General features: G+C 33.2%; 3 protein-coding genes across 3 annotated transcripts in view; 2 read left to right on the forward strand and 1 right to left on the reverse strand.

Annotated features, from left to right (window-relative positions):
• Positions 1-637: 637 nt before the first annotated feature.
• On the reverse strand, positions 638-1,753 carry LOC142227135 (uncharacterized). The gene is made up of 2 exons (XM_075297496.1): positions 1,097-1,753; positions 638-907 (listed from the first exon to the last, which is right to left on the reverse strand). Exons 1-2 carry the CDS (start codon positions 1,751-1,753, stop codon positions 638-640), a joined length of 927 nt encoding a protein of 308 aa, XP_075153611.1.
• Positions 1,754-5,873: 4,120 nt separating this feature from the next.
• LOC142239796 (uncharacterized) lies at positions 5,874-28,179 on the forward strand. The gene is made up of 3 exons (XM_075311563.1): positions 5,874-6,222; positions 22,054-22,443; positions 27,994-28,179. Exons 1-3 carry the CDS (start codon positions 6,087-6,089, stop codon positions 28,074-28,076), a joined length of 609 nt encoding a protein of 202 aa, XP_075167678.1. The 5' UTR covers positions 5,874-6,086; the 3' UTR covers positions 28,077-28,179.
• A 40,597-nt stretch (positions 28,180-68,776) lies between these two features.
• shams (glucoside xylosyltransferase 1 shams) overlaps positions 68,777-72,089 on the forward strand; it is a 10,856-nt gene continuing 7,543 nt past the window's right edge. The window contains exons 1-2 of the mRNA XM_075291046.1: positions 68,777-68,983; positions 69,614-69,908. Of these exons, the coding sequence (XP_075147161.1) occupies positions 68,847-68,983; positions 69,614-69,908 (432 nt within the window). The 5' untranslated portion in view covers positions 68,777-68,846. The remainder of the gene's footprint in view (positions 68,984-69,613; positions 69,909-72,089) is intronic.

Raw genomic sequence — 72,089 nt, forward strand, 5'->3', positions numbered from 1 at the left:
TTTCGATACGAGCCAAAATCGTTGAAAGCCCCGCAAAGGTGAAGGTCATGTCAGGAATCGCTTGTTTGATGTTTCTACTTTTTCCGTAATTTCCGCAACCTTATTTCCAACGAAAGTGACAAGAAGGTCGATTTAGCCATGATAGAACAATCGTTGAGTCGGTCTAGAAATGTAGGTCATATGAGGTCAACTGTAAACGTGGCAAAGATACCTAAGTCGAGAGTAAAACTGCGCCACAAAGTTCAAGTCTCGGAAACGACAGCTTTTTGATCGGGGCTACACGAGTTTTAGCAACCAATAAATGGCACTTTATGTCGTTCCCCGTTTGAAGTCGGATGTACAAAGACGCAGCATAGGCTCTCTCAGAAGAGTCGCAAAATACGTGTAGTTCTACTTTGGATTCCGGTGTGAACTGTAACCAGCGAGGTATTTTGACATTTTGAATATCAGGACATGTCTTCAGGAAATTTTGCTATGTAATACAAGTCAGTGGTGTTAGTCCATCGGCCCATCCGACTTTGTCCAGCCAGATTTGCTGCATGATGAGTTTGGCGACGACCATTATTGGCGCTAACCAGCCACATGGGCCAAAAAATCGAGCAATGGTCGAAAGAACATCTCGCTTAGTATACGAGGGTTAATTTCCAATGTCAGGTTGCGGAAAGGGAAGCGAATCAGCCTTAATATCCCATTTTATCCCTAAGGTTTTGGTTCCAATATTTTTGGGCAAAGTCAGGCAATCTAATGAAAGAAGTTTTTCTTCGAGAAGGTCTTTGATGACTTGAGGATCATTTGAAGTCCATTTCATGAAGTCAAACCCGGCAGATAGTAACGAACTTTCTAGTTGCTTTCTAGAAATGATTGCCTCATTGACTGTATGTCCTCCTGCTAGAACGTCGTCAACGTTCTAAAACTTCTAAAACTTTAGCAGCCAAAAAGTAGAATGCGTCCGATGATTGAAGAGATAAAATTTCTCTTTGAAATCAAAAGATCGAATAGTCTGGCGCAAACAAATTTAACCTAAAGGGTGAGAATGTCGAACGTCTTCAGCTAGCTGTAGTAAGGTCCTTATTGCCAAAAATGGGGCACAATTTACCCCAAAAGTCACTGTTTGAAGTTCAAAGTCCTCAATTGGGTCCATAGGCGATTTTCGAAACAATATTCGCTGATACTGAGTCTGTGAAGAGTCGACTAGTATCTGACGATACATTTTGGTTATGTCCGCGTTGTAGACATATTTGAAAAGTCTCCACTTCAAAGTCTGTAGAACGAGGTCCTGCTGAAGAATAGGTCCAGGATACAAAATGTCGTTAAGACTTTTCTTGTTAGAAGTCGGAGATGACGCATTGAAGACAACTCGTAACTTTATCGTTACACGGACTGGTTTTATCACCACGTGGTGGAGCAAATAGAAATTAGGTATTTTCTGAATCTCAGAATGATGTATCTTTCTCATATGTCCTAGGTCTAGGTTTTCAAGTATTACTTGATCATACTGCTGTTTGATGTCAGGCTTCGTATTGAGCATCTTTTCCATCCGTAGAAACTGGGCCATTGCTATACTACGCGATTGTCCAATCACTTCACCATTTTTGAATGGAAGGGGGACAACGAATCTTCCCGTAGTGTTTCGGTAGGTCGTATTTTGGAAGATTGCTTCGCAGGTCTTGTCCTCCTCTGACCTCAAAATGGGTTTTTGGGGTCTCCTCCACCTCCCAAAATTGTGTGAGGATTTTACCGAGGGCAACTGCATTGAAAAGTGATATCTTATTTTTTGATTCAGTCGATTTCTCCACTGGTCCCCCCACAATGCAGCCAAATACTGTCTTTTGTGCCAAAAGGAGCCGAACGTACGGATCGGAGCTGCTAAGTCAAAAATTGAAGGGTCCTATGAGAATGTCAATTGGTTGGATTACGTATAAGTACGGGTCTGCCAAAGGTTATTCAAATGTACTGATGTCGATGTGAGGTTGTTTGGCGGCAAATTGAATGGTAAGGTCTTTAGAACTGGATCCAGAACATCTAATTTGAAATTGGGTTCCACCTTTGAGCACAGTGTGAAAATACAATCATGGATACGATCAATTTATGTTCTTTTCTAAAAATTTAGGGCGTTTTCCAAACGAGTGACTTTCCTTGCAAAATTGTCAAGTTACTATGGTGAGAGGTTGAGGTTTTTTTTTTTGAATCAAGTCCAGATTTTGAGGTCTGATCGATTTTGGTTTGAAATGAATGCATTTGAGTATCCTTGGGGTTATTTGCCTTTTCGGAAGATTTATTATGAGGCTTTGAGGTCGAAGGCTGGATATTGCCCACGGATTCTAAAGTCTTGAACCTTTGGGTCAAAAAATCATCAAAATTCCGCCATGAAGGCATTTGAGAACTATCGTCTAGATTTTTCTCGAAGTTCTCTAAATAACTTCTCGGTAATTTTTGAGAGCATAAATGTATCAAAATCGGATCGCATGACGTAGTAATGATGTCCAAGGTCTTTAAAATCTGTAAACATCCAGTTACTGTGCGTTGAAGCAATTTAAGTGCGGAGCTTGAATGTACAGATACGGCGGGAAGGTCAAATAATGTACGGATTTGCACATTGACTTGCAAAGCCTTCGTTAACGAGCGGTACGTGAGATATAATTTCTCGCGCCTCACCTCCAGTTTTTTGGTTCAAATGGTAAAGTTTTTCAACCCCACTAAGTCTCGGATTTCTAATGTAAATGGCCAAGAAGAGGTCGCGAAATGTTGGCCAGGTCATGTAGCTGCCATATTTCACGAGAAATTTCAAATGCAAAAATTTCAAAAAATGTCCCCGCAAAATTTCGAAAAAAATGCCCGATCTGGCAACTCAATTTACCGATTCGGCAAAGATAATTGAGAAGAAGATGCAGTCTTGCCATAGCAAAACTGAAGCACCAGAGGACTCTGCCAACAAAATATCATAAAGTTTGCGTCGACGTGTCTCTCAAATGTACTGCCGGTTGCGTCGGAAAATATCATAACATTTGTGTTTTTCATAAATTTCTTAATAAAAACCCACAAAAGCAATGCAAAAACGATTGTAGAAAATTAAAATAAAACGTTTGTGTATTTTAAAGCAAATATTCATTATGGTTTTATGTGAATATTGCCGTTTAAATTTATTCTTGGGCAGAGCTGCTTTGGAAAAAATTGACAAATAAAACAATTTTTTTCTCATAGCCCTCTACACCTTGACATTTGTTTTCTCTTTATAAGAGCACAATACTTAATCGTGTTATACTCAATTATCTTTGGATTCGGCAATATGTATACAAAGGAGTCGATGAGAGTGAAAAATCAGGATGAGGAGGAAAGTAAAAGTGATTGTACTTACTCCGTTGCTTTTGTTGCGAGTTTGGAGAAGTGATGTCTCTTTGTTGTACTCGTATGGATGTTGAAAGGTCTTGATAAATAAACGGAGGTCTACAAGAAAAAGAGAGAATCACTTTGGGTCAACACTTTTCAAAATTTTGTTTTAGAAAATTTTTTCCGTTAGAAGTTACAGTTGCTTGTCACAAAACGTCACTTTTTTGAAATCTTGATTTGCACTTATGTAATGTCACACAACTTTAACTGCTTTTATGTATTTTATTTCACATGTCACAATTTTTTTATTTCAGAAAAATTTACAATTTTCCCAAAAAGATGTCACTGGACTTTGCACAAGTTACTTTTCTTTCACTTTTTGTCTATGTCGGTTTTTACTTTTCAAGATTTCAAAAATATTAAATAATTTGTTTCAAAATAATTTTCAGCCACCAACAATGTATTAATTTATTATTATTATTTTTGTTTTTACTACAGTATGTCTTTAACCACAGGTTGTGTTTTTGTTATTCAATCACATAAATGACAATATCACACAATTTTTTATTTTAAAAAGAAAAATTAAGTTTAAACTATTTCACTTAATTTTCCATTAATGGAGTTAGGTCCATTTGCCTTTCACCAAAGGTCAAACTTGTTGCACAAACAAATTTGAATGTAAGTTATTGTTCACAAAGGTCACTTGAACATTTAACTAAAACACTTACTCGGTTCGGTTAGGACCAAATGTTTGAGTGACATTTTCCCACTTTTAATTTTATTTTAATTTGTTTAAATATATTGTCTAGGTTTGTTGATTTTAATGTTTCACTGGTTTTGTTGCTTTAATTTAATTTAGCGTTCACCGTCCTCCGTGCTCATTTCACCACGCTTGAATTTTGCATACCAATCAATTATTGTTGATTTCCCTGGGACAGAGTCCGGAAACTCATTATCAAGCCAAGTTTTTGCTTTCACCGTATTTTTTCGCTTCAGAAAACAGTATTTTATCAAAACACGAAATTCCTTTTTTCCATTTTTTTTGCCCACGGATTCTAAAGTCTTAAACCTTTGGGTCAAAAAATCATCAAAATTCCGCCATGAAGGCATTTGAGAACTATCGTCTAGATTTTTCTCGAAGTTCTCTAAATAACTTCTCGGTAATTTTTGAGAGCATAAATGTATCAAAATCGGATCGCATGACGTAGTAATGATGTCCAAGGTCTTTAAAATCTGTAAACATCCAGTTACTGTGCGTTGAAGCAATTTAAGTGAGGAGCTTGAATGTACAGATACGGCGGGAAGGTCAAATAATGTACGGATTTGCACATTGACTTGCAAAGCCTTCGTTAACGAGCGGTACGTGAGATATAATTTCTCGCGCCTCACCTCCAGTTTTTTGGTTCAAATGGTAAAGTTTTTCAACCCCACTAAGTCTCGGATTTCTAATGTAAATGGCCAAGAAGAGGTCGCGAAATGTTGGCCAGGTCATGTAGCTGCCATATTTCACGAGAAATTTCAAATGCAAAAATTTCAAAAACAGTCTTGACTTGTTGTGATGCCGATGTAGATAAAGTACTACCCACAAGAAATACGAATGACCAGAAAAGTGCATTAATCCAAATATTTATTCCTTTCGCTTTTTTATGAATATTTTTTTGCCTGAATAATTTGACTTCCTCGATTTGTTTTGACACCACAAGAAAAATTTGTGCCAATGTAGGTAAACAAAACATGTATTATGTATAATGCTGCACTCAATCTAAAAACACATACTAATTTTTCAAAATGCCTATTCTCTTTGTTTCTCTTTTCTCCGAATACACTTTTTAATATTCAAATTAAATTAAAGTTCTATGTTTTTTCGAGATTGAGATCTATGTGTTATCTTCAATACTTCGCTATTCTCTTGAATTGCTTCTTCAGGAAGTATGTAGGGATATCAGTTACAATTAATAAAAACTACACATATTCATATTAGAGAAACATCACTGCTCTCGTCTGGTTTCTATATTGCAATTTCAATTAATTATTAAATGGGTTCATTTAAAAATTCAATCGGTTAGATTTAGCAAAATTTAAATAATATTAATTAGGGCAATTTGATTAAAAAGTTAATTGTATCAATTTTTTAATTGATTAATTTTTAAATTTTCGTATTGGAAATATATTGGTGATACTTTTTTACATATGGTGAATAAGCCTTTTTATGGTGTTAAGTCTTCATTTTTTAGTACAGGATTTTGCACTGATAAGTTGTTCTGAATAGAACCTCAGTGTATGGTTCAGAACTAAAGGAAACGCAATTCGCCCTTCAACTATTCAGATAGAGCTTAAAAACCCCCAATTGTTATTTATGTAAGAGCCACAATATAAATCGCAACCCTCGTATTGGCAGTCGCAGCTATCGATGACAATGAAATTTAAAATATGTATGTACGTTTACCATTTCTGCTGAGAATATACGCACAAGCTAACGGTTAATAATTATGGACAACCATTTGTAGCACATAGTGCATTTTAAAAAAGGTTTAAGTGAATATTGCCATTGTCACAATTCTCTACGTGCAACTTTATTTGCTTTTTGAAACTGAAAGAAATTTAAATTCTTTCACGGCGTTACAAGCTCAGCATATTGAAAGCAGCATAGCAGCAGACACTTTCTATGTAAAGAAAAAACTTTTATGTAGGGGTCCGTAAATGTCTGCATTTAGTGTTGTGTTGAGTTTTAATAAGTGTGGAAGCACTTGCAGGTGAAAATGCCTTCGTTTAAATATTCCATCCATTTACTGGGATTATACTTATTTACATTGTTCTACATATGCAAAAGTGAAGCTCCCTATCCTGACGATACATACATAAATGCCCTGCAAACATCACATTTAACAGATACTGGTGCGTTAACAAAAAAAATAAATAAAATATTAAAAATGTCTATTAAAACTATGTGGAATCATCACTTTTGATATTCATGTTTTCTACAAATTTGTTTTAAAATATATGTGTTAACCTTCGGTATGTTACAAATTTCAGTTTCGTAAACTTAAAGATAGTTTTTAAGAAACGAAAATGAAAGTGTATCTAAAATTAAATTAATTTCCGTGTCTTATGTTCCACATATAAGTGGGATAAATGATTTGATGATAATTGAACATTAAAATGTTACGAAATTTATTTTGTGCTGTTTAAAACAAAATTGTATACATAAAAATACACGAAATGTTCCAATCCATTTTAAGATATTTCTGTTAAACGGCATTGAAGAGTCCCCAGTATAAATTACATGGTGTTGATGTTGTGTTACAGGACAAATTTTCGCATTTGTTTTCTTTTCTAATCTTTAAAAATCTCTATAAAGATAGCAAAAAAAAAAAAAAAAAAAACAAGTGAGTAAAGTAAAACGTCGGGCGGTGCCGACTATAACACCTAAACCACACCTATTGAATAGTAAATATAAGGATTTGTGGGGTACCATTGAAATAGGGTTGCGAGATAAACCGTATCTCCATATTTAAGAAAATTAAGGGGTACATGTTTGTGGGAGTTTTATCACAATCAGAACAGAAATGTCTGATATATGGAGCTATAGTTAATTTTGCACCTACAGAATTAGTATGCCACCATTAACACCCAGAAATTAGTGACCCCTTCCTTAAGTTAAAATGAACTAATTGTGAAGAAAGTTGAACTTCGTATAACGTCAAAGACATTTTTATTTGTTTGAACAATGTGATTTTCGTAGAAATTAAGTAGAATGCATTCCATATATTAGTTAAAATTTTCCTATATTTATGTACCACTATACTACAGAATGAAAAAATTGAAATGAATTGAATTTATATATAGAATGATTTTATTGAACTTTTTTCATTCATTTGGACAAATCTTACATATTTGTGGTAAACCTTTTACTTAAAAATTAGAACTGCTTACCTTCGTGTTTAAATACAATTTTATTTATTTATATAGGCAATTTTTTCTTCAATAAAATACATGTTTTATTAATATATTAAATATATTTATTAAGAATCAACAGCATCGACTGGCCTTAAAATATTAGTTTATTATTCAACTATTTCCAATTTCTATGTAATGTCATCAACTGTAAAACCTTATGTTTTTCTTCTTCTTGTATACTCAAAAAAAGTGAACTCTCTATTTCACTAAAGCCAATTTAACTTTATGTTAGTTCATGGAATTATTATGTATGGAGAAAGTTTCCTTTACTCTAATAATTTTTTGTGTACGTTAGTTAAATTAACTAAAAGCGAGGAAAAAAATATACTCAAATAAAGCATAAAGATTAACTATATTCGTGTCTTCAAAAAAATAGTTCAGAATTTTCTTAATTTTGCAAATTTTACTAAAAATGCGTCCATCATGAACTGCGTATGTCACTAAAGACATTCTTGCAATTTTGAACTCCAAGTTTTTCCTTCAAACTACAAAATGTTCTTTAACAAGTGCAAAAACTTAGTTATGTCTAATAAATTTTCTTGAATTTGTCGAAAAATATTTACTTATTTTTATGACATCGGCGTGATGCCAACGTTTGTAATACTGTTTAGTTAAAATTTTCTACATATATTCAAAATTTTCTAAAATTAACCGAAAGTTTTCTTCCTGGTGGGTTCACTGTTTTTTCAGTGTATATAGGCATTTTTTTCTTCAATAAAATACATGTTTTATTAATATATTAAATATATTTATTAAGAATCAGCAGCATCGACCTTAAAATATTAGTTTATTATTCAACTATTTCCAATTTCCATGTAATGTCATCAACTGTAAAACGTAATGTTTTTCTTCTTCTTGTACCTTTCACTTTTAATGAGTTGCTGCGTAACGATTTTGTCCTCCTTTTACAATTTCAATATCTACAGATATAAAAAAAATCATAAACCAAAGGGTTAGCTTCACTGAATATTACCTGATAATTGAAAATTCCAAAATGAAGACGAATGAAGGGGTTGTTATTCTGTTGGTGTTTTCTTTCTTCATACAACATCACGAACATTGATAGACTTATTGTTTGTTATTTATGTTCAATAATTTCCAAACAATTTAAAATAACAAATATTTTATATATTTTATTTGTTATTTATATTATTTTATATGTAGTTCGAATAAACTAATGCTATGTTCCCACCGACTCGTTTTTCTCATTCGTTTTTCCAAAACATTTCACCGTTCACACCGGGTTGAGATATTTTAGTTTGACAGTTACCATAGAAACTAGAAATTCACATTTACTCGAAATTCACATATATGAAACCTATGTCCAAATGATTACTGCGAGCGCAAAGGGGAAAAAAATTATGTTATTTTCACATGTCCATGTCCTTAAAAGCCTTTGTTTATTCTTTTTTTTTCTATGAAACTTATTTCAATATTTTGACATATATTTTGAATAGGGTATGTTATTCGGGGTATATTTCCAAATTAGGTGCACTGAAAACAGTGAACCCACCAGGAAGAAAAATTTCGGTTAATTTTAGAAAATTTTGAATATTTTTAGAAAATTTTAACTAAACAATATAACAAACGCTGGCATCACGTCGATGTTATAAAAATTAGTAAATATTTTTCAACAAATTCAAGAAAATTTATTAGACATAATTAAGTTTTTTCACTTGTTAAAGAAAATTTTGTAGTTTGAAGGAAAAAATTGGAGTTCAAAATTGCAAGAATGTCTTTAGTGACATACGAAGTTCATGATGAACGCATTTGTAGTAAAATTTACAAATTTAAAGAAATATTGAACTATTTTGTGGAAGACACGAATTTAGTTAATTTTTATCCTTCATTTGTGTATATTTTTTTCCTCGGTTTTAGTTAATTTAACTAACGTACACAAAAAAAATATTAGAGTAGAGGAAACTTTCTCCAAACATAATAATTCCATGAACTAAACGAAAGTTAAATTGGCTTTAGTGAAATATAGAGTTCACTTTTTTTTGAGTGTGGATTCATATTCTAAAATTGACGTGTTTTGGAGGAAAACTTGTGTTTTTAACTTGTTTTTTAGTATGGCGAAAACGACTCGTTTTGAAGTGCTTATAAAGGGAAAACATTTCAAACCCCAAAACATGCTTGGTGAGAACACCGTATAATATATTTTTCTATGCCAAGTGTTATTTGTATGTATGATAAGCTTTCTATAATAAAGGAAGTCAGAATTATCATTTTATAATAAATTTTACTAAATTTGAGGAAACTTGGTTTTAGTTCGGCTTTTGTTTATTTTTACGAATGCTTTATTATCAGAGAATACAATTTTCTTATTGAGTAGTAAATTCTTATACTCCGCGAAGAAAACAGTATTAGTAAAATTCCTTGCCTTATTCTATTTACCTCCATTTTCATGAAACTCCGTTAGTGCTACGTTAGCTAACGAACTTTTAAACCGTGATATCTACATATCTGTCATCTTGCGTATATATTCTATATGCCTGTTAGAAACTTAACTGTTGAAAATTTTTCAGTTAAAGTTAACCGGAGAAAATATATTCCCATTTTTCTTTTTGTTAACTGGCAGTTAAAGCGTAACGCTACATGAAAATGGCCGTTAATGAACTATTCTTAACTGCTTTCAGTTTAGGATTTTTTTACTGAAACAAGTAAATTTTATTATTTAACACAAAAATTTAACATAATGGAAATAAAATGGTTAAACTAAATTGATGAACATTTTTTCCTTTAGTTTCGAAGGCACTTTCTTTTGGGTGAATACACAAAAAGAGGAAATCGCTCAAATAGTGTGGTTAAAAAAAATAATTTGGGAAATATCTTTATGTAAGAGCTACATGTAAGTCGAACTACGATCGGCTAATACTTTAAAAATTTAAATTTGAGTAAAATTGGTTAGTAAATAAGAGTATAATGACAAAATTTGGGAAAATCGAGAGATGTATATATATGGGAGGTATATCTAAATCTGAACCGATTTGGATGATATTTTGCAGGTTTAGTTGATAACATACAACAGAAGTTTACTTTGTACTAAATTGAGTAAGATCGGTTAATAAATAAGGCTATTATAACCAAATTTGGGAAAATCGGGTGATACATATATATGGGAACTATAGCTAAATCTGAACTGATTTCAATGATTTTTTGCATACATAGTAAGTACTATGGAATATTAGATTTTGCCAACCTTGATTAAGATCGGGTGATAAATAAGGGACTTATGGGCAAATTTTTCAAAATTGGGCGATACATACAGTGCTGTTCAAAAATTTGCAACCACATTCCCTGTTGAAAACATCAAAAACATACGAAATTCAAGATAGCCGCATTTGTAATAAAATTTACAAATTTAAAGAAAATATGAACTTTTTTGTGAGAAGTACGAATTTCGCTAATTTTTAACTAACACACGCAAACAATCATTAGAGTAAAGGAAACTTTTTCCAAACATAATAATTCCCTGAACTAATATAAAGCTACATAGGCTTTAGTGAAATAGAGGGTTCAAGTTTTTTTAGTGTACTAAGTTTCTTGAAGTTTGTCGTCAGAAAAAATAATCTCGGGTACCAATTAACCGTTCAAATATAACGAGTTTGATACACTGAAAAAAACATACCCGGTTCCAAAGATTTTGTCTTTACTTAAAAGATTTTAGTATTGATTCCGAGCCAAAGAAGCGGAGAATACAAGTAAGGATACATTTAAGACACAATTCTCTTTTAAATTTGGGTTTGTGTACTTGCTTCTAAGAAGCAAATTTTAATTTTTCGCTTTTTCAGCTTTGTTTCTTCTTATGTTATTAAACTCCTTTAAAAACGACTTAACAACAACTATATTTTCCAAATTAAGACCCGACTTCCAGTAGAAAGTATGCTATGTTTCAAGTAAAAAAAGTTTTTAAAATAAAGTGTTGAAAACCATGTCCTATTTTTAAACGAATTTTTGCTTTGTAGTCAAGATGCAAAAAGACAACAAATTTAAAGACAATTTCATTAATTTTAAAGAATTTGTCTGATTTATTAGAGTCAAGTTGACCTAAGTCCAAACATTTTTGCTTTCATGTTACGATACCCATTTTTAAGTCAAATCACTTAATTATAAAGACAATACGGCTTCATTGAAAAGTTTATCGACTTTTGGACAAGGAAAAGCTCTTTATAAAGGGTGATTTGTTAAGAGCTTGATAACTTTTTTTTTTAAAAAAACGCATAAAATTTGCAAAATCTCATCGGTTCTTTATTTGAAACGTTAGATTGGTCCATGACATTTACTTTTTGAAGATAATTTCATTTAAATGTTGACCGCGGCTGCGTCTTAGGTGGTCCATTCGGAAAGTCCAATTTTGGGCAACTTTTTCGAGCATTTCGGCCGGAATAGCCCGAATTTCTTCGGAAATGTTGTCTTCCAAAGCTGGAATAGTTGCTGGCTTATTTCTGTAGACTTTAGACTTGACGTAGCCCCACAAAAAATAGTCTAAAGGCGTCAAATCGCATGATCTTGGTGGCCAACTTACCGGTCCATTTCTTGAGATGAATTGTTCTCCGAAGTTTTCCCTCAAAATGGCCATAGAATCGCGAGCTGTGTGGCATGTAGCGCCATCTTGTTGAAACCACATGTCAACCAAGTTCAGTTCTTCCATTTTTGGCAACAAAAAGTTTGTTAGCATCGAACGATAGCGATCGCCATTCACCGTAACGTTGCGTCCAACAGCATCTTTGAAAAAATACGGTCCAATGATTCCACCAGCGTACAAACCACACCAAACAGTGCATTTTTCGGGATGCATGGGCAGTTCTTGAACGGCTTCTGGTTGCTCTTCACTCCAAATGCGGCAATTTTGCTTATTTACGTAGCCATTCAACCAGAAATGAGCCTCATCGCTGAACAAAATTTGTCGATAAAAAAGCGGATTTTCTGCCACTGATTTTGGTAATAAAATTCAATGATTTGCAAGCGTTGCTCGTTAGTAAGTCTATTCATGATGAAATGTCAAAGCATACTGAGCATCTTTCTCTTTGACACCATGTCTGAAATCCCACGTGATCTGTCAAATACTAATGCATGAAAATCCTAACCTCAAAAGAATCACCCTTTATTAGAGAAATGCGTCTTCTATGCTAAGCAAAATTTGTATTCGTATATCAAGGGCATGAAATCTTTGACCTCACGACAATATTTTTTTCAATGTAGAACTGAAATATACGTACCTCCCGATCATTATTAATCATATTTACAACTTAAACCAATTTACGCATCGCCTGCGTTAGGCTGTCCATTACATCTCTTTTAAAGAGAACATGTTCTCTTTTTGTGTTTGTATCTTTTTGTTCACTCTCATTTTTTGGTGCCGTATTTTTATGTCCAACAGTGCTCTTTATATATTTTATATATATTTCAAAAAAAAATCCTAGATTGATGGAATTTTATTTATTTAGTAGGAATTCGCCACTAATTGTTTACTGGGTTAAATCTGTTGACAAATTAAAGGCCGGAACACAATTGCGACGTTTCGACGTACGGCGTTAAAATTAGAAATATATGTAATTGAACGTACGACGTAAATACGCCAATACGTTGTCGTCGTCAATCGTGGGCGAGATCATAGGAACATGTGTGTTTTATTTTTGACAGCGTATTTTTGAATTTATTTTGTTTATTTTTTAAGAAAATGTGATTCTGTTTGTTTTTTATTGTTTTATTATATATTTATTTCGTTGTTTCTATCATTAGAAACTATTATTATTTTAATTTTAACATCAATAAAATTATTCATTATTTAATAAAGAATTTTTTTATTGTAAACTCTTTTTTAGTTAATATGTTCTCTTTTTTTAAAGCGAAAGTTCTCTTTTGAAAATTATCCATATGGAAACCCTAGCCTGCGTACATTTGTATTCTTCTATTGAATAATTTGACAGGTAGATCGTTAGTATAGAGACGAAAGTCGATAAGAGATTCGACTTGAAAATCGGTATCTTAGCATGAAAAAAATTCTTTTGACTAAGGTCAAAAAACGACTAAATTAATATTTGTTACCTAGAATCAAGAACGTAAAACTCAAATTTAAAAAAGTAAGTAATAACCAGTAATAACTCTCCTTAAGGACGGTATGCACCTCTAGCGAAAAATTTCATTCCCATAAGAAATGCATTGCTATTTATGCTAACGAAATTTTCGGTAGCGTTCAATTTCGTAAGCTAGTACGCACCTCTAATGAAAATAACAGGGTTGTCAAAAGCAAACATTTAATTTATTACAATCATTGAGTGCGTAAAAGTTTTAAAAGGTCTGTAAATAATAAAAAAATTATTTGAGGAATATTTGGAACATATATTAACAATTTTTAAAAGCGATTAGCTGGTTTAAAATTTGTGTTTTTTTGTTGTAGATTTAAATAAATTTTTGCTACCGAAAATTTCGCTAGAGGTGCATACCGGCCTTTACCCTGTAACCTTGTAGGTAAGCGCACACTGAAAAAAATAAACCCACCAGGAAGAAAACTTTTGATTAATTTTCGAAAATGTTGAATATTTGTAGAAAATTTTAACTAAACGGTATTACAAGTGCCGGCATCACGCCGATATCACAAAAATAATAAAAAATAATTTTGCACAGAGCTTCCGCATATCCAAATATTGATTAATGATATGACTAACACGTTCCTTTGATATCTTTACGGCCTCTGCTATCTCGATCAACTTCATTTTACGGTCATTCAAAATCATTTTGTGGATTTTTTGATGTTTTCGTCGGTAACCACCTCTTTCGGGAGTCCACTGCGTTCACCGTCCTCCGTGCTCATTTCACCACGCTTGAATTTTGCATACCAATCAATTATTGTTGATTTCCTTGGGGGCAGAGTCCGGAAACTCATTATTAAGCCAAGTTTTTGCTTCCACCATATTTTTTCCCTTCAGAAAACAGTATTTTATCAAAACACGAAATTCCTTTTTTCCATTTTTTTCACAATAGAAAAAGTTGCATCACAAAATACGCTCTATTCCACAAACTAATTGACTTACAGACGTCAAATTTTGACACGAATCATTTGAAGGTTGGTACTATATAAAAATAATATGCATTTAATACTACACCCAGAAAAAAGTGACCCCTTCTTTAAGTTAAAATGAACTCATTGTGAAGAAAGTTGAACTTCGTATAGCGCCAAAGACATTTTTATTTGTTTGAACGATGTGATTTTCGAAGAAATTAGGAATAATGCATTCCATATATTAGTTAACATTTTCCTATATTTATATACCACTATACTACAGAATGAAAAAATTTAACTAATTTGAATTCATATATGGAATGATTTTATTGAATTTTTTTTTCATTCATTTCGACAAATCTTACACATTTGTGGTAAAAATTTTACTTCATAATTAGAACTGCTTACCTTCGTTTTTAAATACAATTTTATTTATTTCTATAAGCAATTTTATCTTCAATAAAAGACATGTTTTATTAATATATTGAATATATTTATTAAGAATCAACAGCATCGAATCTCTTTGAAATATTAGTTTATTATTCCACTATTTCCAATTTCCGTGTGATATTATCAACTGTAAAACGCACTTTTTCTTCTTCTTGTACTTTTCACTTTTAATAAGTTGCTGCCTAGCGATTTTGTCCTCCTTTTACAATTTCAATACCTACAAATATAAAAAATCATAAAACATCTTTGTTGCAAAAGGTTAGCGTCACTGAATATTACCTGATAATTGAAGATTCCAAAATGAAGACAAATGAAAGGGTTGTTATTCTGCTGGTGTTTCCTTTCTTTATACACTATCACGAACATTGATAGATTTATTTAAAAAAACGAAAAATTTTCTCACTAATTTAAAATAACAAATATTTTATATATTTTATTTGTTATTTATTATATTATTTTACCATATTATTTTTTAACAATCTCTCCGTATACCAAAGCAACGCGATTCCAACTAAAAAAACAACCGACGCGCAAATATATCGATTACACCCACGCGCAAACACATCGATTACGATGACAGGTATCGATTACAGGTAGACAATAGAAATTTAGGAAAATTTCCTATATTCTAACAAGTGTGTTTCCTTAAGTTTTGAAAGGATTCATACTTCTTAGTACGAATGAACTAAAATATTTTTCTATGCCAAGTGTTGTTCGTATGTATGAAAAACTTTCTATTACACTAGGCAACAAATCACAAACTTTTCTCTGTGAATTGTTTCTAGCATTTTTTTCTTATTGATTATGACCTACTAAACACTAAAATGATTTTTAAAAAATTTTCTGTCGATTGGTTTTCGAGATATAATTTTTTTTTTTAATTTTTGGAGGTACACCTACAATTTTGAGCATATCTTTCGTTTTCTTTGACCTTTTTGATCCGAATACTACTCAAATTAAAGAAAATTGAGCCGTTTACAACTCATTCTCAGTAAATTTTCAAATCGGGTAAGTAGTTTGGATGTTAGCGGCTTAAAAAGGTAAAAAACGGCATTTTTTAAGTAAAAATGTGGCAAAAAAAAACATATAAAAATTCATATAAAATATAAAAAATAAATACCAAAAAAAAATTATCAGTCCGCTATTTGTTAAGTAAGGGCTTAATTTCTTTGTAAAGATTCCAGCTACACGTAAAAAAACAAAAAAATGCCGTTAGAAATTTTTTTATATTTTATATGAATTTTTATATGTTTTTTTGCCACATTTTTACTTAAAAAACGCCGTTTTTTACCTTTTTAAGCCGCTAACATCCAAACTACTTACCCGATTTGAAAATTTACTGAGAATGAGTTGTAGACGGCTCAATTTTCTTTTATTTGAGTAGTATTAGGATCAAAAAGGTCAAAGAAAACGAAAGATATGCTCAAAATTGTAGGTGTACCTCCAAAAATTAAAAAAAAAAAAAAAATTAAACAAATTATATCTCGAAAACCAATCGACAGAAATTTTTTTAAAAATCATTTTCGTGTTCAGTAGGTTATAATCAATAAGAAAAAATATGCTAGAATCAATTCACAAAATGGTTGTTGGCTAGTGTTATAAAGGAAGTCGCAATTATCATTTTATAAGAAATTTTACTAATTTTGAGGAAACTCGGTTTTAGTTCGGTTTTTGTTTATTTTTACGAATGCTTTGTTATCGGTGAATAAAATTTTCTTTTTCAGTAGTAAATTCTTATACCCAGCGAAGAAAATAGTATGAGTAAAATTCCATGCCTTATTCTAGTTAATGAACTATTCCTAACTGCTTACAGTTTAGGATTTTTTTACTGAAACGAGTAAATTTTATTATTTTTCACAAAAATTTACCTTAATGGAAATAAAATGGATAAACTATATTGATGAAAATTTTTTCCTTTAGTTTCGAAGGCACTTTTTTCTGGGTGTAGCGACGCCATCTATGTGTCAGACCGGGGACTTATCAGCCGGGGACTTATCAGATTTTATGCAATAGTTTTAGAATCATATAAAACTTAGCCCTGAAAAAAGTTTGTCCGGTTCCAAAGATTTTGTGTTTAAACTAATGATTTTGGTATTGATTCCGAATCAAAGAAATGGAAGTAAGGCACATTGAAGACACAATTCTCTTTTAAATTTGAGTTCTGAATGAATACTAGGAGACGAATTGGAACTCTTTTCGTTTTTTCGACTTCATATACAGAGTCCTTTAGAAATGTTTTAACGATAACTTAAATATCCAAATGCAGACACGACTTCAAGTAAATACTATGCTATTTTTCAAGTAAAATCGCCTTTAAAATAAAATATTAAAAGACACACTGAACAGTGAAGAAAAATGTTGGTTAATTTTAGAAAATCTGGAGTATTATTAGACAATTTTAAGTAAACTATATCACAAAAGTAAGTAAAAATTTTTCGACAAATTCAAGAAAATTTATTAGGCATAATTAATTTCGTTCACTTGTTAAAGAAAATTTTGTAGTTTCAAGGAAAAATTGGAAGAATGTCTTTAGTGCCATACGAAGTTCAAGATGGGCGGATTGTAATAAAATGTACATTTTTAAAGATATAATGAACTATTTTGTGAGAAGTACGAATTTAATAAATCTTTTTGCTTCATTTGTATATATTTTTCCACGTTTTTTAGTTAATTTAACTAACGTATGCAAAAAATTATTAGAGAAAAAGAAACATTCTTCTTTGAAATAGGGGGTTCACTGTTTTTGAGTGCATTTCCTATTTTTGTGTGCTGCTTAGCTTTGCTAGATACACCGAAGGAAATTTCTTCGTAAAAAGAACGAAAAATTTCGGTAAAAGTATGAAATTTGTCATTGTTTTACAACCAAAGAAACTTTTCATTACAAGTACGAAATATTTCGTACTTTTTACGAAGAAAAGTTCTTCCAAAATTTTCGTAGTTTGTAAGAAAAAAAATCGTACTCTTTATGAAGAATCTTCGTACTATTTATGCAAAATCTTAGTACTTTTTATGAAACAATTTCGTTCTTTTTGTAAAAATGTTTCGTACTTTTTATGAAAAATTTTCGTAGTTTTTATGAAAAATTTTCTTCCTTTTTATGAAAAACTTTCATACTTTTTTTTCTAAAAATGTTCGAACAGATTCAAGTTCCCCTGGAATATGTAAGGTAGTTCCTAGCCTTGCTAACTCATCTGCTTCGCAGTTCCCCGGTATGTTCCTATGGCCAGGTACCCATATTAGGTGTATATTGTACTGCTCAGCCATCTCGTTGAGAGATTTGAGGCATTCGATGGCCGTTTTCGAGTTATGGAACCCAGAGTCCAAGGATTTTATTGCAGGTTGACTGTCTGAGTATATATTAATGCCAATATTTATTGAAACATTACTTCTCAGCCAATACACCACCTCTCTTATTGCTAATATTTCAGCCTGAAAACACTAAAGTGATTAGATAAACTTTTCGCCATTCGAAGTTCCAGATCTTTAGAATATTCTCCGAACCCCACTTGTCCATCCAATTTGGAGCCATCAGTGTAGAAATCTATATATCGTTTATTCCCCGGGGTCTGTGGACACCACGCCTCACTGTTGGAAATTAGAGTTTCAAACTTTTTGTCGAAAAGCGGTTTCGCCAGAGTGTAATCCACTACGTTAGGCACATCTGGCATTATTTTGAGGATCGAACTGTGACTGTATATTTTTTCCGACCTCAGCGACAGCTCGCGCAACCGCACAACCATTGTTGCAGCTGACTGTTTGGGCAAAATATCTAAAGGCAATAGATGCAGCATGACATTAAGGGAATATGTTCCTGTCTTACTGAATGCACCTGAGATACACAAGCACGCTGTTCGCTGAACTTTATTTAAACTTGTCGGCTTCTGAAGTTCCAACCACCAGGCCACAACACCATGTAGCATTATAGATCTAACCACTGCCGTGTATAGCCAATGCACAATTTTCGGCTTTAGTCCCCATTGTTTTCAATTGCTTTTTGCACGAGTACAAATCTACCGTGGCTTTTCTTGCCCTTTCTTTAATATTAAGCTGAACTTTAAGCTTCCTGTCCAAAATAACCCCAAGGTATTTTCCACACTCACCAAAGGGAATTTCAATACCCCCTAAGGATATGGGCTTAACCGTGGGAGTTTTGGGATCTTTGCAGTACACGACTAATTCTGTCTTTGCAGGATTTACTCCAAGACCATTCTCTTTCGCCCATTTCTCAGTCATACGGAGGGCTCTCTGTATAACATCTCTGATTGTGGATGGGATCAGAGGCTGCTAGAGCCACATTGTCTGCTATGCCACCACTTTTATCCTTTCTTTTTTTAGGGAAAACAGAAGATTGTTTATAGCAACATTCCAAAGAAGAGGTGATAGAACTCCTCCTTGGGTAGTGCCTCTTGTTTACATACCTTTGTATGTTTGCTTGTCCTAGTGTGGCTGAAATACGTCTCCTCTTAGAAGTTCGTCTAACAGCCTAATTATACCTGGATCAATATTCAGAGTTTCCAGTCCATTTAATATCGAGATGGGATGGACGTTATTGAATGCCCCATCGATGTCTAGAAGCGCCACGATTGTGCATTCATTGACAAATAGTGAGCTTTCAAGAAAGCTGACTAGTGCATGTAATGCGGTCTCAGTAGACCTGCCCTTCGAGTATGCAGGCTGTCGTTTCGAGAGCAAACTTGAATCGACGTTAGTTCTAAGATAAATGTCTATCATCCTCTCCAGAGTCATAATTAGGAATGAGGATAACCTGATTGGTCGGAAATCCTTCGCACTCGAGTGAGAGGCTTTTCCCGCTTTGGGTATGAAAACGACTTTTGTTTCCCTCCACTTTCCTGGAATATATGTTAAGTTTATACATAACTGCTTGTAACTACACCACAGTAATTCCATCAGGTCCGGGGGATTTGAATTATCCAAAGCTATTTAAAGCCCATTTTATTATAGATTCCGATACAATTTCCTCGATAAGAAATGACCGCTAACCGCTGATGAAACCTACAGTGGAGTTAGTGGATGCTTGTACCTTCCGTAGCCTGGAAGCCACTGACGTATTCTCAATACTGGTACAGTAATCATTCTCAGTTCTCTCTCTCCCAATCCTCCGGAGCTCATACCCGGGTCCAATATTTGCAATTGGATATCTCTAGAATTGCTACGACAGTGTCTGCATTGCTCAATGAAGGAAGCAGAAACAAGTTTAGTTCGTTTTTAGCAATTATACATGCTCGATTTATATCTTTACCGGTATTATCCAAAAGTTTGAAATCCGGAGTGCTTAATTCACAGATCTTGTTCTTATATATGTATGGCTCTTGAATAAGAACTATATATATGTATCCTTTGAGGCAGCACAAGCGGTCTTACAACGGTGAAGATTTATCTGGAGGAACCGTAGAACCATCCAAATTTTCAACCCCGTCACACCAGCCGCTTCAATTGAGTCATCAAGAGCTTCCTCTTCACAGATCTCTGTGACTCTCGCAACACCTATCGCAAGCATATCAATGTCAATGTCTGCAGGTTTTATGTCTCCTTCGGCTTCGCAAGATTTTTTCACTTCTGACTCTACCGAAGGCTTGTCCGTTTCGGAATCCTTTGGCTAATCGCCTTCGTATAGCTTCATATGGATATCATGAAAGCCATAACTTACACGTTCTTGGGTCTGGGCTAGATGTGGCAGCGATTCAATGTTCAATATAAACACCGCACGTCGTCTTGGTCCATCCACCTCATCCAAACTACCAGCCTTCCAATCGGCGGTTGGAAGATCTGGGTTCATTCCTTTAGTCTGTTTATTATTGACTCAGGATCAGGTGGGTGTGCAGGTATCCATGCATGTGTTCTAGGTTTAGCCGGTATGCCTTTTTTATCGACTAACTCCAAAGCGGCTCCTTCCCAAACTTCACCAATTAGCATCAAAGCAGCTTTAAAGCAGTCCATAGACCTCTGGTCCGCAAATGCTATTAAATTATATCGTCCTTGATACCATCCAGCATTTTGCTGTCGAGGACTTGGTCCGGGTAACCTCTGAGTAGACACCAGACATCGCGTTCTCATTTTCCCCCAATTTTTGCTTTGGAACCATACCATCCAATGCAAAGGCTGTCTTTTGCAACTGAGGCAAACGATCTTTGATCCCGTTTAGAGGACGGCAGTTCATCCGGTGATCGTTTCCTTTTTCCAGCTTCAAGAATTGGTTGATCCCATTTTAAGGAATCGCTTTGCTTTGCTGACAACGTGCTTGGGTCGACTGATCCTTCTTTAGGATAAACAAAGCATTTCTGCGTTCCTTGAATCTCTTTCGTGAGGGATTCCCTCCTTTTGATGTCTTTACCTTAGAAAAGGTTCGACTTGCCAAAGTGTCGCCACCTGCCGACCCGTCTAAGGGTCGACTAATTGGACCTGATTCTTGGTCACTGCCCAAATTTATAACTTCAGTCGATACCCGTCCACTGGGGCCTGAAGTTGGCAACCCAGTGGATGACTTTGAATTTCGCTGCATGATGGTTTAATTTTCCACCACACGTGAAATTCGTAATAAGTACTTATTACGATGAAATACTCCGCTATTATTACTAACCATTGCTCCGCGGTGGCCAACTAAATGCATGTTAAATAAAGTTTGTTTAATCGGCTCGTGGGCGCAGAAAACGATGCTATATAAATATAACTGTTTGACTGTTGATGTCAATAACAGCTACGTAGCCCAGGGGATAGTGTGTTGGCTTACAAATTGTATGGTCCGCGGTTTGATTCTCCGTCCAGGCGAAAGGTAAAAATTAAAAAATATATAAAATCGAATAATTTCTTCTACATTGTTTGTATTACAGAAAAAGGGAGTTCAGAACTAAAACACCTAGTGGAAGTGAGAAAGATGTTAAAAAATTAATTGGGCTGTGGAAAAACTACTATTATACAAACAATATAAAATTAGTTATTCAATATTGTTAATTTAAATTGGCTATCAGGGAATATAGCCGCCGACTGATTTTCACCATTCATAGATCGTATAGTTAGCAAGTCATTAATAAAACAATTGTTACAACGGACAACCCATTAATAAAATTCGAAATTGCAAACCGTCCGGCACAGACTGGAGGAATCTCTATACCATCTGCCATTAAGCTGTCCAGTGTAAATACCGTATGCTGCCAACTGTGCCAAAAAAAAGAACAGCCCGATTTATATTTTCGTTTTAATTTTTTATCAATTTATTTCATTGTTTACCTAATTTTAGTGAATGATATCAATAGTGCAACTATTTCATTTTTTTTTTGTAATATTTATAATTGCAGACCCCAATACTGATTTCGGAGGGTATAATTACTCACCACCATCAAATAACCAATATTTGCCGCCGACCACACCCGTTCCAATCTACGGCCCACCAGCACCCGTATATGGACCACCATCTACCATTTATGGCCCACCCCAGCCTTACTATAAACCTATATTCCCACCTCATCCCAGAGACCACTTCTCATTACTAGAGAAATTGAAAGCAAAAATAAACCTATTTACAATTGGAAAAATTATTTTGAAACTTTTAATATTCAAAAAAATTGTAAAGTTCATTGGAATAATTTGTCTACTGCTATTTTTACCTAAACTTAAGGGCTTATTTAAGGAAGATATGTCCATGGATGAAGATAGTACTGAAAGTAAGCAAGTTGAAACTGAAAAAGGTGAGTTAATCTATACATTGTCATCATTGAACCGTAGCAACGGAGAATTTAATATCAATCGGATCATCACAAAAGCAACCTAGTGATAAAATAAGAGTGAGATAGAAAACAACTTGTGCACAGTCCATCAGCCATTACTTTTGTTTAAAAAATATTTTTTAATCCCGTTACCTTTACTAAGCATTAATTGAATTAATTTGCTAGTGTAATGTCTTTATCATTTCCAATAAAATGAATCGACCTGTGTAAAATTACAAAAAGAAAACAGACCGATGGGATCTAATCCGCATACGTACGACAATGGCGTGTGTGACGAATTTCTCAATAATTACGTCGGCGAAAGCTTTTTCCGTCGTGTGTGTGCGTGTGTAAAATATTACTCACGTGCACACCTCTACACTAGTTATCCACTTATTTCAATAAATTACGTGCTCCGTGTAATTACAACATATGTACACTGGCAGCCAAAACTAAAGCAACTAGCCAATTTCGTTGCTCATAAAATAGGTTATATATTGTTTTACATCAAGTTACATGGCCATATTCGACTGCGCAAAATATAAATTAAGAATTTTTTCTATACTGATACAATTTATAAATTGTTAATAGGAATGCATATTAGTTGTGGTCAAATCTAAAGCAACCAGTAGTGGGATTCTGCATTTCTTTGCGATAATCGCATTGTCAACGTTGTCTATAGGGTTTTTTTCCGAGATCCTGTTCCCGGGAATTCCCGGGAAATCGCTATGTTTTCGCTCCCGCTTTCCCGGGAAGTTTTCTTTGCAGTACTTTATATAAAATGAAGGGGTAAATACTGCAAAAACATTATTTTTAGTACCATTGGGTAAATCATCATTCTCATTACACTTCCAAAATCTACATTAACCATTTCAACTGTAATTTTCTTTATAAATAAGGGACTTCAAATCCATTTTGAGTAGATTTTGAGGCTCATGTGAACGGGGTATAATTTAGCCTAAGTAGAGAAGAAAATATAACTTAATTGTTTTTGGTATTTTTGTTTAGATAAAATAAACTATGAAATGATGTAAGTAAAAATTTTCAATTACTTTGGAAATTGCATTCTCCTATTTAAATATGTTCCAAGAAGTAATAGTTTCCTTGTCCGACATAAATAGTCGTGGGTTCGAGCCCAGATTCTAACGACCTACCAATTGGTTAAAAGAATGTTGCTCGTCCTAATTTTTTATCGTCATATATCTGTAAACCGGCATTCCAATAGACTGGTAGACTAAGTAAACCTTTATAAACAAAGGGTCATTTTACATTATATAACCACTTTTGCAATTGCAAAATATTTTCATAATTATTGAATGTGTTTATGAAATACTAAAATGGCAACTTTTATTATAATAGTTACTTTAATTTTAAATATAGATGGTGTATTCCTTCTGGGAATATTGACCGAAAATGTGCATATAGTGCTAAAAAAATCCCCCTATATCGAAAGACTGTCCATTGTGACCATTGTAAAAGCTTTTTGCATTTTGTTATTACAGAATATTTCTTATTTTAGTATAATATACATAATATACATTGTTAGTTGTCCAGACAGCGCCTTATAACCGTAGCTTTAGGCGATTTATAATTTATTTAAATGTCTAAATATATTCCATATCGAAGCAAGTTTCCCTTTGACCGGGATCCCGGGAAATTCGAAATAAATTCCCGCTTTCCCTGGAATGGAAAAAGTCCTGGAATAAAACACTAGTTGTCTACGAAAAACATTGTTTACATTAACGTTTGGGTCATTCTGCAAATAACTTTGAGAACATTTGTTTAAGCTGCGTTGCTTGGCAGCCTTGACTACGAAAAACAGTAGAATGAAAGAATAGTACAAAACAGTTTGCAAAATTGGAAATTTTTTGCTAACTGAAAAGAAATAAACATAGCCGAAAGAGAAAAATGGGCGATACTTTCTATCTATATAAAATTTAATTTAAGACCATTTAAGTTAGTTCCGCCTTACTAAATTCTTGGATTTTTAAAATATTGATTTTTTTTAATAAAAAAGGATCCTTTCGTTTCTTAATAAAAGTAAATTAAATACACTATTTTGCATGAATGAAATTTTCTGCTGATAACGTCAATGCATTCGAGAAAATAAACAACCAAAATATCTTCGTTGTTTAGTTAACGATGTATTGATTGTTATCTGCACAGAAAACAACACAGCTGATTTTAAGCGATTGGAAATGTAGTTTAACATAAAACGGCTACCGAATAGTTTGGTTGTTATTTTTCTTGTTATCCCTTCTTAACGATGTGATCCATCGTTAAAATTGAATCCCACTACAGGTGACCACAACAACTGTTGTTGTTATTACCGTTATAATAACAATCGTTTTATGCTTTTTATTCTTTTTTCCTTCGTCATAAACGATTTCTAAGAGGGTTTAATAATTTAAAGCACGCATCTATTTTTGATTTTGGAGGACTTAAAAGGAATTTATAAAAATTGTTAGAAACAAATTCAGTACTTGGATAGAACAACAAATTATCAAAGACTATAAGAACAATTTATAACAAAAAAAACACTATTTCGGAAAGGATTAATAGATCAGTAATTTTGCAGATAATAAGTGCATTTTTACAACAGTTTCATCTTGGAGGAAGGAAAAAAACCTCAACCGAAGCGTGGTTAATCAGGCAACAGTGTAGCTAATTTGGCTTTTTTTCTCATTGATCTGGCTTGTTTGAAGTCGTTTAGCGGAAAAATGCATTTAGCTTGAAGCTTTTTTTCTGTTTTTTTTCGATGCCCTTTCAGAGATTTTTAACGTTTTTATTTTCGACATGTTTCATTTGAAATATGCACAAAACTGTGTTTTTATCTAACCCTTAGGTTAAAAGGTTAAAGTGGCAGCCCGATTAAATTTCAGGCTCCTTTAGATTATTCAGGCCATTGTGATACTATCTAACCCTTGCTGCCAGAATAATAGGTTTCCACATACATATTTCTCAATTCAAACATTAACCGATGTTGTAAATTTGTTGACTCGCTCATGGTGTCCTTTAGGGAAATAAAGTTTTGAATGACGTATTATTTTTTTAATGTCGAAAAATACAATAAAAAAATTCAAATTTGCAATGGAATAGAATTACATTGACGAAAATTTGACAACAATATGTATGTTTGCGTACTTTTCCAATAAAAATTATTTAGCACAAACTTGTTGGACCAGCGCTTCCCAAATGGGGGCGTCCCCCCAGGGGGCACCACGAAGTTCCAGGGGGGGGGGGGTGCAGCGTCATTTTTAGTTGAGCAGGTTTTATATCATTAAATTTGTTAAAACACCACAAATTGTTAAGTTCAACAAAGCATCAATAATATACTAGAAAAGAGCATACTATTCGTACATTTCGAAATGTTCATTTACCCACAGTGAGAAAAGAATAGAAGTTACATGCCATTATATAATTTGTTGTAGGTTTTCCATTATTAGTCGTTCACTTTATTTGCAACGGCTAAATTTTTTGCTAAAATATCAGAACCAGTATCCACTTTTGTATTCACACAATCAGAAAAAAGTGACCCCTTCTTTAAGTTAAAATGAACTCATTGTGAAGAAAGTTGAACTTCGTATAGCGCCAAAGACATTTTTATTTGTTTGAACGATGTGATTTTCGTAGAAATTAGTATATTTCCATATATTAGTTCCATATATTAGTTAACATTTTCCTATATTTATGTACCACTACACAATTTAATTATTTATTGATTTATACAAGCCATTTTTTCTTCTATAAAATACATGTTTTATTAATATATTAAATATACTTATTAGATATATAAATATATTAAATATACTTATTGGGATAGCCAAAATTTGAGCCCGATTAAACGACGTTAACACGTGCCGCCAAACTTTTTGGCCAAAAAATTCCTTTTTTTTCAAATTTTGAGCGACGAGCGGCACGTGTTAACGTGGTTAATCGGGCTCAAATTTTGGCTATCCCAAATCTGGAAAGGGGATTGGTTTTGTGGGGTTAAGGCGAATGCTCTTAGTGGCACCAGGTCGCGTTTTCGAAGCTAAAGGCTGGTCCAAGTCGGTTTGACTCAGCGACGAGCGGCACGTGTTAACGTCGTTTAATCGGTCTCAGATTTTGGCTATGCCAATATCTGGAAAGGGGATTCGTTTTGTGGGGTTAAGGCGAACAAGATTCCGTCATTTTTTTGCCCCATATAAGTTGCGGTCACTCTATGTAAACCGCATTTTTCTTCTTCTTGTACCTTTCACTTTTAATAAGTTACTGTCTAACGATTTTGTCCTCCTTTTACAATTTCAATACCTACAAATATAAACAATTATAAACCAATTTTTCAACAAAAGGTTAGCGTCACTGAATATTACCTGATAATTGAAGACGATTTAAGGGGTTGTTATTCTTCTGGTATTCTCTCACTAATTTACAATAACAAATATTTTATATATTTTATTTGTTATTTATTATTTTATTTTGCTAAATTATTTTTTAACTACTATCTCTCCGTATATCGTAACAACACGATTCCAACTAAAAACACAACCCACGCGCAAACATATCGGTTACATCCATGACAGGTATTGATTACAGGCAGATAAAAGAAATATAGGAAAATGTCCTATATTCTAACAAGTGTGTTTCCTTAAGTTTTGAAAGGATTGAATACTTCTTAGTAGGAATGAAGTAAAATATTTTTCTATTCCAAGTGTTATTCGTATGTATGATAAGCTTTCTATAATAAAGGAAGTCAGAATTATCATTTTATAGGAAATTTGACTAAATTTGAGGAAACTTGGGTTTAGTTCGGCTTTTTTTTTTGTAGAAAATTCTTATACCCTGCGAAGAAAACAGTATTAGCAAAATTCCATGCCTTATTCTAGTTAATGAACTATTCCTAACTGCTTTCAGTTTAGGATATTTTTTACTGAAACAAGTAAATTTTATTATTTCACATAAAAATTTGCCTTAATGGAAATAAAATGGCTAAACTAGATTGGTGAACATTTTTTACTGGGAGCAAATGCTCAGTAAAAACCTGCAACTTTTTTATATCTCAATTTTTGCTGGCTTTTTTGGAGTAAACGAATGACTTCCAGTAAAATTTTTTGATAATAACCAAAATTTATCGGGTACGCAAACGAAGCTAATATGACTTAAATATTGACATAGCCTCACAAAAGTACAACTACATGGAATATAATTTTTGAAACGAAGCTTCTATTTTTTTTAATTTCAATCAAAAATGTATCTTTGATGCAAAAAATATTTAGCTTTTTTCTGGCTATATTTTAGTTTTTTTTGGGTAAATCTAGCGGTTTTTGGTGAAACAATTCTGGTAACACTGTATGGCAATGCTCCAAAACAGTTTTTGATTAAAAAAGATTATCGGAAATATGAAAGTAAAAACTTTGTCGATCCAGTCACTATGAAATTGTCTCTTAATTTAAGTCCGAACACTTCTGTACGCTTTATTAAATTAATTAATTAATTAAATTAACAATACATTATTAATTAATTAAATTAACAATACTTTCTTTATTTCAGATACTTTGGAAAAACAAGTAGAGGAGACATTTGAGTTTGTTATGAATGCTTTCAAGAAGTTCAACAAAAATGCGGAATTCTAAATGTTATGATAATATCTCATTTATTTATTTATTTATGTAATTTATAAATTGTATATTGATAAATACTGAAGTCAGTATTAATAAATTTTAAAATTTGTTCACATTTTATCATGTTTTATATATACTGAACCATGCTTTAAGGTATGTCATTAGCGTAGCTAGACAATTTTCGCAGGGGGGGGGGGGGGGCTATAGCCCCTAGCAAAAAAATAATAGAATGATGTTATAGGTTCAATTAATGTTTTATTTTATAAAAATGAATAAAAAATCTGACTTAAACATAACTAGACAATTAATTTATAAAAAAAGCAACTAAAAGTAGTTCCACACTTTTAGGTGTTGTTCTAAAGGCACAATTTTAAAAGCACTTCGAAAAATGTCCTCACAAAGAAGTTAATTATTTTAACTACGCAGTTAAAGTCGTTTTTATAACCCTTTTTCGTATTTTTAATGGGTATTTTGTTTAATAGGTTAAAAAAGAGTAAGAGTTTATAAAATGGTACAAATTTTTCAAATTTTACAGCAAAAATTCTAAATCCATTCTAGAAAATTTTAATATTTTAATAATTTTTGAAAATATTCGAGGTCAAATGTTTCAGACAAGCGTTATAATGCATTAAAAATCATAAAAAAGATTTTATTCGGGAAAATATTACAAAATTTTTTAATTCACCTTATAATAAAGAAAACTAACTTCCAATTTAGAAGACAATGGTAAGAAATAAAATTATATATTGCCATCGGCAACTGCTACCACAATGCAAAGTCGTAAATAGGTTTTCAAATTATGGGGGGGGGAGTAAAATTTTTCTGGGGGGAGGTCTAAGCCCCCTCCCCAGAGGCTTTGCTACGCTTATGGCTATGCTCAGTTTTCAGGATTTACTTTTTTAAATCAATTAATTTAGAAATATTAAATGTTTCACAATCAATGCCTTGGATCTTTCCAATACATTATTTGACCACACTTAATAAAAAATATAATCGCCTTCATATATATTTTTACACTTTTAATTTACAGCCTGTTTCTGTATGTCGAACGAGCTCTATCGATAGACTGAAATGCACACAAACAGCTGATTTTTGGTTATAAATTCAGCTGTTTGTTTCCATTTCAGTCGATTGATAGAGCTCGTTCGACATACAGAAACAGGCTGTTAGTGTTTTGGTGGAAAAGTCGAGAAGCTGTTTTAAGAAAATATAAACAATATGATATTAGGAATAATGATGTTCATTCAAAAGTAAAGGGTGATACGGTCAAAATTTGGTCAATATAAACTTGACGTATTTCTTTAAATTTTGCATTTAAAAAACCTGAACACCCCTCATTTTGAAGGTGTGTGTGTGTAGAATGTTGCTCCTATTTTGATTTTGGAATTCCCTCTTCAGTTGTCAAAATGCCGTCCAAGCAAGAAGAGCAGCGTATCAAAACTTTGCTCGCGCATCGCGAAAATCCGAGCTACTCGCACGCAAAGCTGGCAAAATCGCTAAAAGTTGCCAAATCAACCGTTACAAATGTAATTAAAGTGTTTGGGGAACGTTTGTCGACAGCCAGGAAGTCTGGATCGGGGGAAAATCGAAAACCGGAAGCCGCTGAGTCGACAAAGAGAGTTGCCGGTAGTTTCAAGCGAAACCCTAACCTCTCTCTCCGAGATGCCGCAAATAAGCTGGGTGTATCGTCTACAACCGTGCATCGAGCCAAAAAACGAGCCGGACTATCGACTTAAAAGAAGGTAGTGACTCCAAATCGCGATGATAAACAAAATACAACGGCCAAAGCGCGATCCCGGAGGCTGTACACGACGATGCTGACGAAGTTTGACTGCGTGGTAATGGACGACGAACCCTACGTCAAAGCCGACTACAAGCAGCTTCCGGGACAGGAGTTTTATACGGCAAAAGGAAAGGAAAGGTAGCAGATATTTTCAAGCAACTGTCAAAGTTCGCAAAGAAATATCTGGTTTGGCAAGCCATCTGTACCTGTGGTTTGAAAAGCAGCATTGTCATAGCTTCCGGGACTGTCAACCAAGAAATTTACGTGAAAGAATGTTTGAATAAAAGTCTGCTGCCTTTCCTGAAGAAACACAGTTGTTCCGTACTGTTTTGGCCGGATGTGGCATCTTGCCATTACGGTAAAAAGGCCATGGAGTGGTACGCCGCCAACAACGTGCAGGTGGTTCCCAAGGACAAGAACCCTCCCAACACGCCAGAGCTCCGCCCAATTGAGAAATACTGGGCTATTGTCAAGCGGAACCTAAAGAAGACCAAAAAAACTGCTAAGGACGAGCAGCAGTTCAAGGCAAACTGGCTTTCTGCGGCGAAGAAGGTGGACAAAGTGGCTGTACAAAATCTGATGGCAGGTGTCAAGCGTGAGGCCCGGCAATTCGGATTTGGAAAAGCTAAAGCCTAACTGAATATTTTTCCTGAATTTTATACTAATTGAACTTGAAAAAGAAATTTAATTTGATTTTTTAAATAAACGATTTCACCGATTTACACGCGTTTTCCCTTGACCAAATTTTGACCGTATCACCCTTTGTTGTACCTGTTTTAGGGCACATGAATCGCTATCCTGAGGTGTCACAAATAACTTTGATCTGCAAGAACATGTGCTAAGCAGAAATATTTGTTCTAGATATTATAAAATAAACACCGATCGACTCACAACCACTTCCCGAGTCGATCTAGCTCTTGGTGTCCTTCCGCTATCCGTCTACCCATATACTCGTATTTGTTTTTCGCAAGATACTAGTCGCAATTATTAACTGATTTTGATGAAATTTTTTACAGGTTGATTTTATCAATCACGAATGCTATTTGCAATTATCTGATCAAACAATGGGATAATAAAATTGGATTTCAAAAGTAATGAAATGAACACAAAACTACTTTTTGATACCAGATGGTACATTGTAACAATCCCTTTGACTCGATTTTCACTTAGGAGAACATTCGAAAACGACAACAAAATCTATTTCCCGCCTAGTTTCGATTTATTTTTCGATGTTATTTTAAAGGAGATGCTCTAAATAAGCTATAAATATTTCCCATATCGGTGATAAACTTCATTAACAATAACCGAAAAATACGAAATTTTGCGTCCACTGTATGACTAGTAAATGGGCATTTATGCAAGAACTACGGTCGATATTTTTCTAGATTATTTTTTATATATTTTCTCACACTTCGATAGATATAATAATAATAAAAAATACAAATAATATGACAAATAGCGCTTATTTTCGTAATACAATTTTGACATAATTCAAGAATCAAGTTCTCAGAACAGAATTATATAGCTTTTAAACTAACTAGGTTCTCTAAATTACAATTCTTCTCGGACCAAAAATCTGTAGCGGCATTTCCCCTCAAAAATCCATACAATTATTGCCAAATTCGAAGGCAGCGTGCAATCCGTACTTTCATCTAGTGCTGAGTAATATAATCTATTGAAGAATAAAGTAAATTTCAAAGTATTATACGAACTGTTGTATATGTACTTGTTATTACATGAGTTCAATTACTACCCAGCTAAAAAAATTGGAAGTGCTTCTAAAGGTACAACTTTAAAAGCACTTCCAAAAATTTCCTCCCAAAAATGTTCTTTATATTAACTACTCAGGATGTTCTTTTAATTAAATTTTTTGTATCTCGCTTTTTTCATATTTTTGAAGGGAAATTTTAACTTTTTTGTTTGAAATAGGTTAAAAACTGAGTACGAATTAATAAAACGGTACAAATTATTAAACTTAAAAAAAAAATGCTTAATCCATTCTAGAGAAATTGCCAATTTTTGAAAATATTTGATGTTAAACGTTTCAGACAAGCGGTACAATGATTTAAAAAACATAAAAAATTATAAAAATTATTTATTTGACAAATTATTGCAAAATTTTTAATTTATATTTGAAACACTGAATTCGGATCACACCTTAAGAAGTGATGCAAATTCAGTGCAACGGCGTTTGAAATGGTGGACATCCGTCCTATGACAAGCCCGTACTAAATTCATCGCTTCTGCTTTTTTGCTGGTTATACGTCTCAAAAAACCAAAATATTCCATACCTTTATATACACTTGTTACATATCTGCTAAAAAGATGCAACAACCCACGCAAAATTCAAGTAACATCATCTTTACATTAAACATATTCCACTTTGCCGAGAAAGATTCATCATTCATCGCATCTGTCCACAATTTACTCTAAAAACAATACTCTTTAATGCATATCAGTATAACAACGATGAAACGTTTAACTTTAAATTAGCAAAAACTTCATGAAATGATATCTACCCATTTTTGACGAAAATGTCTATACATTTAATTACATGTGAACTAAACATATTTCATTGAGAAATGTTGTACCAACTATTAGTTGTGTTCCTTTACGTACTACTAGTTACTACTTTTACTAGTTTTTACTAGAAACCGTTCCTCAACCCCAAAAAATAGCAAAAGTAGTAAACAATTTTAAGAGAACAATGTCAAAATGCATGTCTCTTTTAAAAATTTTTTACTACAAGTTACTCGACAAATTCTTTCGAGTAAAAGTTGTAGATATGTCATGACAAAAATAATTATTTGTTTTCAAATTTTCCAAACTAAAGTAGTTCCAAATCGCTGTTTTTTGGAAATAAATCTGTAACTTTTTAATGGATTAAGATATCATCATAATTTTTTCTTTGTGCCAAAGCTGAAATGTTTTTCTCTATATTTAGAGGTTTGTAGGTCCCTAGTGGATTCACGGGCTGGTCTATAGACGTTGGAAGTTGGACACCTCGGATGTATGCAATTTAGTGTTACTTGGCAAACGCGCAATTATGCACCGATTTTCATGATTTTTGCTTTGCTGGATAGAACTTATAAACTACCATAAAAAGATTGTGTATGTGTGCGAATATATCTAATATTTGCGAGATAGGGCCTTACAATTTATTTTTTTGCAAAATTTGAACAATGTGGGGTCTAGAAGGACAACATTCCTTATAAAATTCTACGTATTCTGGAGGAAAATTTTGTGCACCTTTGTGCTTTAGATTTAACGTGTACACTCCACAATTTGGAATTTCAAAACAATGCCGAACCAATACCACTTGTTTCGAAAAAAGTACCAAAACATTGACCGACTCACACCAAATTCGGCACACCCTTTAATGGACCAAAAGTACCTCTACGTTTTGAATTTCATGCAAATCGGATAAAAGTTTTAATGTCTATGTCATGAAGACCCCAATTCGGGGGTCGGTTCATATGGAAGCAAAATGGAAACTTAGGCCGAAGTAGTCCCATCTTCAAAATTGACCTGCATGTAGAAGAAAAACGTGTCTGTTAAAATTTCAGCACTATAGGTTCATTATTGAAGGAAGTAGCCTGATTACAACAGATAGCCAGACAGAGAGACATCGTCTTATAATTTCTCCCTGATCAAGACTATATATACTTTATATAGTCAGAATTCGTTATTTGTATGTGTTACAAACGGAATGAAAAACCCCACCTTATAAGATACTGATAATATGCGCTATTACTCTACTTTATGGCCCAGAAGCCAGAGTTTTACTTTGATTAAAAATTTTGCAAAAGGAGTACTTTTTATAACAAAGTAGAAACCATAGCTTCTTTCTATCGTAATAAGGATTTCAAAGTTTCCTGCAAAAAATCTGCCATTTGTAAAAAAAAAATTCGATATAAAAGTATTTATTTTACCTACATGTTTTGAAAATATTTATTCAAATCACAATGCTTCTTTTGTTTTTTATTTGACATTTTTACAATTTTTACTATATTTTCGTTCCTGTACATTTAACAAATATAGAAATCTGAGAGGATTTTCAATATTTCTCTCTTTTACTACTTTTTACTACGAGTAAAGTAAAGGAACACACTTATTATATTTCAACTATTTATTCAACTGTCGAACTGGGGCCAAATCACCGCAGTCGAAATCGAGTACTTCGTCGTCGTAATGTAGTTTACGCGGATCACCGCAGTCGTTATCGAATTGTTTCTACTCAAAGTTGAACACGATAGGTAGCATGCTATCGAAATCGAAGTATGTAGTGATTTTTGAGAAGAAAAAAGGTAAACAAAAAGAAACAAGTAGTTGTTGAAAATGGAAGTATTATTTATATATTTTGGCAAAATACATTTAAGAAAATATAATATTACTTGCATTTAGGGAAACGGAACAAAGAAAGGAATGCTCAGTAGCCGCTTCAAAAAAAACTCATTTTTTTCAAGAAAATATTTAAAAGCTTGACAGATGAAAGCGTCTTTTAAATCTAGGGATTTTCAAAACACAATTAGTTAAAAGCACTCACTTCAAAATAGAATCACTTACAGGCAATGCACTTCAGGCAATGCTAAACGACTGATTTTGTCTCGAATATTTTTCCTTATTAATGCCACTTTGTACTCATTCTCTGAATCCGAAGACGAGGAAAACAAAAACACATGGATTCATAATAATTTTTACACATATACATATTTTGATCACAAAAATTTATTTTGAAATCATCTTTTGCTTCCAATTTCTAATTATCATATGTTTACAGCAATGTAAAATAAGTAGTAGACAAAATAAATTACAATCGAATGTGGTGATCCAAAATTTTACAGCGATTGAAATATTTCTCGATACGAAACAGAACTCGATGACGAATGCGGTGATTTGGCCCCTGAACGGACGTGTTTTTTAATAGCGGATTATTTCATCGTAATATGTACTTATTACGAATTTCACATGTGGTGGAAAATTAAACCATCATGCAGCGAAATTCAAAGTCATCCACTGGGTTGCTAACTTCAGGTCCCAGTGGACGGGTATCGACTGAAGTTATAAATTTGGGCAGCGACCAAGAGTCAGGTCCAATTAGTTGACCCTTAGACGGGTCGACAGGTGGCGACACCTTGGCAAGTCGAACCTGTTCTAAGGTAACGACATCAAAAGGAGGAAATCCCTCACGAAAGAGATTCAAGGAACGCAGAAATGCTTTGTTTATCCTAAAGAATTAGGATCAGTCGACCCAAACACGTTGTCGGCTAAGCAAAGCGATTCCTTAAAATGGGCTCAAGGAATCCTTGAAGCTGGAAAAAGGGAACGATCACCGGATGAACTGCCATCCTCTAAACGGTAAGGCTCCAAAGCATAAATGGGGGGAAATTGAGAACGCGATGTCTGGTGTCTACTCAGAGGTGCGAAAAAAGTTTCCCGGACCAAGTTCTCGACGGCAAGATGCTTGATGGTATCACCGACGATATAAGTTAATAGCATTTGTGGACCAGAGGTCTATGGATTGTTTTAAATCTTTGATGCTAATTGGTGAAGTTTGGGAAGAAGCCGCTTTGGAGTTAGTCGATAAAAAAGGCATAACGGCTAATCCTAGGGAACAGGCATGGATACCTGCAAACCCTCCTGATCCTGAGTCAATACTAAACAGACTAAAGGAATGTAACCCAGATCTTCCAACCGCCTATTGGAAGATTGGTCGTTTGGATGAGGTGGATGGACCAAGACGACATGCGGTGTTTATATTGAAAATTGAGTCGCTGTCACATCTAGCCCAGACCCAAGGACCTGTAAGTTATGGCTTTCATGATATCCATATGAAGCTATACAAAAGCGATCAGCCAAAGGATTCCGAACCGGACAAGCCTCTGGTTGATTCAGAAGTGAAAAATCTCCTTGCGAAGCCGAAGGAGACATAAAAACTGCATACATAAAAACTACATTGATGAACATCGTATGCGGGAAGTTTCTACAGGCTCAAACCTCACCAAAGCTGAACCGCGGATTGTTTCGAGAATCACAGAGATCTGTGAAGAGGAAGCTCTTGATGACTCAATTGAAGCGGCTGGTGTGACGGTGGTTGAAAATTTGGATAGTTCTACACCGAAAGAATTTTCTTCGTAACAAGAACGAAAAATTTCGTTAAAATTACGAAATTTGTCATTGTTTTACAACCAAAGAAACTTTTCATTAAAAGTACGAAATATTTCGTACTTTTTACGAAAAAAAGTTCTTCTAAAATTTTCGTAGTTTGTAAGAAAAAAAAACCGTACTTTTTATGAAGAATCTTCGTACTTTTTACGAAAAATCTTCGTACTTTTTTTGAAACAATTTCGTTCTTTTTTTTCGTCACTTTTAGACATAAAGACAAAATATCTGTCTTGCCTTCATGTTGAAACTGATTTAAGGCGAACTTTATCAGTAATAATACCAAATATTAAAAATCCAGCTAATGAAAGGAACAATTGCCAAATTTCCCACTAATTGATAAACCCTTTTTTTATTAACATTCATTAACACTTTTATTTTTAATTATTTAATTAATTATTGTTAATCATATTTTCAGATTTTGTTAATATCTATTTCTGTTTGTTTGGGTAAAAAAAAATTGTTTTAGGTTGGGGGCACAACGAAATTGATACATTTTTTAGGGGGCGCGAAGCAAATTAGGTTGGGAAGCTCTGCCCTAGAGGGAAGCCAGGGGGAAAATCGACCACCATGGTGTCTACGGAGTTAAGTAATATGAGGAAATCCTGCAGGAAGCTCTTTAAAAAAGCAAAGTCCACAAGAGCTCCGGAAGATTGGGGCACTTATAAGATGAATCTGAGAGGATATAAACGAGAACTGAGAAGGGCTCAACATAACTCTTGGAATGATTACTGTAGCAGTGTTGAGAATACGTCAGAGGCTTCCAGACTACGGAAGGTACTGGCATCCACTAACTCCGCTCCAGGTTTCATTAAAACATCGGAGGGCAATTGGGCAACGTCCAGTGAGGAGACGTTGGAGATACTTTTGAACACACACTTTCCTGGAAATCATACGGTTGAACCATGTTCTGGCGGTGTAACAGAGGCTCAGCGGTCATTTCTTGTCGAGGAAATTGTATCGGTATCTAGAATAAAATGGGCTTTAAAAAGCTTTGGACCATTCAAATCTCCCGGACCTGATGGAATTACTCCGGCGGAGTTACAAACAGTGACTGAAAGAATTATCCCTTGGTTGACGGTGATATATAAAGGATGTATAAGCTTAGCATATATTCTAGAAAAGTGGAGGGAAACAAAAGTCGATTTCATACCTAAAGCGGCAAAGCCTCTCGCTCGAGTGCGAAGCATTTCCGAGCAATCAGCTTATCCTCATTCCTACTTAAGACTCTCGAGATGATGATAGACATTTATCTTAGAACTAGCATCGATTCAAGTTTGCTCTCGAAACGACAGCATGCATACTCGAAGGGCAGGTCTACTGAGACCTCATTGCATGAACTACACCCTCACAAAAAATCGCTTCTGTAACATATACCCCAAACACATTTTGCTTCAAGCATATATATTTTCAGGATTGGTCCAACCAAAATATTGTTTGTATTGTTCAAACATGTTATGTTTCACCTTAGGGCATACACAGGTAGTAACAAATTTTAATGAAATTTTCTTTGTGTGGATATATTTTTAAGGCGCCAATTGGATACTTCCATTATTTTACTTGCATATTCTCTAGGTCTGGTTATGTCTCTAGGTTATGTGAACAGAAGCACACCCCAAGGAGGCGTTCTATCACCTCTTCTTTGGAATGTTGCTACACTGTTAGAAAAATATGTTTTTCATATGTTCCGATATAAACAAAATGTGTTTCGGGCACGATTTTAAACCACAGTATATTTAAGTGCGAACATGTAATGTTCCTGAACTAACACTAAATGTTTGGGACATCTATGTTAATATGTTAGAATATATTATGTTTGGGGCATGAATGTTTCATAAAAATCATATGTGTGAATACAAACATATATAAATTTACAAATTTCGACTTAACATACATATGTTGTGATATTTTATTCAAAGCGACAGAGAGAGTATAGAGAGAAATAGAGATGGAAACCGGGAGAGTTGACGAAAGATATCAATATAACACAGCAAAAGAGAACAATTTCTGTGAAACCGCTTGTATGTTGTTTCGGAAAACTGTTTTATGATAAGGCCTAAAATTTGATATGTTTAAGTCTAAATATTATTTAATTTGAATAAAGAGAATATACATTCTGAACCAAGAGAATAGACATTTGAAAAACAAACATCTTATGTTTTCGCCTTGAGAGCAGCATTTTATGTATGTGTGGACATGTGTTTTGTTTATCATTTTGGCATTATGGGCACAATTTTTTTCTTGGTTCGTTAAAAGAAATCAGGGGTCTTCATAAAAATAACGAAAGGGCACTATACTCTTTTTAGAGTTGGGACAGTAAAATGAAATAAGGAGGAAATAGTGAAAAATTACACAGTAAAATGTAAAAAAACAAACTTTAGTTCCTCTTTATTAAAAAGTAGTCCACGAGGAGTTGACGGACACCATCAAATATAAAAGCGGGCATTAAGTTCGAGTTTTACAGCTAAAACAATTTAAAAAGTTTATTTTCTTTAAAATGAATTATTAAAGAAAAATAAAAGGAATTTTAGAGCGATGGTGTTAAATGCTAGTAAAAAACTGTTCACTCCTAAATAAATTTATGTTTATATTATAAAATTATGTATGTATGTTTATACTCGACTCCACGTTCTTCTTTTGTTAGAGTTTTTGAATTCCTTCCAAATTTTAAAGTTTTGTACAAAAACAGTTTTTTATTACAAGATTGTTATTTTTGCAATAAAAAATAATATTTTATCCAAAAATCAGTCAATTTCGTTTATATCAAGCAGTGTTACTGACTATAAATCTTTAATAACACACATTTCGAAGTTTCATTTAAAAAAAATTAATATAGTATAAATATAAATGTGTAAATTAAAAAAAAAAAAAAAAAACAAAAAAAAATGTTCGGTCGGAGCAGGGATTGAACCCACGACCCTTTGCATGCAAGGCAGACATGCTAACCACTGCTCCACGTGGCAAACAAATGTATGTTTCTGTTAAATAATGTTATGTTTGCATGGGCTCGTGGGCGCTGCAAACTATGCTATATAAATGTAACTTAAAACGATAATTATCTACTGGTGACTATAACAGCTACGTAGCCCAGTGGATAGTGTGTTGGCTTACAAACTGTATGGTCCTCGGTTCGATTCTCCGTGCAGGCGAAAGGTAAAATTTAAAAAATTTATAAAAGTGAATAATTTCTTCAACATTATTTGTATTACAGAGAAAGGTTTCAATAACTAAAAAATTTCGTGGAAGTGAAAATTACGAGTATGTTAGGGAATGAGCACAATCGTGTTTGGGAAAAATTCTTCCAAGCATATATATATTTGGCTCAAAATGCTTCCAAACATATAATATGTTCACATAAAACAAACATATTAATGTTTCGGCAGTATGCAATAATATATGTGCTTCCTGCAAAATATGTTTGGAACATATGTTAAAGAAGCGATTTTTTTTGAGGGTGTATAAACAACCTTCTGGTTTCCCTAGAAAAAGAAAGGATAAGAGTGGTGGCATACGCAGATGATGTGGCTCTAGCAGTCAGGGGAAAATTCCCATCCACAATCAGAAATGTTATACAGAGAGCCCTCCGGAAGACCGAGAAATGGGCGAAATAGAATGGTCTTGGAGTAAATCCTGCAAAGACAGAATTAGTCATGTACTGCAAAGATCGCAAAACTCCCACTGTTAAGCTCATATCCTTAGGGGGTATTGAAATTCCCTTTAGTGACTGTGCAAAATACCTTGTCGTTATTTTGGACAGGAAGCTGAACTTTAAGCTTAATATTGAAGAAAGGGCGAGAAAAGCCACTGTAGCTTTGTACTCGTGCAAAAAGGCAACAGGAAAAAAGTGAGGACTAAAACCGAACATTGTGCATTGGTTATACACGACAGTGGTTAGATCTATAATGCTATATGGTGTTATAGTCTGGTGGCCGGCACTTCAGAAGCCGACATGTTTAGATAAAGTTCAGCGTATGACGTGGTTGTGTACAAAGATTATAGATTTGAGGAAGATCGGAGATTGGCTTGCGTCATACCAAATGTTGCATTTACCAGATTAGTTTAATACATGTTTGTAATCTTTTAGTTGTTTTTAGTTTTTAAAGGAAAAAAATAATTTTCTTAATGAAACAATGTTAAATTTTAGGCAACAACAAAAAAATTACATTTTCCCCTTTATAGAAATTTATTTCGTGCTCTTAATTGCTTTTTATTTGCATTTTAATGATATGTCAAAACATGTCGTATACGCGTTTGGTTCGAGTATTAAACTAATGGTTTGATGTGCTTCCTCTTTTTCTGGGTGAAAATAAAACTGTATTTTAAACCGTAGGTTTTCACTTCTAATTTTGAAGTAAAAGGGTTCCCACAAATATGTAAGATTTATCCACATGAATGAAAAAAGTTCAATAAGATGATTCCATATATGAATTCAATACAGTTATTTTTTTATTATTTAGTATTGTTAAACCTTGTTTAACAATAATATATGTATGATACGCTGTATTTAGTCTAAGCTTAAAAGAACATAAATTTGGTAGTATTTTTAACTGTCAATTTGCGAAGAATGCGAGGTTTCATAATTAAAATGCAATATGTAACTTCCTCTTTTGTCAACGTCATCCGAAGTATCAACATCGCTCAAAGAATGGTATAATAAATTGTACTTATAAAACTGAACTTGGTCTCGCTTTATTTTTCTCCCGCTATAGGCAATCATTTCCTACATTGCTCGATAGGATTTGAAGTAGATTTCTACTCTCTGAAATCTACGCGCCTAAGAAGTCATTAGCTATGACTTCTCCCTTTTATTTTGTTAAAAGAAAGTGCCCTGCCACTTTCTGCCAAGGTTTTAGTTTTCTCTTTTTTACAGAAAGTCTCATATTACTTTCTTCAAGTGGTACATAAATATAGAACAAGTATATACGCCCGTAAGTTCGGCCAGGCCGAAGCTTATGTACCCTCCATCATGGATTGCGTAGAAACTTCTTCTAAACACTGCCATCCACAATCGAATTACTTAAGTTGCGGTAACGCTTGCCGAAGGTATCTTAAAACCTCCTAACACCATCCTCTAAATTGTATGTAAGTCCATACGTGGTATATATTAAATCAAAAAAGATCGATCCAATACGTATATAATTCAGTTTGACAAAGTAGACATAAAATGTTGACAAAATTTCCTACAGAAATACAATTTTAACAAAATTTTCTATAGAAATAAAATTTTCACAAAATGTTCTATAGAAATAAAAATTTTGACAAAATATTCTATAGAAGGAAAATTATGACAAAAATTTCTACAGAAATAAAATTTTAACAAAATTTTCTATAGAAATAAACTTTTGACAAAATTTTCTATAGAAATAAAATCTTGGTAGATTATTTGTGGCTCGAGTGGCAGCCATGATTATGAACGGAATAAAATTTGAACAAAATTTTCTATAGAAATAAAATTTTGACAAAATTTTCTATAGAAATAAAATTTTGCAAATGATGAAAATTTTATTACGAACCGAATAAAATTTTAACAAAATTTTCTCTAGAAATAAAATTTTGACAAACATTTTGACAAAATTTTCTATAGAAATAAAATTTTGGTAGATTATTTTTGGCTCGAGTGGCAACCATGATTATGAACCGAATAAAATTTGAACAAAATTTTCTATAGAAATAAAATTTTGACAATGATGAAAATATTATTATGAACCGAATAAAATTTTAACAAAATTTTCTCTAGAAATAAAATTTTGACAAAATTTTCTATAGACATAAAATTTTGGTAGATTATTTTTGGCTCTAGTGGCAACCATGATTATGAACCGATATGGACCAATTTTTGTGTGATTGCACGGTTGAAAAAGACTGATTTTCATATGTTTGGCTATAAACATTATATTTTTGGAACACAAATTTTTAAACACAATATTTTTGAGTGCAAGCATATAATGTTCATAAACTAGCATAACATGTTTGGGACATATATGTTAATATGTTAGAACATATTATGTTTGGGACATAAAATGTTTGTAAATATAATATGATTGGATGCAAACATATATTAATTTAGAAATAGCCTATAAACATATATGTGTTTAGTAGCTTGGAACGCTATTTAACAGGGAGCGATATTGAATTAAGTTGGTGGTTGTTGCTTGTTATTACAAAATTAACATTCTATTTTTCCTTGGGCAATTGAACAGCTACTTCTTTGATCCTTACAAACTGTGTGGTCCGCTGTTCGAATCCCCGTCCGGCAAAAGGTAAAATTAAAATAAAAAAAAATCATAAAATTGAATAATTTCTTCTGCAATGTTTGTATTACAGAAAAAGGTGCTAAGAACTAAAAAATCTCGTGGAAGTGAGAAAGATGTCGGGGAATATACAATTGGGCAGAAACAAAATTTTGAGCATTCAGGTCGAAAACCTATGTTGTTAGAACCTATATTACCTGTTTATTTTCATAATTCATTATGATTGTAAATATATAAATAAATAAATACAATTTTGAGCACAATATTGTTTGGGAGAATTTTTTTAAGCATATAATATTTTTGGGTGCAAAATGCTTCCAAACATATTATATGGTCACATAATAACATATTGTTTTTTGGAAGACAACATTATTGAATTTGGATGCAAAAATACAAAATGTTTGGAACTTAGACTACCCAAACATATATTGTTTAGACCAATATGCTTTCAAACATATTATATATTGGTAGAGATCAAACATATAAATGTTTGGGCAATACCCAAAAATGTATATGCTTGAAGCAAAATATGTTTGGGAGTATATGTTACAGAAGCGATTTTTTGTGAGGGTGTGGACCAATTTTGGTATGGTTGTTAGCGACCATATACGAACACCACGTTCCTAATTTGAACCGGATCGGATGAATTTTGCTCCTCCAAGAGGCTCCGGAGGTCAAATCTGGAGAACGTTTTATATGGGGGCTATATATAAGTATGGACCGATATGGACCAATTCTGGCACGGTTGTTAAAGATCATATACTAACACCATGTTCCAAATTACAACCGGCTTGGATGAAATTTGCTTCTCTTGGTCTCGCAAGCCAAATCTGGGGATCGGTTTATATGGGGGCTATATATAATTAAGGACCGATATGGACCAATTTTTGCATGGTTGTTAGAGATCATATACCAACATCATGTACCAAATTTCAGCCGGATCGGATGAAATTTGCTTCTCTTTGAGGCTCCGCAAGCTACATCTGGGGATCGGTTTATATGGGGGTTATATATAATTATGAACCGATGTGGACCAATTTTTGCATAGTTGTTAGAGACCATATACCAACATCATGTATCAAATTTCAGCCGGATCGGATGAAATTTGTTTCTCTTTGAGGCTCCGCAAGCCAAATCTGGGGATCGGTTTATATGGGGGTTATATATAATTATGGACCGATGTGGACCAATTTTTGCATGATTGTTAGAGATCATATACCAACACCATATTCCAAATTTCAGCCGGATCGGATGAAATATGCTTCTCTTAGAGGCTCCACAAGCCAAATCTGGGGATCGGTTTATATGGGGGCTATATATAATTAAGGACCGATATGGACCAATTTTTGCATGGTTGTTAGAGACCATATACCAACACCATGTACCAAATTTAAGCCGGATCGGATGAAATTTGCTTCTCTTTTAGGCTCCGCAAGCCAAATCTGGGGATCGGTTTATATGGGGGCTATATATAATTATGGACCGATGTGGACCAATTTTTGCATGGTTGTTAGAGACCATATACCAACACCATGTACCAAATTTCAGCCGGATCGGATGAAATTTGCTTCTCTTTTATTCTCCGCAAGCCAAATCTGGGGATCGGTTTATATGGGGGCTATATATAATTATGGACCGATGTGGACCAATTTTTGCATGGTTGTTAGAGACCATATACCAACACCATGTACCAAAATTCAGCCGGATCGGATGAAATATGCTTCTGTTAGAGGCTCCACAAGCCAAATCTGAGGGTCCCTTTATATGGGGGCTATACGTAAAAGTTGACCGATATGGCCCATTTTCAATACCATCCGACCTACATCGATAACAACTACTCGTGCCAAGTTTCAAGTCGATAGCTTGTTTCGTTCGGAAGTTAGCGTGATTTCAACAGACGGACGGACGGACATGCTTAGATCGACTCAGAATATCACCACGACCCAGAATATACATACTTTATGGGGTCTTAGAGCAATATTTCGATGTGTTACAAACGGAATGACAAAGTTAATATACCCCCATCCTATGATGGAGGGTATAAAAATCGTAATTAATGTATATAATGCATTCTTCCTAATTTCTACGAAAATCACATCATACAAACAAATAAAAATGTCTTTGGCGCTATACAAAGTTCAACTTTTTTTCAAAATTACTTCATTTTAACTTAAAGAAGAGTTCACTTTTTTCTGGGTGTCTGGCTAATGGCATTTTCCAAACACTGTGGAAAAAATTATTCGATTTTATAATTTTTTACATTTTACGGAGAATAGTACCGCGGACCATACAGTTTGTAAGCCAACACTAGATGTGTGCACGTGACACGAAATTGTCGTGACTCACGAAAATTTTCGTGATTCGTGCGTGAGTCACGCTCATGACAATAGCGTGAGTGTGCGTGCTTAACAAACCAAAATGTCGTGCGTGAGTGTGAGTCACGAAAATAATATCTTCGTAAGTGTGCTTGAGTAACGAATTACACTCACGAAAATATTCCTGCTCACCAACATAAAACGCTTAAGAGTTAAATTCAATTACAATTTTAGTGACACCTGGGATGTTAAGAGTTTAATAACACTCTCGATTTTAATAATGCTCATGTTTTCAGACACTTTGGTAAGGTAAATTAATCATAAAATTATTCGTGAATCACGATATTTTTCGTGAGTCACGGTATTTTTCATGAGTCACGGTATTTTTCGTGAGTCACGGTATTTTTCGTGAGTCACGACGTTTTCGTGCGTGAGTGTGCGGGAGTACAAATTTTCTTTTCGTGAGTGTGCGTGAGCGTGAGTCCTACCAACAAATATCGTGCGTGAGTATGATTTTTCAGTCGTGAGTGTGCGTGAGCGTGAGTAAACTATTACTCACGTGCACACCTCTAGCCAACACACTACCAATACCCAATAGGCTACGTAGTTGTTATTGTCATCAACATGCAATTATCAATTTAAATAAAATTTATTTAAAAAAACACACCCCTTTCTTACAAACGGTGTACCAAATACAACATTTGGAAACGGAAATAATGTTATTTTACACATATTCCAAAAATGTTCGCAAGATGTTCGAAAAGATGTTCGGAACTGCGTACTATTATATTAATTTTTACTATGAAACTTCAACAAGCAGAAAAGAACAGTGCTTGGTATAAACGAAATGGATTATGGACTTTTTGCGTGTAGGTTTTAAGGCGCTAAGTGCACGCTCACAAAAAATCGCTTCTGTAACATATACTCCCAAACATATTTTGCTTCAAGCATATACATTTTTGGGTATTGCCCAAACATTTATATGTTTGATCTCTTCCAATATATAATATGTTTGAAAGCATATTGGTCTAAACAATATATGTTTGGGTAGTCTAAGTTCCAAACATTTTGTATTTTTGCATCCAAATTCAATAATGTTGTCTTCCAAAAAACAATATGTTATTATGTGGACATATAATATGTTTGGAAGCATTTTGCACCCAAAAATATTATATGCTTAAAAAAATTCTCCCAAACAATATTGTGCTCGAAATTTTATTTATTTATTTATATATTTACAATCATAATGAATTATGAAAATAAACAGGTAATATAGGTGCTAACAACATAGGTTTTCGACCTGAATGCTCAAAATTTTGTTTCTGCCTAATTGTATATTCTTCCACATCTTTCTCACTTCCACGAGATTTTTTAGTTCTTAGCACCTTTTTCTGTAATACAAACATTGTAGAAGAAATTATTCAATTTTATGATTTTTTTATTTTAATTTTACCTTTTGCCGGCCGGGGATTCGAAGAGCGGACCACTCAGTTTGTAAGGATCAAAGAAGTAGCTGATCAATTGCCCAAGGACAAATAAAATGTTAATTTTGTAATAACAAGCAACAACCACCAACTTAATTCAATATCGCTCCCTGTTAAATAGCGCTCCAAGCTAATAAACACATATATGTTTATAGGCTATTTCTAAATTAATATATGTTTGCATCCAAGCATATTATATTTACAAACATTTTATGTCCCAAACATAATATGTTCTAACATATTAACATATATGTCCCAAACATGTTATGCTAGTTTATGAACATTATATGCTTGCACTCAAAAATATTGTGTTTAAAAATTTGTGTTCCAAACATATAATGTTTATAGCCAAACATATGAAGAACAGTCTTTTTCAACCGTGTGGAAACCACACAATGTGTTTTATAGGAACCATTTATGTCGGTCAAAAATCAAACAAAAATATGTAAGGATTATTCAAACCAAGTGAAATATTTTCTAATAAAAGATACTTTTACAATGATCCTAGCCATACTCTCTCTGACTCTCTCTCTCTCTCTCTCTCTCTCTCTCTCTCATATGTCCATTTAAAAAGTAGAGTCTGCACAAACCGACAAATGATGTTCCTTTGTCGACAATTTCAATTAGACAAAATAAGTAATTTTTTGCGTGAACGGAGATGAATTGAATTCAAGTAGCTTCTTTAGCGGCTAGCATGTGTTGATTTAAAGGCTTGATTTGTTATTGAATATTTGAAGCTACGCTTACATAACTCGTAATCTTCCTTTCCCGAAACTGCAAAGAGCTCTCCTTCCACGAAGTCAAATGCTCTGTAAAGTGTAATTTTTAGCTATTAACTTTTTATAAATGCTATTTTAAACAGCTGAAGCACGTGTCGGTTTTTGTTTCACCGTCGCACATATTCAGTTTGGTCTATAATTTAACCATGAATCGTCTCACAAACGAACAACGCTAGAAATTTTATTTTATTATTAAAATGCGTGCTCAGTTAAGAAAGTTAAATTGTGTCCAGCGACGAATTGTCGATTTTGGTGTGAAGATCAGCCAGAAGCTTGCAAAAGCTACGAATGCATCCAGAAAAAAATCACCTTTTACACGCTCATAAAAAATTGCTTCTGTAACATATACTCCCAAACATATTTTGCTTCAAGCATATACATTTTTGGGTATTGCCCAAACATTTATATGTTTGATCTCTTCCAATATATAATATGTTTGAAAGCATATTAGTCTAAACAATATATGTTTGGTTAGTCTAAGTTCCAAACATTTTGTATTTTTGCATCCAAATTCAATAATGTTGTCTTTCAAAAAAGAATATGTTATTATGTGAACATATAATATGTTTGGAAGCATTTTGCACCCAAAAATATTATATGCTTAAAAAAAATTCTCCCAAACAATATTGTGCTCAAAATTTTATTTATTTATATATTTACAATCATAACGAATTATGAAAATAAACAGGTAATATAGGTGCTAACAACATAGGTTTTCGACCTGAATGCTCAAAAATTTGTTTCTGTATATTCCCCCACATCTTTCTCACTTCCACGAGATTTTTTAGTTCTTAGCACCTTTTTCTGTAATACAAACATTGTAGAAGAAATTATTCAATTCAAGGCCGTAGCCAGGATTTTAATTGGGGGGGGGGGGGGTTCAACTTAAAAAAAAAAATATTCATATAATCTCATGTGTAGAAAATTTTATTTATGCATAGGTATGCATGCAATATTTTTATACCCACCACCATAGAATGGTGACGGGGGTATAATAAGTTTGTCATGTGTTACAAACACATCGAAATATCGATTTCCGACTATATAAAGTATATATATTATTGATCAGGGAGAAATTCTAAGACGATATAACGATGTCCGTCTGTCTGTTGTAATCACGCTACAGTATTCACTAATGAAGCAATCGTGCTGAAATTTAGCACAAACTCGTCTTTTGTCTGCAGGCAGGTCAAGTTCGAAGATGGGCTATATCGGTCCAGGTTTTGATATAGTCCCCATATAAACCGACCTCCCGATTTGGGGTCTTGGGCTTATAGAAATTGTAGTTTTTATCCAATTTGCCTGAAATTTGAAATCTAGAGGTATTTTATGACCATAAAGAGGTGTGCCAAAAATGGTGGGTATCGGTCCATGTTTTGGTATAGCCCCCATATAGACCGATCTTCCGATTTTACTTCTTGGGCTTATAGAAACCGCAGTTTTTATTCAATTTACCTGAAATTGGAAATCTAGAGGTATTGTAGGATCAAAAATACGTGTGCCAAAAATTGTGAGTATCGGTCCATGTTTTGGTATGGTCCCCATATAAAACGACCTCCCGATTTGGGGTCTTGGGCTTATAGAAACCGTAGTTTTTATCCAATTTGTCTGAAATGGGAAATATAGAGGTATTTTAGGACTATAAAGAGGTGTGCCAAAAATGGTGAGTATAGGTCCATGTTTTGGTATAGCCCCCATATAGACCGATCTCCCGATTTTACTTCTTGGGCTTATAGAAACCGCAGTTTTTATTCAATTTACCTGTTTTGGTATAGCCCCCATATAGACCGATCTCCCGATTTTACTTCTTGGGCTTATAGAAACCGCAGTTTTTATTCAATTTACCTGAAATTGGAAATCTAGAGGTATTGTAGGACCACAAATACTTGTGCCAAAAATTGTGAGTATAGGTCCATATTTTGGTATAGCCCCCATATCGACCGATCTCCCGATTTTACTTCTTGGGCTTATAGAAACCGCAGTTTTTATTAAATTTACCGGAAATTGGAAATCTAGAGGTATTGTAAGACCACAAATACGTGTGCCAAAAATTGTGAGTATCGGTCCATGTTTTGGTATGGTCCCCATATTAAACGACCTCCCGATTTGGGGTCTTGGGCTTATAGAAACCGTAGTTTTTATCTAATTTGTCTGAAATTGGAAATCTAGAGGTATTTTCGGGTCATAAAGAGGTGTGCCGAAAACGGTGAGTATCGGTCCATATTTTAGTATAGCCCCCATAAGAACGATCTCCCGATTTAACTCCTTGGGTTTCTAGAAACCGTAGTTTTTATCTGATTTGCCTGAAATTGTAAATATTATGGTATTTTAGGCTCACAAAAACGTGTATCGGATTAAGTTTTTATCGGTCCATTTGGTAATGCCTCCATATAAACAGACTTCACTTCTTCAGGGTGTAGAAGGCGCACTGATCATGAAAATTGGTTGAAACTCAATGTAAAATTTCCAGATTTTACTTCTAAAGATTTAAGATTTCAAATCAAGACGTTATTTTATAATTTTCTTGCACACTTACAAGAGATGTTAATGATTCCTCTAAAACTCAAACAAAAATGGTTCTTATAAATCCAGAATCTGATATATTCCTCATAGGTGAAATCTTTAAATTTATCTTCGAGAAGTGTCCTCAAGTCCTCAAGCCCTCCTGAAATTTCAAAGGAAACCCTAATATTTGGTTCATGGTGGTGGGTATTTAAGATTCGGCCCGGGCGAACTTACTGCTGTATATACTTGTTATAATATTAAATTGAGCCGACGGGCTTTTTGGGCAGCAAATAAATGAATGACTTCTTCAGTCGGCACATTTATTCGGCGATGAACCGACATTAATGCCAATCCTTTGAGTCTACTCTCGCTAGTCGAATTTCTAAGATACGTCTTTAATCTCTTCATTGTTGAAAATGAACGTTCGGATGAGCACGTAGTAACTGCAGGGATGGAAAATGCAGTTCTATAGTACTTTTTTCAAACCTTTTTCACCCGGTCAGTACCATAGTACCCCCGCGAATGATTTAGTACCTTTTGTGTAGACATTTTTGAGTCGATATCAGATTTATGGTACAATAGCTTTGACAAAATATTTTAATATTTTGAGATATTACAAATATGGCAAAACAGACCATGTGGGAAAAAATCTATTTCGTAAAAGACATAGCCAAAAACAGGATTTTATTGAACTTCAAAAATGTTTTAGTCGAAAAACGAATGCGATTCTACATTATCGATTTTTTATTTCGGTAGAAAATGTTGTCAAAATTTTATTTCTATATAGAATTTTTGCAAAATTTTATTTTTATAGAAAATTTTGTCAAAATTTTATTTCAATTGAAAATTTTGTAAAAGATTTATTTCTATAGGAAATTTTTGCAAAATGTTATTTCTATAGAAAAAATTTTGCAAAATTTTTTTCTATAGAATTTTTTTTGCAAAATTTTATTTCTTTAGAAAATTTTTGCAAAATTTTATTTATATAAAAAATTTTGTCAAAATTTTATTTATATAAAAAATTTTGTCAAAATTTTATTTTCTTTAAAATTCAGTCTCTTGACAATAATATTCCAGTGAAATTTTTGTTGAAATTTAGTAAAAAGTACCTTTCCGATCAAAAACTACCTTTTTTGTACTTTCCTAAAAATTGTATTTTCCATCCCTGAGTAACTGGCAAAGTGACCAAAATTTTTAAAAGAATATGCACGTTTGGAAATATCTCTTTATTGCTTCCATCGCTAAATTAGGCAGGTTCTTTTCGCAGGTTTTGCGCCATTTCATTTACACATGTGTGTTTGGCTGTTTCGTTGTTGTTCTATGGCCAAACAAAGCGAGTCATGTTCACAAAAAGAACAACAAACACACATAAAAAGCAGATATACATTTTCCAAAAATGAAATTTGTGGTGCGAAAACAAAAACAATTTGTTATTTTCGACCGTCGTTTGACGGACTTTTCAACTAGTATTCTATGATTTGTGCAAGTTTTATAGGTAAGCGTTTTTCAAAATAAAACCTCCAGCTTTTCTTCAACATCTTCGAAAAGATTTTTCTATTTATATTTTTTTTTATTTATATAAAAATATTCATTCATTTCGGGGGGGGTTTGATCCCCCTCACCCCCCCCCCTGAATACGGCCTTGATTCAATTGTATGATTTTTTTTATTTTAATTTTACCTTTGGCCGGACGGGGATTCGAACAGCGGACCACACAGTTTGTAAGGATCAAAGAAGTAGCTGATCAATTGCCCAAGGAAAAATAAAATGTTAATTTTGTAATAACAAGCAACAACCACCAACTTAATTCAATATCGCTCCCTGTTAAATAGCGCTCCAAGCTACTAAACACATATATGTTTATAGGCTATTTCTAAATTAATATATGTTTGCATCCAAGCATATTATATTTACAAACATTTTATGTCCCAAACATAATATGTCTAACATATTAACATATATGTCCCAAACATGTTATGCTAGTTTATGAACATTATATGCTTGCACTCAAAAATATTGTGTTTAAAAATTTGTGTTCCAAACATATAATGTTTATAGCCAAACATATGAAAAACAGTCTTTTTCATCCGTGTAGTGAGATTTATGGACTAGTAGCTTTATTGGACCGTACACGGACAAATATAATTCTATCCCCCAAACGAAATTTCGTTTCACTTTTGCTTTACATCGTAAGGAAGGTTACGAAAAGTATATACATTTTGTTATAAACTTTGATTCTTTTACAACTTGTAATAAGAACTTCATAAAGACAAACGCATTTTTATTTTTTATTTATCTGTCTAATTGCATCTTCCCTAACGTCTTTCCCACTTCCACGAGTTTTATTTAATTCACAATACCTTTTTCTCTAATATAAACAATGAAATGAAGAAATTATTTGATTTAAAAATTACAATACAATTATTGTCATCTACAGACAATTATCGCTATAACTATCAACATTATTTTTTATTGTAAAAATAAAAAAAAATTGTTACAAAAAGTTATTTAGGCAAAAGCCGACTATCAAAAACCTGGTTTCGGAAGGTTCAAGTGTAATTTACTTTGGGTTTAGTGAATTACCCGAATTTATTCTGATAATTGGTTGATAGTTATGCTTTCATGCATTTTGCTGAATTTTATGTGTTTTTCCTATAGCTCTTAAAAAATCACATTGAGTCATTTCGATGATATAAAAACATGCTATTTCTCAACGTGTGAAAAAGATGGGATTGAAAAAAATGTTTGATACCTACTTTATTACCACAATTTTATTAATGCCAACACAAATATTTTTAAATACACAAACTGTGGACATTTTTATACCACCATAGGATGAGTGTATAATAAGTATGTCATTCCGTTTGTAACACATTCACGCATAGAAAACAAACGCTTGGAATACGTGTACAGAAAACGATTTTCTATTTTTCGAGTTTTTTGATTTTTTTCAAAAATTTTAAACTTTTATCACCAAAAACTTTTTTTGTTACAAAATTTTTGCAATAAAAAAAAACTAAGCTTTGATCCAAAAGCACAGTCCATTTCGTTTATATCAAACAATGTTCTTTTCTGACCTTAAGTCATTAATAAGACACATTTTGAAGTTTCATAGTAATGTAATATAGTAGTATGTTATGTCGAACATCTTTTCGGAATCTTCCAAACATTTTTGGAATATATGTAAAATAATTTGGGTTTTTTCCCGGGAACGGGATCCCGGGAATTCGTTATTTTTCGCTCCCGCTTTCCCGGGAATTAAGTGCGGGAATTCCCGGGAATTTTTCTTTACAGAATTTTATATAAAATGGAGAGATAAATACTACAAATGTTTTTTGTTTTGATTATTTTGGGTAAATCATCATTCTCATTACACTTCCAAAATCTAAAGTCTTTTTAAATAATGCACCAAGTAGTAATAGTTGCCTTCTCTGACATACAAAGTCGTGGGTTCTAGCCCAGGTTCTAACGACCTCCCAATTGTTTAAAAGATGGTTGCTCTTCCTAATTTATTATCGTTCATTTTTACAACACCATCAGATTTATATACCCCTAAGTTAAAAAGTCAGTATTATTTTGGTTTACTTGCTTATTTTTTGGGAAACCGGATAATAAAAATTGGTTAACAGTCTCTTTAAGATATCGACGACTAAACTTATTTTAAATCAATCATTCCACAGTACAAAGAAATTAAATAATTAAAGGAGCAACAAACCGTTTTACTATTATGAAAATTTTCGTACAATAAAATTAAACTTTCTTTAAGCAAAAGTACTTATGATGAAAGTTCTTAATACAATGTTTTTGTGAATAAAAATTATGACCACGTGGAACAAGAAAGTAGTTTATTTTAACTCGCTTTTTGGACATTTTGACTTTTCCTTAGTTTTTTATTCATCGTAAGTATATTTTTCACATATCTTGCTGAAAAAAATGGAAGGAATAATGAAAATTTTTAAAAATTAACATGTAATAAAATATAATTTTTTAGCTCTTTAAATTAGCTTGTAACTTACCATATTTGGGGGCATTTTATTAAATGGTGTAAGGAATTCAACTTTTCTTAGATAAACGTACCTCATAAAATTTGTACCTGAAACAATTAGAGAAATAATGAATTAAGTAATATATTAACTCATAAAATTGTGTTGTTATCGATGTGAAGGACAAAATACACTAAATATTCTTGTTAAAAGAAAGCCAAAGTTTTAATATAAAACTTACCAATTCTCTATTACATTGTACGATGAGGTTAAAAAGTTATCGAAATTCATTTGGGGTTACTCTGAAATTAAATATTTATTTTTTACATTAAATAAAAAACATTAAATTGGTTTCCAAAAATCTAATTAAAGAAATAATATGCAAAAAAAACGTAAATAATCTGGTTAAAAGAATGTTAAAGAAAGCTTACCAATTCATAAAAATGTTGTTATTCTGAAATTAAATATTTGTTTTTTACATTAAAAATATTAAATTGATTTCCAAAAATATTTGATTAAAGTAATACTAAAATAAGGGAGCCACCGTGGTGCAATGGTTAGCATGCCCGCCTTGCATACACAAGGTCGTGGGTTCGATTCCTGCTACGACCAAACACCAAAAAGTTTTTCAGCAGTGGATTATCCCACCTCAGTAATGCTGGTGACATTTCTGAGGTTTCAAAGCTTCTCTAAGTGGTTTCACTGCAATGTGGAACGCCGTTCGGACTCGGCTATAAAAAGGAGGTCCCTTGTCATTGAGCTTAACATGGAATCGGGCAGCACTCAGTGATAAGAGAGAAGTTCACCACTGTGGTATCACAATGGACTGAATAGTCTAAGTGAGCCTGATACATCGGGCTGCCACATAACCTAACCTATTATCGTAATATTTCTGTAAACCGGCATTCCAATAGACTGGCAGACGAAGCAAACCTTTATATTGGATCATTTTACCTTATATAGCCACTTTTGCAATTGCATAATTTCAAAATATTTTCACTTATGCGGCCCCAGAAGCCAGAGGCCAAAGTTGTACTCCAAATTACATGAAGTTTTGTACAGGGAGTAGAACTAATATTCCTATTATGCATGCCAAATTTGGTTGACATCGGGTTCAGATTAATATATAGCTCCCATATTTATCTTTCGCCCCATTTTGATTCATATGACCATGGAGACCAAAGTTTCACTCCGAATATTTTGAAATTGTGCGCAGAGAGTACAATTAGCATTTTAGCAAAGTGTGCTAAAGTTGGTCAAAATCGGTTAAGATTGAGACAAAGCCCCCATATTTGCCCATTTTAGGCAAATATGGCCAAAATTCACACATTTTCAATTTAAAATCGCCACTGCTAAGTGCAAACATAACATTACAAATTTTCCCATACTTCTAATACGTATCTAACGACCGATAAATCATAATTGCACACATATTTCTTGTTCTGAAAACCCTACAGAATCTAGACCCCAACCTCTAAATTTCCAATTTCGTGCAAATTGGATAAAAACTTCGGTTTCTATTAGAGGTGTGCACGTGACACGAAATTGTCGTGACTCACGAAAATTTATGTGATTCGTGCGTGAGTCGTGAGTCACCCTCATGACAACAGCGTGAGTGTGCGTGAGCGTGATTAACAAACCAAAATGTCGTGCGTGAGCGTGAGTCACGAAAATAATATCTTCGTGAGTGTGCGTAAGTAACGAATTACACTCACGAAAATATTCCTGCTCACCAACATAAAACGCTTAAGAGTTAAATTCAATTACAATTTTAGTGACACCTGGGATGTTAAGAGTTTAATAACACTCTCGATTTTAATGATGCTCATGTTTTCAGATACTTCGGTAAGGTAAATTAATCATAAAATTATTCGTGAGTCACCATATTTTTCGTGAGTCACGATATTTTTCGTAAGTCGTGAGTGTGCGTGAGCGCGAAGTCCTACCAGAAAATATCGTGCGTGAGTATGATTTTTCAGTCGTGAGTGTGCGTGAGCGTGAGTAAACTATTACTCACGTGCACACCTCTAGTTTCTATAAGCCCAAGAAGTAAAATCGGGAGATCGGTATATATGGGGGCTGTACCAAAACATCGACCAATACTCACCATTTTCAGCACACCTCTCTATGGTGATTGGCTGTTTTTGACTTTTTGATTTCATACACAAAAATGTAATTTCTTTCTCGGAATCGACATTTTAGGCCAAATATGTATTCTTTTTAGTTAAAGTTGTTTCTTTAAGGCTAAACAGAGTTCGTAGGGACAAAAGTTTCATAGAATGGCATAAATAAAGGAGACAATTATTTTGTTGTGTGCACTGAAAATTGAAATAGATTTGCAAAAAAGAGTTTGCATAGGTTAATGTTTTGGTAGAACTCCCTCGTAGCCGGATTTACCGATTTGACTTCTTGAGGCATGATAGTGAAATTCTTTATATTAAATTTAAGGCTAACTGTATATAACTGATTTTTTACCTCCTTGGCAAAAATAGTCAAGTACATATTCAAGTACTCCGCTAGGATGAAGTTTGTTTTAAAGGAAGGGTATTTAAGAATCGACCTGAACGAACTTATATACATGTTAAATCTGTTTTTTATTAATCAGGTTTCCGTTCGCATTCTCTGATACAATTTCCGTTGACCACTTTCTCCAGTAAGCAGTAAATACTGATTTTTATTAAGTATGCACTGTGTTCAAAATGGGAATCACGTTCTCACTTTCGTTGCTAATATGAATATCAATTACGAGCTCAAAAATGATGTTATAAAGTTAAACATACAAGATATGTGACACTCGTTTTGTATTCAGAAGAAAATTTAGGCATAGACATGTGAATCTAAGTGACCAAAGAACGCGTATGCGTATATCAAGATACAAAGTGATTCAAAAACTTTTGGATCGCTACAAAATCCAACCATAGAGACGATTGTATAATTGTCATGTAACATAAAGGCAAAAATTAATATCTCTGTCGATATGAAAACAAACCTTTGGAACTATATGGCTCACATATTGTATGTTGATTTTGTGTTACATTATTTCGTGCTTCTTCATAAAGCTCATAAACGGTTATCACATCAAAACTTTAAACTGAAGTAATTTCTATAATTGCTGTTAATTATCATTTTATTGTAAAACCGCAATAGAATTGGTTAGTGTCAAGTGTTTTACTTTGGAACGTATTCGAGATTACGTATTTACACTCTAAATGAACTTTCGGATATATTAGTCGTATACCACAACATATATACAGGTAAAAAAAATAATTCTTTCCCCCCAAACGAAACTGTCTGTTCACCTATTTGCTGTCCGAAAGATTTATGTTAGTTCGCAATTTTTAGGCGATCTTCTTTGACACATACGATTAAAAATGCTTGTTATTGAAAATTCTTAAGTTTTGAGGGGCGAAAACTAACACAAACGAAGTTGCTATACACTGAAAAAACAGTGAACCCTTTGCAAAATGAACTAAACTGTAGTAATATTGACCATGATTTAGCCCTTAAGATTTTTTTCAACTTGTCTAGTTTATAATTCTCTTAAATTTTAGTTCATCTACAACATTGTATTTTAGTTCATTTTTACAACACCATCAGATTTATATACCCCTAAGTTAAAAAGTCAGTATTATTTTGGTTTACTTGCTTATTTTTTGGGAAACCGGATAATAAAAATTGGTTAACAGTCTCTTTAAGATATCGACGACTAAACTTATTTTAAATCAATCATTCCACAGTACAAAGAAATTAAATAATTAAAGGAGCAACAAACCGTTTTACTATTATGAAAATTTTCGTACAATAAAATTAAACTTTCTTTAAGCAAAAGTACTTATGATGAAAGTTCTTAATACAATGTTTTTGTGAATAAAAATTATGACCACGTGGAACAAGAAAGTAGTTTATTTTAACTCGCTTTTTGGACATTTTGACTTTTCCTTAGTTTTTTATTCATCGTAAGTATATTTTTCACATATCTTGCTGAAAAAAATGGAAGGAATAATGAAAATTTTTAAAAATTAACATGTAATAAAATATAATTTTTTAGCTCTTTAAATTAGCTTGTAACTTACCATATTTGGGGGCATTTTATTAAATGGTGTAAGGAATTCAACTTTTCTTAGATAAACGTACCTCATAAAATTTGTACCTGAAACAATTAGAGAAATAATGAATTAAGTAATATATTAACTCATAAAATTGTGTTGTTATCGATGTGAAGGACAAAATACACTAAATATTCTTGTTAAAAGAAAGCCAAAGTTTTAATATAAAACTTACCAATTCTCTATTACATTGTACGATGAGGTTAAAAAGTTATCGAAATTCATTTGGGGTTACTCTGAAATTAAATATTTATTTTTTACATTAAATAAAAAACATTAAATTGGTTTCCAAAAATCTAATTAAAGAAATAATATGCAAAAAAAAACGTAAATAATCTGGTTAAAAGAATGTTAAAGAAAGCTTACCAATTCATAAAAATGTTGTTATTCTGAAATTAAATATTTGTTTTTTACATTAAAAATATTAAATTGATTTCCAAAAATATTTGATTAAAGTAATACTAAAATAAGGGAGCCACCGTGGTGCAATGGTTAGCATGCCCGCCTTGCATACACAAGGTCGTGGGTTCGATTCCTGCTTCGACCGCACACCAAAAAGTTTTTAAGCGGTGGATTATCCCACCTCAGTAATGCTGGTGACATTTCTGAGGGTTTCAAAGCTTCTCTAAGTGGTTTCACTGCAATGTGGAACGCCGTTCGGACTCGGCTATAAAAAGGAGGTCCCTTGTCATTGAGCTTAACATGGAATCGGGCATCACTCAGTGATAAGAGAGAAGTTCACCAATGTGGTATCACAATGGACTGAATAGTCTAAGTGAGCCTGATACATCGGGCTGCCACCTAACCTAACCTAACCTAATACTAAAATAAGGTATTAAAAACATGTAATTTTGATAATAAAAAGGTCATAAAATCGTAAATATTCTAGTGAAAAGAAAGCAAATTTTTAAAAGAAAACTTACCACTTCTCTATTAAATTATACGTTGAGGAGAAATATAAAAATTTGCCCGAATCCATCTGGGGTTGCTCTTAAATTAAATATTTTTTTACAACAATGAAAAACATGAAACTGGTTAAAAAAAAAATAATAATAATTAGCAAATAATAATATACATAAAGAATATTATGTTTTAAAAGAAAACCACATTGAAAAAAGAACACTTACCTACTTATGATTGAACTATACGCTGAGGTGTAACAAACAATTTTCCAAATTCATCTGGAGTTACTCTGAAATTGAATATTTATTTTTTACATTGAATAATAAAAATTAAATTAGATAGAACAATTTCAATATACTTTCCATTTCAGCATTTTTTCCTAAATATTGAACATTCTTAATAACTTTTTTCTAAGCTACCGATCATCACTTCGCCATTGTACACCTCATCGCTAAAATATTAATAACTTTCATTTAAAAGTTTTAATAAAAAAACACCAATATATGTCTCAAAAAAAAAAAATATTCCATACCTTTATATTCCCTTGTTACATACTTCTAAAAAGGTGCAACAGCCCACGCCAACGCCAACTATACAACTGAAGCATGCCAAACAAAACCAAAACATTTCTACAACAACAAAAACACATGTGCCTTCATTGAAAACAACACCTCATCCAGACAAATAAACCATTCGCGAATAATAAACACACACAAACCACTGAAAGAACAAAAATAAAAACAACCCACGCTCAGATATACACAACATCCCCATCACTCGCTACCATTTCTCATTATTGCATTGCATGCTCTCACTCTCAAAAAAATTTCTAGTAACATCATCTTTACATTAAACATATTCCACTTTGACGAGAAAGATCTCCGTACTACGCATTAGTTCATCGCATCTGTCCACAATTTACTCTAAAAACAATACTCTTAAATGTGCATATCAGTATAAGAACGATGAAACGTTTAACTTAAAATTAGCAAAAACTTCATTAAATGATATCTACCCATTTTTGACGAAAATGTCTATAAATTTAATTACATGTGAACTAAAAATATTTCATTGAGAAATGTTGTACCAACTATTATTAACTATAGGAATTGCCAGTAAGAAATTGCTATCCGCTTTCAAGTTCAATTTTCGTAAAAAAATATTTTCGCATACAAAAACTCTTTATAGTAAATTACACTTATTATTTAGAAAGTATTTTACATTTCATAAGTAGTTTTATAGTATGACGAAAGAATTTTTAACTACCAGTTAAGAAAATTTTTAAGGAAATTTCCATCGTATTTTGTAGTCTATGAACTAAACGATAGCTACTTAAAATTTGTAAAATTTCCTTTCGAGTAGTTAATTTTCGTTAAAGATACGAAAAATGAACTAAAATTCTGGAAAATTCTTGTAATAAATTATTGTAAAAATCTTCTTAAATTTACGAGACACTTTTTTTCTGTGTAGGTGTTCGTGTTAAGTTTTCCTGGAATAACTAATATCAGAAGCAATTGTTGCATCGCTTGTCATAAACTCGGGAATATTTAATATTATTTTAAAGAAAATACTTTATAACAAATGGAAATATTTTTGTATTATTTATTTAATCTGCCAATAATGCAGATGGTGTCATATTACGGCTATATATACATATTAACCCAGAAAAAAAACAAACATTTCTTTTAAAGCGCATCCCGGAATCCCCTATTGATTTTTTTCGCTTCCTTTTGGACAAGTATTAGAAAGTACGCAATTAGAATATTTTAAGTGAAATTTTAAATCTTGGACAATTAAATTTAAAAAAAAAACCAATCAAAAAAGAATAATAAAAAAATTTAATTTCATCCCCGCTGGGATTAAACCTGTGTCGTTTAACTTTTGCACTTCCATGGAAGTTCTTTTGAGAAAGTTTTGCAAATTACGAGAATTTTTAATTTTATGTTGATTTTTAATGGAAAAAATATATTTATACAAAAACATAAGCCGAACAAAATAAAAACATAAAAAAATATTTTTTTGAGATTTGAACCATTTTCATTCATAATACTAAAGAATATCTCACACTGTTAGAAAAATATGTTTTTTATATGTTCCGATAGAAACAAAATGTGTTTCGGGCACAATTTTTAAAGACAATATATTTAAGAGCAAACATGTAATGTTCCTAAACTAACACTAAATGTTTGGGACACATATGTTAATGTGTTAGAATATATTATGTTTGGGGCATGGATGTTTCATAAAAATAATATGTGTGAATGTAAACATATATAAATTTACAAATGTCGAGTAAACATATATATGTTGTGATATTTCATTCAGAGAGCGACAGAGAGAGAGTATAGAGAAAGAAATAGTGATGGAAACCGGGAGGGTTGACAAAAGATATCGACATAACACAGCGAGATAATCAAAAGAGAGCAATTTCTGTGAAACCGCTTGTATGTTGTTTCGGAAAACTGTTTTATGATAAGGCCAAAGATTAGATATGCTTAAGTCTAAATATTATTTAATTTGAATATTAGAATGAGTATTCGGAGTAAAGAGAATAGACATTCGGAACCAAGAATGTGTTTTCGCCTTGAGAGCAGCATTTTATGTATATGTGGACATGTGTTTTGTTTATCATTTTTGCATTATGGGCACAATTTTTTCTTGGTTCGTTAAAAGAAATCGGAACGTACGAGGAGTAAGTCAAAATATTCAGGCAAAGGAAATTAAAAAAACGGTGGAAAATATACAAAAATTACAAAGGGATCTACATAAAAATAACGTAAGGGCACTGTAATCTTTTTAGAGTTGGGACAGTAAAATGAAAAAAGGAGGAAATAGTGAAAAATTAAACAGTAAAATGTATAAAAACAAAGTTTAGTTCCCCTTTATTAATAAGTAGTCCAAGAGGAGTTGACGGACACCTTCAAATATAAAAGCGGGCATTAAGTTCGAGTTTTGCAGCTAAAACAATTGAAAAAGTTTATTTTCTTTAAAATAAATAATTAACGTGCTTCCTCTTCTTTTTCCATTCGTTTTGTTTTGTTATTGTTGGTTTTGTTCTTTAAGCATTGTTGTTGTTTTTTATTGCCTAAACTACAAGTGTAGCTTAACCAACAGAGGAAAAGAATGTTTGTCAAATTTATTTGGGCAAAGCCCTATAGACTGCAAGATGGTTGGATGGACGCACGTTTCGGAATTACCACATTCCTTATTAGCATCCTCTACTTGCAGCAAAACTATCAACCAATTATCAGAATAAATTCAGGCAGTTCATTAAACCCAACAATGAACCACCTTGAACCTTCCGAAAAAAGGTTTTGTATGATAGCCGGCTTATGACGAAATAAATTCGAAAAAAACATATCTCTTTTCCTATGCCAATCGTCGATTTGCGTGCAGTTGGCTGGGTTTATTTTGAGCGTGCTTCCTCTTCTTTTTCCATTCGTTTTGTTTTGTTATTGTTGGTTTTGTTCTTTAAGCATTGTTGTTGTTTTTATTGCAGCTTAAAACCATACATTGACTAAACTACAAGTGTAGCTTAACCAACAGAGGAAAAGAATGTTTGTGAAATTTATTTGGGCAAAGCCCTATAGACTGCAAGATGGTTGGAAGGACGCACGTTTCGGAATTACCACATTCCTCATCAGTATCCTCTACTTGCAGCAAAACTATCAACCAATTATCAGAATAAATTCAGGCAGTTCATTAAACCCAACAATGAACCACACTTGAACCTTCCGAAAAAAGGTTTTGTACTTAAATCGATGATTTGACAGTGGCATAGGAAAAGAGATATGTTTGTTTCGAATTTATTTCAGCATAAGCCTTTAGACATTTTGGCAAAACAGTCAGCTGCAACAACGGCTGTGCGGTTGCGCAAGCTATCGCTGTGGTCGAAAAAAAAGTTACGGTCACAGTTCGGTCGTCAAAATAATGCCAGATGTGCCTAACGTAGTGGATTATACTTTGGCGACACCACTTTTCGACAAAAAGTTTGAAACTCTAATTCCCAACAGTGAGGCGTGGTGCACACAGGCCCCGGGAAATATACGATATATAGATTTCTACACTGATGGCTTCAAATTGGATGGACAAGTGGGTTTCGGAGTATATTCTAAAGATCTGGAACTTCGAATAGCGAAAAGAGTACCTAATCACTGTAGTGTTTTTCAGGCTGTTATGATGGCAAATGTTCGATGGGAGAATTGCAAGGGTTGTAACGACACCAAGCAAATATGGCCCCATTTAAACTTAAACCGCACACTAGATATGCTAGAGTTCTCCAGACGTCAGATATATTTCCCGATAGTTGCTATAACGGGTCGCTGCCTGATAGGAAATTTTGCAAAAACTATTGGCACGAAGTATAATGACTATTGTATGAGCTGTCATTATGCGGAGGGAAAGGAATCAATTAAACACCTCTTGCGTGAGTGTCCTGCATTTTGTGTAAGGCGTAAGCAAATTTTAGCGGCATATAGCTTTAGATTACTGGCGGACCTGGAAAACGTTAACTTAAGCAGTCTGCTAAAGTTTTTGGAACAATCTGGTTGGTTCAACAGAAGAAAATAATCGAGAAGGTTCAGCGGTTAAAACAAGAAGTTCCCATATGTAATAGGTACTTTCAGTCAATGTGGTATCACAATGGACTGAATAGTCTAAGTGAGCCTGAATCTTAATCGGGCCGCCAGTTTAACCTAACCTAACCATTTGATAACATTATTTCGGAATCGATACATGTGCCTTCTGGTGTTCCTCAAGGCAGTCATTTTGGACCTTTATTGTTCTGTTTATTTATAAATGACCTTCCATCAGCAATTTGATTTGGTAATACACTTATGTATGCTGACGATGTTAAAATTATCCGGAATTGTGATGACCAAGCATTACTTCAATCTGATCTAAATAGCATGTACAACTGGTGTTCTCTAAATATGATGGAACTGAACATAAAACAATGCAAGCACATCTCTTTTTATAGACTGAACCACATTGATACAAATTACTATATTAATAACGACATGCTTGAAACTGTTGAATCCTTTAAGGATCTCGGAATACTGTTGGATCGGAGACTAGATTTTAGATCTCACATATCTATGACCGCCAATAAATCATATGGATCACTTGGATTTGTCAAACGCTGGAGTAAGGAGTTTTCTGACCCATTTGTAACAAGGAATTTGTGCACTTCACTTGTGCGACCAATCCTTGAATATGGATCTGTAATATGGGACCACAGTATCAAATACACTGCAACCGTGTTGAATCTCTACAAAAGCAATTTCTACTGTTTTGTTTACGTCGGAACAGCTGGACTACTCAAACCATGCCATCTTACAAGGAAAGACTTTCACTTGTCAAATTGCGTACACTGAAAAGTAGACGTACTATGCTGAATATCTGTTTTATGGTTGATGTTATTAATGGTAGATTTAAATCTGAGTTCCTTCTTAACAGTATCTCATTCAATATACCGTCAAGATCTACTTGGAAAATAACGATCCTCTTCGCCGACTATTTGATGAGTTTAATAAATACTATAAAAATTTTTATCTATTATTATTGTAAATATTGTAGTATAGCATGGTTTGTCTGTAAGGATTACTCCATAGATGATGTTACAAAATGCAACCAGCGTATTTCACGAATTGAGGAAGCCCTTTCATCCAGAATCATTGCATTAGAAACAGAAAATAATTCTTTGCACAAAAGATTGAATCGTGGTGATTTTTTGATTGGTGGCCTACCTGATGACTTGAAAGACTTATTTGCTCCTGTTGCGGCTATGGCGTCCTTCTATGATGTTGCTCTGGCGAAGCATGATGTGAATTATGTTTGTTACATTAACAATGGGAAACAAATCTTGGTTAAATTTAATGATGTCTTGCTGCGTGACAAAATAATGAAGGAATATTTTAAGACCAGGTCATTGAGAGTCTCTGATGTCATGACGGGTATTGGTAACGATATCACTAGCCGTGTATATCTTAACGATCATTACACTCCGTCTGCTGCAAACTTAAATAATTTGTGTTCTAAACTCCGGCGCCAGAACATTATCAAGAAATTTAAAATTTTGAATTCTAACAATGTTAAAGCAAAAATTACTCTACTTGATGGCAAGGAAGTTATATATGATTCCTCACAATGTGCTTTACTCCTCAATGAGGGAAATGTACTTAGTAACTAACGTACAACCATATACATAGATGTTTTTTTTTTGTTCAACCTACGTACAATGATATGTTTTTTTTGTTTTTGAATTTGAATTTCTATAGTTCTACAATATGTGGAATCCTACTTCGTTGTTTCTCATTATGCATTGACATGGTTCATTGATACTACCACTTTATCATTTATTTTATATAACTTATCATTTTAGTGTGAATCTTTATCTCCTATATTGATCTCAATTTGTAATATCAATCAGTTGTGTAATTGAATTGAAGGATTGAAATTATAATTATGTATTTTTTAAGTGATTTATTAAACATAGTTTTTTATCTAATTTTTATTTGGTTCCCCACCTTCTTATTTCAGTATGAGTCTGTCACCCTTTGATGATAATCTTGGCCCCATTATACGTGACGGGTCTTACATAAAATCTGTACTTTTGCCTTTTAGTAATAAACTCAATATATCCCATCTTAACTGTAGGAGCATTAAGCCTCCGAATAAGCTTGATGAACTTAAATGCATTGTGGATAATGGTGTCCTTGATTTGTTTGCAATATCTGAGACGTGGTTGTCAGCTGGTATTTCTGGCCGCGCAGTTTCCATACCTGGTTATAAACTTTGCCGTAATGATCGTCAATTTGCTTCTAGAGGGGGTGGTGTAGGTATCTACATAAAGAATTGTTTGAACTATAAACTTGCTTATAAGACTTCGGAGTGTCATTGTGAGTCTCTGTTTTTGGAACTTAGATTTGATGATATTTTGGTTCTTTTCGGTGTGGTTTACTTACCCACGGGCAATTGAGCATTTTGAATCTCTTCACCGAGATATATTCTCTCAGTATAATTGCATCCTTGCGATTGGAGATTTCAATTGTAATTTGTTCGATCCTTCCAAATCAAGTTTACTTCGATCTTTTTGCGATAGGTATGATTTATCTGTTATACATAATTCGTTACCCACTCATTTTGATTTGGGAAGGTGAACTACGTCACTTATTGATTATATGTTGGTAAGCGATCGTTCCTTTTGTTCTTTCTTGTGTCAAGCTCAGTGTCCGTCTATTTTGGATCACGCATTCATTATTTCCATTGAGATGTCGTATAATTTGTTGCACAGTTCTCAATTTGCTTTTCGTCGAGGTCTTAATACGACACATTTGCTTCTTTCGTTGACTGATTCCATTCGGGCTGAAATTAATGATGGGAAATTGAGTACGCTTGTGTCACTAGATCTATCCAAGGCATTCAACTCTATTAATCATTTGCGATTGGTTGCCAAACTCAATGATGAGTACAATTTTTCTCCCTCTGCTTGCAGGCTTGTATATTCCTATCTATGTAATAGGTCCCAATTTGTTGTTCTCAATGGTGCTCAGTCTGGTACTCTGTCGCTTTATTCGGGCGTGCCTCAGGGCTCAGTTTTGGGTCCATTGCTTTTTATTTTATATGTGAATGACCTATATAGATATACCGATTCCAGGAGTTGTAAGACATTAATGTTCGCTGATGACATTTTCTTACTATTTAGTACTAACTTACTAATTACTAACTTACTAATTACTATTTAAAGTTCTTCATCTGAAATTTTTGAGAGTGATATCAATTCCTGTCTAGGTCGCTTTCTGGTGTGGTCTTCTATTAACCATCTCACAGTGAACGCATTGAAAAGCAGAGCTATGGTATTTAGGTCGTCTAGAGGTTCGTTTGCATGTCCTAGGATTTTCCTAGGTCAGGAGGAGATTCAGATTGTGGATAGGCATCGTTGCTTGGGTGTAATAATTGATACTGATATTTCTTTTCAATATCATATCGATTCCGTATCAGGTAAAGTTTGGGGGACATTGCGCAGGATTTATGGTACCAACTTATTTTTGCCTCTTCCGGTTAAAATTAAATTGGGTCATGCTCTATTGATGTCCCTAGTATTATATGGACTAGAAGTTGTTTCTGGAACTATCTTGCAACATTTTTCTAAGTTGAAGCACATTGTCAATGTGATTGTACGCTTTGTATATAATATAAGGCGTAGAAATTCCATTTCTGCATATGTAGTACGATTCCTTGGATGTTCGTTTAGGAGATTTGTTGATTATCGCAATCTCCTATTTTTTATTTTTTATTTTTATTTTTTTTTTTTGTTTTATTATTTTTGATTCATTTTATTTTGAATTAATTAAAAAATAATAACAATTCAGATTTTTTAAAATTATTTTACAATAAATAAAATATAACGTAAGTAAAAATTCGGATAATATTAGTTGAGTTCATCTTGTCTTGAGTTTGAGTGTTGTGTTAATTTTCTCGTTTAACTCAGAGGGAGTTGTACCTGCTTTTGTAATGACGCACACTGAATGGAAGTGGCATTCGTCAGTGAAGTCCAAAAGGCTTAAGTGTATTTCCCAATATCTTCGTCCTCAAACAGCCATTTAACACTTTTATTCGAAGTTTCCATTTATTCCTTCACTGATAATGATGGGTTCTAGTGGAAATAAGGAAAGTTTAATTATTAAATTGCGTTTGAATTATGCATTTCTATGCTACTTACCGCTAACCGTGACAAAAAATTACAAAAGTTCTCTGAAAATAAAAGCTAAATTGAAACAAATATAAAAAGCCAAATCCAAATTGACAGTTATAGAAGTCAATACATATTTTTTGTTTGTTTATTTGAATTGTTTCCATAACTTTACTTCACTTAAATATGCATCAGCTTAGAGTGAGCGAAAAGGTAACTCATTGCTGATCGAGAAAAAGTGAGTTTGGGAAAAATTCAACTGACTCAAGATTGCATAAATAATGAGTTAGCTTAAAGTCGCCTCAAGTTAGTTAGTAAAAAGTTAGTTTGATTTTGAGTGAGTTCGAGACATTCCTATAGGGTATTTTAATAGTCACTACTACTCTTGCGGCTGGGGAGCCAATTAAATTAGTTTCTTCTTAGTTTAAGGTATTAACCTGTTTACATTATATTGATGGCTCAGTATTTTTGTTGTGATGTAATTTATTTTTATAGGCCTCTATTGGCTTTGTATTACAGAATTTTTGAATAAATAAATAAATAAAAAATAATAATAAAAAAAAATGGAAAGATCACATCGAGGAATCAAAATGGACCTATACTGGTCTAAGTGGACATCAATTTCAACACAAAAATTGATGTCATCCTCTACAGCCTAACATAACCTAAGAAAGACATCGTATCCGAAAGTCCACTTATGAAATAATATTGGGCTCAATGCGACAGCCTACTTCTGGCCAATGGAATCCTGCAACGTATTTCCATCTTTTACATCCAGGTTTTGAACGATTTTATAAAAATATAATTGTTTATACGTATATTTTAAACCATCGAATTTAAAGTTTTACCATATACAAAAATGTTAAAGAAACCCCCAAGCTTACCTTTACCATACAAATTCCTTCGTTAAATTGTCAATAAATTATTTTGCATATGGGTATAATTGGGAAAACAGAACATAGCACTTACATTAAACACAACCCTGCCAGCATTTCAATGTTGCATTTCATCCTCATCGCTACCACAGACTCGTAAGTGACACTGCAACAATCGTGAAAAAATTGCGATTTTAGGGGCTAAACTCGAACTTAATACCCACCTTTATTACGGAAATACAACTCCTTGCTATACTTGGTTTTATCAATCGATCAGATCAGATTTTTATCAATCGATCAGATTACATTTTTAAATAATAATCCGATCCACTTTTGCATTATTTATGCGAAAAAATATACCTACCCATTTTTTCGTGCGAAAAATCCAGGGTTATATAAATATGTGTTTAAAAATACTCAAAACAAAGATTTCGCATTTATTCCGCGCTAACGTTTTTTATATGGAGTATAACAGTTTTTCGTGCGAAAACGTGATCTTAGTACTGGGCTTAATGCGCTTTACATAATATCAGTTATTCCGGACGGGATGTCGGTGTTTGTAAAGAATCTTACAATGTGTCGGATCGATACGACTTGTCGGCGATGACTAAATAATCGGTAATTGTGTTATCGATCCCATAAATATGCAGCAGTATCGATTATGCCTTCGGACTTAACTTATAATGTGCACAATATATGGGATATGTTCGACACGAGCACTGTCGGTCGGAACAACTGATAGTCTGTAAAGCGCATAATGTGAATGGTATATGAAGGTGCCTTAATAACAATATTTTCTTTGCTTGTGCCTATTGGGTACACCTTTTAATTTCTAGCTGTCAAAGGCAATTTTTCTTAAGGTACGATGGCAACATTGCTAAATGGGTGAATGTTTAGTTTAGGATCAATAATAGCCACATTAATTTATTTGTTAATGTTTCCCAATGAAAGTTAGGAGGACCGTTATAATATTAATTACTTTTATTGCTACAATAATTATATATTTGATTGGTCACGACTATGTTATACGTGGTAGAAATGTGCTTTCGCCAGCAACTACTAACGCTAATGGAGTTAGTCAGTAAGTAATACTGCCATAAATGTTTTTGTTTTGGTTATGTTTTTTGTGATAAACTACGGCTTTTCAATAAATAAAATTTGTCTCAAAAAGATTCGTGCATTTTGATAGAAATGTAGAGATAATTTTACGAAACCATATTAATTGCATTGGTAATAACTCTTTAACATAAATCGATTACAATGGTATGTTTTGGGATCATTTAGTCTTAAGTACAAGTGGTCCGATTTGTCCGTAGGTGGGATTATTTTCATGAGTGTATTTTTCCAAAATTCGTATCACGTACACACCTCTACTTTGGACCCAGTCCATAGGAGAAAGTCTCAAACTCCAACCGAAGGCCGGGGACCACTTAAATGTACTATTTTTTTTTATCGAAAACGCAAAAAAAGCAATTTGATTCATTTCATGAAAAATTGCTGTCGGAATTAACAAAAATATAAAGGAAAACTCGATTTTCAGATGTTGATATCTCGAAAACTAGGCATTTCCGACCATTTTTTTACTTGATCTTTTCGCTTTAAAACCACTTCTCCTACACTCAAAAAAAAATGTTGTTTGTTTTTAACAACTTTTGCCAGAGTAGATATGTTCCAATTGTTGAACTAACCAAACTCTATTTTATTTTTATAGGATGAGACGATTTACATTTAATATAGCTGTGGTTGCTTGTGGACAACGTCTCCAAGAGACTCTGACAATGATAAAGTCCGCTATTCTCTTTAACTATCACAAAGATAAGTTACATTTTCTAATATTTGCTGAAGATCATTTAAGAGATAGTTTCAAGGAAAAATTGAACGATTGGACCTCACTGATACCAGGAGTTTTTGATTTTGATATATTTCCGCTGCAATTCCCCCTACATGGTGAAGCTGAATGGAAGGCACTCTTCAAACCTTGTGCGGCACAACGCTTATTTCTTCCGGTAATTGTAGACTACCTTTTTAACTATGGAATTTTTTTAATTTTCAGTTATTAAATGCATGCCGGTTTGTCGGTTTGGGTACACGAAAAGTAAAACATTTTCAATTCCTATTCTTAATACCTATTTTATTCGAAAGAGTACGTAAGGGAAAATTAATCCGTATATGCATTTTCGTTTCAGAGCCATATATATATGTGTAAAAACAAATACTGTGTTTGGCCATATAACATATTGAAAGTCCCAATCATATTTTGCAATATTCTTTTGTCACTGAAAGATTTATCTTTGTCACATGAGTTTGAATTTCCACATTTTGCATTTATCTCGCCCCATATTTGCATGGTATATATTGAGAAACCCAAGAACACCTTGTAATATTCTTTTTTACCTTAGGATTGAGGACTTCTCATGGTGGGCTTTCATGCTTTCGTGACATATGTGTCATTACCACGATTCAGAAGATGTGTGTGCAAGCGGATCTTATACCAACCGAAAGATATCTTTTCAATGTACTTTTAGTTAAAGTGTGGCTTTTCCAAATTCACATGTAGCCTGCTTTGAAACGAATATTAATTCACATTTCGTGTTTAAGATGAAATTTTATATAAATCTTTTATTTAAAAAATGTGAACATTGAATACGGAGAAAAAATATTAATTTTCTGTCTAGGCATATTAAACATTCAATAATACAAAAACTTTATTATTATATATTCTATATATATTTATTAATAGATTTTTCAAGTTTTTTTTTACAAAATTATTCAATATACATAATTTGTAATCTATAGTTGGTGTAGCAGATAAATGCTGTGACCAATTTCTTTGAATGTTAATTGTTACATGCATTTTTATAATTCGCATATTTAATATAAATGTAAATATGGCTAGATATTTAACGAAATTTATTTACGGCCAGCCTTCTATATTTAATAGATGATTATAAATACCAATATAGTCTTATGTAATTCGTGCCGTTTAATATTTGCCATACATCAAATTCATTTAATATGTTTTTTCCAAAGTACATTATTCTTAAATCTCGATACATAGGGCAGACACCAATAAAGTGTAATGTGTTCCGGTTCATCTAGATTGCATACCGTATACTGTTATTCCTAAAACTCTTATAAATAAAGCGATAGCATGAGTGGAAAGATTTGTTGTTAGTCCTTTGTGATACCGCATTGGTGAAGTTCTCACTTATCACTGAGTGTTACCCGATTCCATGTTAAGCTCAATGTCAAGGGACCTCCTTTTTATAATCGAGTCCGAACGGCGTTCCACATTGCAGTGAAATCACATAGAGAAGCTTTGAAACCCTCAGAAATGTCACCAGCATTACTGAGGTGGGATAATTCACCGCTGAAAAACTTTTTGGTGTTCGGTCGTAGCAGAAATCGAACCTACGACCTTGTGTATGCAAGGCGGGCATGCTAATCATTGCACCACGGTGGCTCATCGACTGGCCTTGAGATATTAGTTTACTATTCCACTATTTCCAATTTCCATGTAATGTTATCAAACGTAAAACGCATTTTCTTCTTCTTCTTCTTCTTGTACTTTTCACTTTTAATAACTTGCTGCCTAACTATTTTGTCATCCTTTCAATACCTACAAATATAAAAAATCATAAACCAATATTTTCACAAAAGGTCACTGAATATTACCTGATAATTGAAGATTCCAAAATGAAGACGAATGAAAGGGTTTTTATTCTGTTGGTGTTTTCTTTCTTTATACACCATCACGAACATTGATAGATATATTTTCGAAAAACAAATATTTTATATATTTTATTTGTTATTTATTATATTATTTTACTATATTATTTGTTAACAGTCTCTCCGTACCAGTCTACCATAACAACACGATTACAACTAAAAAACAACCCATGCCAAGAGTTATTCGTATGTATGCTTTCCATAATAAAGGAAGTCAGAATTATCATTTTATAAGAAATTTTACTAAATTTGAGAAAACTTGGTTTTAGTTCGGTTTTTATTTATACGAATGTTTTGTTATCAGTGAATAAAATTTTCTTGTTCAGTAGTAAATTATTATACCCAGCGAAGAAAGTAGTATTAGTAAAATTCCATGCCTTATTCTAGTTAATGAACTATTCCTAACTGCTTTCAGTTTAGGAGTTTTTTTTACCGAAACTTAATGGAAATAAAATGGC

The sequence above is a fragment of the Haematobia irritans genome, chromosome 1 (assembly GCF_050003625.1).
Source record: "Haematobia irritans isolate KBUSLIRL chromosome 1, ASM5000362v1, whole genome shotgun sequence".
Taxonomy (NCBI): domain Eukaryota; kingdom Metazoa; phylum Arthropoda; class Insecta; order Diptera; family Muscidae; genus Haematobia; species Haematobia irritans.

Bases quoted from the DNA above. Each gene is read 5' to 3' on its own strand.
- LOC142227135 (XM_075297496.1), bottom strand. From the start codon at position 1,753: ATGCAGTTGCCCTCGGTAAAATCCTCACACAATTTTGGGAGGTGGAGG. The intron at 908-1,096 runs GTAAATTGTGCC...TAGAAGTTTTAG, and splicing joins TTCAAACAGTGACTTTTGGG to AACGTTGACGACGTTCTAGC.
- LOC142239796 (XM_075311563.1), top strand. From the start codon at position 6,087: ATGCCTTCGTTTAAATATTCCATCCATTTACTGGGATTATACTTATTT. The intron at 6,223-22,053 runs GTGCGTTAACAA...TTATAATTGCAG, and splicing joins ATCACATTTAACAGATACTG to ACCCCAATACTGATTTCGGA. The intron at 22,444-27,993 runs GTGAGTTAATCT...TCTTTATTTCAG, and splicing joins GCAAGTTGAAACTGAAAAAG to ATACTTTGGAAAAACAAGTA.